The 72089-nt window shown below is 42.9% G+C and overlaps 2 protein-coding genes across 3 annotated transcripts; one reads left to right on the plus strand and one right to left on the minus strand.

Annotated features, from left to right (window-relative positions):
- Positions 1 to 17735: 17735 nt before the first annotated feature.
- On the plus strand, positions 17736 to 45545 carry LOC140362014 (ephrin-A1-like). 2 transcript variants are annotated; one of them, XM_072448007.1, is made up of 5 exons: positions 17736 to 17864; positions 40924 to 41219; positions 42715 to 42780; positions 43372 to 43470; positions 44316 to 45545. In XM_072448007.1, the coding sequence occupies exons 1-5, from the start codon at positions 17767 to 17769 to the stop codon at positions 44441 to 44443; spliced, it is 687 nt and encodes a 228-aa protein (XP_072304108.1). In that variant the 5' UTR covers positions 17736 to 17766; the 3' UTR covers positions 44444 to 45545. The 2 variants fall into 2 exon arrangements, with proteins under 2 accessions (XP_072304108.1, XP_072304106.1); XM_072448005.1 differs by having other exon boundaries at positions 17738 to 17864; positions 44313 to 45545.
- Positions 45546 to 54916: 9371 nt separating this feature from the next.
- dpm3 (dolichyl-phosphate mannosyltransferase subunit 3, regulatory) lies at positions 54917 to 56354 on the minus strand. Its single transcript, XM_072447165.1, has one exon. It carries the CDS (start codon positions 56303 to 56305, stop codon positions 56027 to 56029), a length of 279 nt encoding a protein of 92 aa, XP_072303266.1. The 5' UTR covers positions 56306 to 56354; the 3' UTR covers positions 54917 to 56026.
- Between the last annotated feature and the right edge of the window lie 15735 nt (positions 56355 to 72089).

Genomic DNA, 72089 nt, shown 5'->3' on the forward strand with positions numbered 1-72089 from the left:
CAGCAGTAGATGTAATAAAAGGACAATTGGGGCGCGTTAGCGCCCCCTCCTCTTGCGGCGTGGCGAGGGCCGATCATTGCCGCTTGCGGCTATATTTATTTATTTATTTTTGTATTTTTTTATATTTATTTCCAGAGCGTGTTATTATTAATATGCATCTTCCAATGTCTTCTCCATGTTTATATTTTGTCTATTACTCTCTCTCTCTCTCTCTCTCTCCTTCTCTCTCTCTCTCTCTCTCTCCTCTCTCTCTCTCTCTCTCCTCTCTCTCTCTCTCCTTCTCTCTCTCTCTCTCCTCTCTCTCTCCTTCTCTCTCTCTCCTCTCTCTCTCTCTCTCTCTCTCCTTCTCTCTCTCCTCTCTCTCTCTCTCCTTCTCTCTCTCTCTCTCCTTCTCTCTCTCTCTCTCTCCTTCTCTCTCTCTCCTTCTCTCTCTCTCCTTCTCTCTCTCTCTCCTTCTCTCTCTCTCCTTCTCTCTCTCTCTCCTTCTCTCACTCTCTCTCCTTCTCTCTCCTCTCTCTCTCCTTCTCTCTTCTCTCTCTCCTCTCTCTCTCCTTTTCTCCCTCTCCTCTCTCTTCTCTCTCTCTCCTTCTCTCTCTCTCTCTCTCTCTCTCTCTCTCTCCTCTCTCTCCTTCTCTCTCTCTCTCTCCTTCTCTCTCCTCTCTCTCTCTCCTTCTCTCTCTCTCTCCTTCTCTCTCTCCTTCTCTCTCTCTCTCCTTCTCTCACTCTCTCTCCTTCTCTCTCCTCTCTCTCTCTCTCTCTCTCTCTCCTTCTCTCTTCTCTCTCTCCTCTCTCTCTCCTTCTCTCTCTCTCTCCTTCTCTCACTCTCTCTTCTCTCTCTCTCTCTCTCTCCTTCTCTCTTCTCTCTCTCCTTCTCTCTCTCTCGCTCTCCTTCTCTCTCTCTCCTTCTCTCTCTCTCCTTCTCTCTCTCTCCTTCTCTCTCTCTCCTTCTCTCTCTCTCTCCTTCTCTCACTCTCTCTCCTTCTCTCTCCTCTCTCTCTCCTTCTCTCTTCTCTCTCTCCTCTCTCTCTCCTTTTCTCCCTCTCCTCTCTCTTCTCTCTCTCTCTCCTTCTCTCTCTCTCTCCTTCTCTCACTCTCTCTCCTTCTCTCTCTCTCTCTCCTTCTCTCTCTCGTCTCTCTCTCTCTCTCCTTCTCTCTCTCTCTCTCTCCTTCTCTCTCTCTCTCTCCTTCTCTCTCTCTCCTCTCTCTCTCTCCTTCTCTCTCTCTCTCCTTCTCTCTCTCCTTCTCTCTCTCTCTCCTTCTCTCACTCTCTCTCCTTCTCTCTCCTCTCTCGCTCTCTCTCCTTCTCTCTTCTCTCTCTCCTCTCTCTCTCCTTTTCTCCCTCTCCTCTCTCTTCTCTCTCTCTCCTTCTCTCTCTCTCTCTCCTTCTCTCTCTATCTCTCCTTCTCTCTCTCCTCTCTCTCTCTCCTTCTCTCTCTCTCCTCTCTCTCCTTCTCTCTCTCTCTCTCTCTCCTTCTCTCTCTCTCCTCTCTCTCTCCTTCTCTCTCTCTCTCCTTCTCTCTCTCCTTCTCTCTCTCTCTCCTTCTCTCTCTCTCCTTCTCTCTCTCTCTTTCTCTCCCTCTCCTCTCTCTCTCCTTCTCTCACTCTCTCTCCTCTCTCTCTCTCTCCTCTCTCTCTCTCCTCTCTCTCTCTCCTTATCTCTCTCCTTCTCTCCCTCTCTCTCTCTCTTTCTCTCCCTCTCCTCTCTCTCTCCTTCTCTCTCTCTCTCCTTCTCTCTCTCCTTCTCTCCCTCTCTCTCTCTCTTCTCTCTCTCTCTCCTCTCTCTCTCTCTCTCTCTCTCTCTCTCCTTCTCTCGCTCTCTTCCGCCCTCTTCACTTTCATTTGGCAAATCTCAAGTCTCTTTTCCAGCCAGAGAATACGTTTTTCTTTACACCTTAAATCTCTCTCTTCTATAAACTCCTACTTTATATTCTCTTTGTTTTATTAGTCTCATTCATATTTCTCTGCACATTTTCATCGACTGAATGGCAGACGATTTAGATTGGGCCACGACTTCTGACAGCAGGAAGAGGGTTTGAGCCCCAGGTTTTATGTGCTGAATGTTTTTTCTTGTGCCTCCTCACAATGTGGAGATCCCTACACTGCTCGGACTACTCCCCAGTGGCTTTGGAGAATAGGTCAAATGCAGAGATCAAAAAAATGCATAATAGAGAAGAAAAAAACATATTTAAGTTGCACTTGAGTATGAAATGCAGTCGCAAGTGTGAAAATAACAAATCATTTCACATATAAGTCGCTCCTTATAGTCCGGAAAATACACTATTTAGTAGCACTGGTCAAAAAAATATATAATAAATAATTCCCTTTAATTAACTACATATAAGTCATTCCTCAAAGTTTTGGGGAAAATAGTGAAAAAAACTAAAACATTTTACTTATCGTAAAGATTATTTAATTCATAAATGTGTGATAACAAAGTTAGAGAGCTAATATTAAACATATTTGATGTTTGTATTGTTTTATTGGGTTTAATTAAAACCCCCAAAATACAGCGGGTCCAACAAACCCGGAACACCAGCCGAGTAACAAAACAATGAACACCATACAAGGGTTAAACGCAAACGTGTACAAAGAAAGTATTCAGTTCAGTAATAAAATCAGTAACAGATCAATAGATGAATCCACGGACATGTCTCTGTCCTTTCATTCAAACCGTTTCATATTTGGACATTGTTTCCATTCTCCGACTCCACAAACAGAAACACAAAGACGTTTCCCAGTTGCTCGGCGCTCGGCCCATAAAACATCACGCGTACATTTCCACCTGCTTCATCTCAAACCGCTCGTGCTCGACAGTCAAACTCGCGCCTCTAAATGTCCCTTTCCCCCGGGGAGTCCGCCGTGATTACAGGTCAGTGGCAATAACATTTCTGCTAATTACAAGCCCAGAGGTCGCGTGCGTCAAAAACATCTTTATTGCAATCACATTCATACTTGGCACGTGGTCCTTACGGCCATCTTTTCTTACGCGCTCCATCATCTTTCCTCCGCTGTTGTTCCCATTGTCGCTCTTCCACTTGTGTTATCTAACGGCCGTGCTTTCCTCCCCCTCATCCTCCTCCCGCTCAGCTGCTCTTTGTCTCTCGGTTTTGGCTTGACTGCAGAGTGTGCGGGCGTTCGCGTTTGTTTAAGCCTCCGCGCGTTTCCCTCTGTGTTTTCCTAAACGTCTAGGCATCGACTGCAGCGCCGAGGCCACGTCGTTCCAGTCTGAGGAGTCTGAGCCGCTGTCGAGGCGGTGAGCGCGACTGCGGATGTGTCGGAGGAGGTCGGAGGAGGTCAGAGGAGGTCAGAGGAGGTTATCACAAACCAATCAAGCAAATATATGACGACTTTTACCTTCTTAATGGCATGTTTTGTCTTCTCTTGCTTTATATCTGTAGTCTTAGTGTTCTGTCACCTTCATCATGAGCGATTACGATATACAAGACGCAACCACGAGCTTCAATGTCTGTCATTAAACTGTTGCTGCTTTACTGTTCGTTCCTTGACTGACTTTTCTGCACTTTTCTGCACGTTACGCTCAGAACGCCTCACACAATCTGCAGTTCTGGAGCAGTTTGAGTGTCGAACACGTCACGGGCAAAATGTTCTGTGCTAAATGTTTACGCCCACTTACAGGTGTCAAGACGTAGGGAGAATTCGCTTCATCTTACAAGTTTATTTTCCATACTTATACTTGTACTCCAGAGCGATTTATATGTGATATTATTTGTTATTTTCATACTTGCAACCACATTTCATACTCCGATGCAACTTATATATGTTTTATCTTCTCTATAATGCATTTTTTGGCTGCTGTGACTTATACTCCGGACAATACGGTACATATTTGCAGCACAAACCTCACTCTTAAACCAACATAAACAGAGTCACGTCCAAAAGCGTCGTAGCGTTTAAGGCCGTGTCTGTGTCACGGAGATAAGTCTGATCATTTTGTTCGTATTTCAACCACAAAGTGTGCTTTTCACAAGCAGAGTTAGATTCTTCAAACATTCCCAACAGTTTTGCCTCTGAAGTGAATCGTTTTGCTTTAGTTCTGCCAGATTTATGAGACGTTTCAGAAAATGTGTCAAAGCGTTCTATGATCATAATCCTGCATTTCAAGCTGCGAGATCTGCACATGTGACAGCAAATGGTGTTACTAATGTTACGTTTGTATGTGATGATGACCAAACACGCCATGTAACTTCAGTTTGAGCGTTCACAATACTTTGAGTAGCATTAGCCTTACATTAAAACAACTTTCACGTCGCGTCACAGAGAGAGAGACTTCTGCTGCAGCTGAGACGATGTATTGTTGACGTGTGTGAAACGACGCAGAGGTAAGTGTCATGTGGGAGTGATTGGAATTGATGAGTTACAAATAATGTAAAAGAAATGGCAGTGACTTCAGAGGGAGTTAAGAAACGACTGTTCAACATGAAGCTGGATGTCGTTAGCTGTAGTTTGATGCAGGGAAAAAGGATGTGATTCACTCTTTTTCCTGCTCCTTGTTGAAATACTGATGGAATTATCGCTATTAAAACTTGTGTTCTCTACTTTTCTCCGTGCATATACTCAAAATAAACACATTCATTCATTCAGTGTGCATAAGAACATGTATAATAACGTACAATAATGTAATAAATGCAGAAGGTAATAAATAAAATGGAAGTATTCAAACTAAAGAAAGGATAACGTTTGTTTTTCTCTCTTTATTAAATACTAGACAAGTCAAATAAGATTTAATTTAATAATGAAGTTATTTTCACCAAAATTTGACTCAAATACTAGTTCTGAATTTGGCAAACTGAACCTTTACTACGACAAGCATCTGTTGTGCTTTTGCTTTGTTCATCTGAATAAAAACGCACACGTATTGGCTGGTTCTCCAAATGCACGTCCAAATCCTCCTGACCAGATTGACTATTTTAAAATAGACTTGTACTACTTCTTGATTTGCGCAAAAAAAAACGCGCATTTTGGACCCAATGCGCCGAAAAAGCGTGTTTGTCTTCAACTGACCCGGAGTAATTCTACAATCCCCGCTCTTATTACTGTACGTCCCTGGGCAATCATTAGCTTTAGCATTCTGAGCGTTTAGCCACTTTGCACCTCATCTGTTTGCTGTAACACTACACTGCCTCCTTATTACTTTTGTTTTGCTTTTAAATTGCACCTCCTAATCATGAGCCGCTGCACATAACCCTCTGTCGCCTCGGGAAAGTTGGACAAACTCACAGCCACTGCCGGCGCATGTACGAACACGACTGCAAACACTCCATTGACTTCTTCACAAGTAGCTTCTTCTTCACGTCTGAGAGCGGAGGTAGACCAATGCCTCGCAAATGACAGGAAACACTTACCGCTATTGTTTTTTAGAGAGACGGAGCTCGCGCAGTTTGGGAACGCGTCCCGCAAAGGAGTGGCACTGACGAACAATGCAGAGAGAATGTACCACGAGACGCTGGATTAGAGAAGTGGTGGTTTCACAATGTGGCATGAGAGCTGACAATTTGGTCCCGGTTTTTGGAGGGTTTGTCCTGATTTAACCCGGTTTTAGTTCAGACAAACCCTGGTTATGATGTTGTGAATATTGTTTTGAGCCAGGTCGAGCCTGGTTTAGTCTTGGTTTAGTTCTACGGTAGTTTGGTCCTTGGATAGAATTGGTTTAGACCTGGTTTAGCCAACAAATGCTGGTTTAGTTTGGTGCACATTTCATTTTGCTTCACTTTGATTCTGGATTGGACCTGTTTTATTCTCAATTAATTTTAGCAAGTGTCATTTAGTCCTATATTTCTTGCACTTTGGGGAGTGTTGACACGTCCTAGTCTGGTTTGAGGCCAGTTTACTCCTGATGCAGGGTCAGTTTGGCCCAGTTCTTGTCTGGACAGTTCAGGGTTACTCTCAGTTACATGCAAGTGTGAACCAACCATTAGACCAACTTCAGTCCGGATTTAAACCAAGATTCATCAGTTTTGGTATTGTCCAAGTTTAATTCAGGTGTGCTAATCCCAGACATTTGTCCATCTGGGCTACGTACACTTGGCATAGTTAGAGATTTACCCCAGTTTAGACCAAAATTAGTTCTGGTAATGCATTGCTTTGGCTCAATCTTGATTTAAACATTACCTGTCAGTTAAATTACGGTCTAGCCCGGGTTTAGTCCCTTGTTAGTCCCATGATGACGGTGCTTTGTACAATGGCCGGTCCCGATCTGCTGCAGTGGAACAAACTGTAACTCTCTCTCAGTGTAAATAGACTGAGGCCGGCTGCTGTTTAGAGCACGAGCACAGTCTGTCATTAAAGCCTACATTTGTATTCACAGCCAAAGCGCTTTCCTTTAATGGCAATGTAGAAAGCAAACAGCTCCGGAGAAGTGCAGGAGGAAGATTGGCCGAGCAAGGAATCCATTACAACTCCAAATGCAACCTTGGAATACAGCCAACATATGAAGAAACACTGCATTTATTTGATTTCATTTCATTTGTAGATTTGAATGCATTTCCCAAACAAAGAAAGGGTCAAATGTGTTTAATTCTTTCAACAAATCAACATCCATCATCTGTAAAGGAAACAAACAGATCTATGAGATGTCATGTAAAGATAAAGCATACATTTTAACTTGGCTCGATTCATTATTTAGATTTCAATCTCGGAAAAATTTGCAATTTGGGCCTGCGTCTCGCCTTAAATAACGACATATTCGGCGATGACAATTAAAATCAGCGGGCAACACACTTCTGAACTATAATTATCCCACTGATCGTTATAGTATTTGCTGGTGCAGTGAATGAAACCAGCTGGAGGTATAGCCACAGTAAACAGTGACTCACTTGCTCATGTCACACACTAAAACCTGCAGCATACGTAAACACACACCGCTCAACACCAACTCCTACAAAAACTACAAATTTTCAAACTTTCAAACTTTTATTGTGGGTGAAAAATCTACAGTAAGAAGTTAGAAACGTTAGAATCTATCCAGCCAAACTTCAGGAGTTTTTAACACTTTTTAGAGTTTTCCTGTCGTGGTAAAGCTAACAACAACTAGCATGCTAACAGCGCGCTTCCTGGTTTTTGGAGAACAAAACGCTCTATAATTAGACGCAGAACACGCTCGGCTGACACAAATAGATGCTTTTATAGTATATCTGTTCTGGGTGTTCGCCTCTCCTTAACGTGGTGGAGGGGTTTGAGTGCCCGAATGATACCGGGAGCTATGTTGTCGGGGGCTTCATGCCCCTGGTAGGGTCTCCCAAGGCAAACAGGTCCTAGGTGACGGGTCAGACAAAGAGCGGTTCAGAAGCCCCCTATGATGACAACACGAACAAGGCAGTTTACGTCGCCCGGATCGGCGTCACCGGGGCCCCATCCTGGAGCCAGGCCTGGGATGGGTGCTCCATGGCGAGCGCCTGGTGGCCGGGTCTTACCCCACGGGGCCCGGCCGGGCACAGCCCGAAAGAGCGACGTGGGGCCGCCCTCCCATGGGCCCACCATCCGCAGGAGGATCCATAAGGGGCCGGTGCAGAGAGATCTGGGCGGCAGTCGACGGCAGGGGCCTCGGCGACCAGATCTCCAGACACAGAGACTAACTCTGGGGACATGGAATGTCACCTCGCTGGGGGGGAAAGAGCCTGAGCTTGTGCGGGAGGTTGAGCGATACCGACTAGATATAGTCGGCCTCACCTCCACGCACAGTTTGGGCTCTGGAACCCATCTCCTCGAGAGGGGCTGGACGCTCCACTTCTCTGGTGTTGCCCGCGGGGAGAGGCGGCGGGCTGGTGTGGGCTTGCTGATAGCCCCTCAGCTCAGCCGCCACGTGTTGGAGTTTACCCCGGTGAACGAGAGGGTCGCGTCCCTCCGTCTTCGGGTGGGGGACAGGTCTCTCACTGTTGTGGCGGCCTACGGGCCGAACAGCAGTGCAGAGTACCCGGCCTTCTTGGAGTCCTTGGGAGGGGTACTGGACAGTGCACCGACCGGGGACTCCGTTGTTCTACTGGGGGACTTCAACGCCCACGTGGGCAATGACAGTGACACCTGGAGAGGGGTGATCGGAAAGAACGGCTTCCCCGATCTGAACCCGAGCGGTGTTCAGTTATTGGACTTCTGTGCTAGCCACGGATTGTCCATAACGAACATCATGTTCAAGCACAAGGGTGTTCATCAGTGCACATGGCACCAGGACACCCTAGGCCGGAGGTCAATGATCGACTTTGTTGTCGTGTCATCTGACCTCCGGCCGTGTGTCTTGGACACTCGGGTGAAGAGAGGGGCAGAGTTGTCAACCGATCACCACCTGGTGGTGAGTTGGATCCGCTGGCGGAGGAGGAAGCCGGACAGACTTGGCAGACCCAAGCGCATTGTGAGGGTCTGTTGGGAACGTCTAGTGGAGCCCTCTGTCAGTAGGGTATTCAACTCGCACCTCCGGGAGAGCTTCTCCCATGTCCCGGGGGAGGCTGGGGACATTGAGTCCGAGTGGACCATGTTCTCCGCCTCCATTGTTGATGCGGCTGCTCGGAGCTGTGGTCGCAAGGTCTCCGGTGCCTGTCGTGGCGGCAACCCCTGAACCCGGTGGTGGACACCGGAAGTAAGGGATGCCTTCAGACTGAAGAAGGAGGTCTATCAGGCCACTCTGGCTTGTAGGTCTCCGGAGGTCATCGACGGGTATCGGCAGGCCAAGCGAGCCACGGCTCGTGCTGTCGCAGAGGCAAAAACCCGGGCCTGGGAGGAGTTCGGGGAGGCCATGGAGGAGGACTATCGGTCGGCACCAAAGAAATTCTGGCAAACCGTCCGGCGCCTCAGGAGGGGGAAGCAGTGTCTCACCAACACCGTTTACGGTGCGGGTGGAGGCCTGCTGACCTCGACTGGGGATGTCGTCTGACGGTGGAAGGAATACTTTGAGGATCTCCTCAATCCCTCAGTCACATCTTCCGAAGAGGAAGTAGAGACCGGGGACTCGGAGGCTGGCTCATCCATCACCCAAGCTGAAGTCACTGAGGTTGTTCGCAAACTCCTCGGTGGCAGGGCTCCGGGGGTGGATGAGATCCGCCCTGAGTACCTAAAGTATCTGGATGTTGTAGGACTGTCTTGGTTGACACGTCTCTGCAACATCGCGTGGCGTTCGGGGACCGTGCCTCTGGACTGGCAGACCGGGGTGGTGGTCCCTCTGTTCAAGAAGGGGGACCGGAGGGTGTGTTCCAACTACAGAGGGATCACACTCCTCAGCCTCCCAGGTAAGGTCTATTCCAAGGTACTGGAGAGGAGAATCCGACCGATAGTCGAATCTCGGATTCAGGAGGAGCAGAGTGGTTTTCGTCCTGGTCGTGGAACACTGGACCAGCTCTATACTCTCCATCGGGTGCTCGAGGGTTCATGGGAGTTTGCCCAACCAGTCCACATGTGCTTTGTGGATCTGGAGAAGGCTTTCGACCGTGTCCCTCGGGGTGTCCTTTGGGGGGTGCTCCGGGAGTACGTGGTCCGGGGCCCTTTGCTCAGGGCTGTCCGGTCCCTGTATGACCGGAGCAGGAGCTGTGTTCGCATTGCCGGCAGTAAGTCAGACCTGTTCCCAGTGCATGTTGGGCTCCGCCAGGGCTGCCCTTTGTCACCGGTTCTGTTCATAATTTTTATGGACAGAATTTCTAGGCGCAGTCAGGGGTCGGAGGGTGTCCGGTTTGGGGACCACAGGATCTCATCTCTGCTGTTTGCAGACGATGTTGTCCTGATGGCTCCATCAAACCCGGACCTGCAACATGCACTGGGACGGTTTGCAGCCGAGTGTGAAGCGGCTGGGATGAGAATCAGCACCTCCAAATCCGAGGCCATGGTTCTCGACCGGAAAAAGGTGGCTTGCCCTCTCCAGGTGGGTGGGGTGTCCTTGCCCCAAGTGGAGGAGTTCAAGTATCTCGGGGTCTTGTTCACGAGTGAGGGAAGGATGGAGCGTGAGATGGACAGGCGGATCGGTGCAGCGGCTGCAGTGATGCAGTCGCTACATCGGACCGTTGTGGTGAAGAGGGAGCTGAGCCGAAAGGCAAAGCTCTCTATTTACCGGTCGGTCTACGTTCCTACCCTCACCTATGGTCATGAGCTTTGGGTAGTGACCGAAAGAACAAGATCGCGGATACAAGCGGTCGAAATGAGTTTCCTCCGCCGTGTGGCTGGGCGCTCCTTTAGAGATAAGGTGAGGAGCTCGGCCACAAGGGGGGAGCTCGGAGTAGAGCCGCTGCTCCTCCACGTTGAGAGGAGCCAGCTGAGGTGGCTCGGGCATCTGTTCCGGATGCCTCCTGGGCGCCTCCCTCGGGAGGTGTTTCAGGCATGTCCCACCGGGAAGAGGCCCCGGGGAAGACCCAGGACACGCTGGAGAGACTATGTCTCTCGGCTGGCCTGGGAACGCCTCGGGATCCCCCCGGAGGAGTTAGAGGAAGTGTCTGGGGAGGAGGAAGTCTGGGAGTCCCTGCTCAGACTGCTGCCCCCGCGACCCGGCCCCGGATAAAGCGGCAGAAGATGGATGGATGGATGGTGTTTGCTAAACTGCATATGGGGGAAACTGGTGGTCCTTTAAACGCTGGGTCAATAAAAACGTTTCTATCAAGTCAAACTTCAGTACCTCGGGTTTTAAAGGTGCTGTACCTGTTTTTTTACTGTCTAAAAAAACATTTTAAATAGTTTGCAGCAGGTCCACATGTCATGCTCACTTACCTACTGCATTTTGAGCATCATATTATTCACCGTGACTAATTTTTAAACACTTTTCACTTTTGAGAGTTTTGCCGTTGCGGTAAAGCTAACAATAACTAGCATGCTAACAGTGTACTTCCTGGTTTTTGGAGAATAAAACGCTCTATAATTAGACGCAGAACACTCTCGGCTGTCTCATTTTGACACAAATAGATGCTTTTATAGTATATCTGTTCTGGGTGTTTGCTAAACTGCATATGGGGGAAACTGGTGGTCCTTTAAACGCTGGGTCAATAGAAACGTATCTATCAAGTCAAACTTCAGTACCTCGGGGTTTAAAGATACTGTACTGTTTTTTTTACTGTCAAAAAAACTATTTTGCAGCGGTCCACATGTCATGCTCACTTACCTATTGCATTTTGAACATCCTATTCACTGTGACTAATTTTTAAACACTTTTCACTTTTGAGAGTTTTGCCGTAACAATAACTAGCATGCTAACAGCGCACTTCCTGGTTTTTGGAGAACAAAACGCTCTATAATTAGACGCAGAACACGCTCGGCGGTCTCATTTTGACACAAATAGATGCTTTCATAATACATCTGTTCTGGGTGTTTGCTCAAGTGCATAGGGGGGAAACTGGTGGTCAATGGAAACGTATCAGACCGAGCTTCCCTATCAAACATAAACCAAGACGTAACGATTAAATTTGAGATGGGTAAACAAGGCTGTGAAGCTCGAGGATTAATTAACGGGTGAGGATTTTTTTCCAGAGAAGATTGCATGCATTTCTTTTCGGTTTTCCTGGGATCACGGAAAGTGCGTTGGCATGACATCATCCGCCGCTTTGGCTGCAGAAACACTTGTGGACGGTGGATTGACTTCCCAGGCCTGCCCCTATCATTTCCCTCTATCTTATTTTCCTGCCACAAAAAAAAAAAACTTAACTGAGAGCAATTTGTGCCGCGATGTAGAGTTGTACTTATGTGTGCTTGTGCTGCATAGTTTGTTTATTTTGTCATCCGTCAGTTCCAAATGGCGTGTTATGATTGCTCTGCGGCGTCGTTCCACTTCACCCGTTTCCCCGGATGTTGTGAAATTAAACCTCTCCTCATTTACGAGCTGATAAGGCTCCGTGAGAGCAAATATTTTTCGGCGACAATTTTTTCGACGCAAATGACAATTATGTCGCCGATTGCTCTCGCGCTCTTATCTTCCCGCGGAGGAAGAAAAAACAATCGCACGACGTCAAATGGATGCGCCCGGACGAGAGCGCTGCATGAATACAAAGCACATTGTTGAGGATGACCTGCCCGCGCGGAAACTGCAAAACAATTACTATGTATATTTTTCTTTTTGCATTTGAATCGCTGCGGTCTGGACACAATCTTTTGAAAGCAGATTGCACCGTGAATGCCACAATATCCATCAGGGATAATAGAGAAATACATTTTTTACCACATGTATATTCTTCAAGCTGTTGTTGGGATTGTTTACATTTTGTGTACTTATCTTACTTGTTCTTGTGTGCGCTTTGTGCTGGTCCCAAGCACAGGAAAATGGGTTGCTTTTTGTCTCCATTAGGGCATCAGAATTAAATTAAATTGCAAATAATCTGACATTGAAATTTGCTGGAGGAATGATGAATACTACAAATATTTACAGGGCACGTCTTTTTCAAATATTCCCTTTGCCAGACTATAAAACATTACAGCCTCATTTAGTTAAGTCAATATGCAAATGATGGTGTATTTATTTATTTATTTAATGTCCTCAACAAGCCATGATTGATGTCTAATATAGAAGAGAGTTTATTCAAGTAAAATTGTATGTGTTGATAAAATATATGTAATAAATAGAGTGGGAGGGAAAGGGGTGTGTCTAAGTCTAAAAGTACATTCACTGCAACAGTTAGTCATGTAATTATACAACTCGTTTGACAAAAGGAACAAATGCAGACTCTAAAAACAGCTTTGATGACTAAATGTGATTACGTTTGTTATTATGTTTTAGAGCACATTTCCTCCAATCCACAGACTTGAATAGAATTAGAAAAACTGTTTAAAAAAAAGAAAGAAACAGCAGCCAATAAAATGAAAACAAAACTACAAGCAACTGTATAGTGTTGTTATTGGTTTGTCTGGAAGGTTCCACACTATAGCATTAAACATCGCTATCCTGCATTTAGTCAAATATGGTGTTATTGCTAAAAAAACACATTAAAAAGCTGCATTCTTACTGTGAGCGGGCTCGTTTTTGCACAGATCTGACCTGTAACTCGGCCCGGCGGCGTCAGCTGCTTGTCGTCATGGAGATAGATATGTTTAGTGCAGTACTGTGGAACATCCAGGCAAGGCAAACACAACACTGTACAGTTGCTTGTTGTTTTGTTTCCATTTTAAAGGCTGCAGTTGCTTTTTTTTAACAGTTTTATTTGTTTATATTTAACAGTCAGTTTTTATTATGTTTTATCGTTTTAAATGTTCTAAAATGTCCTGCATATTCCTGACTGGTTAAAGGACAGTATCCACAGAGGCCCCGACCTGTTTAGAAGTAGATTTAGCATCGTTGCGGCGTCAAAACACAGACAAGAACAAAAAGCGTCGCGAGGGAGGACCGTCGGTTTAATTTTTCAAAGTTGGGGAGCGGGAGGAAAGAGGAGACGCACTTAAAACGTGCGCACGTGATTTAACGCCAGGCCAGACGAGGAGTGGGACGCTACTGCGCGCCGCTCGTGTCAGACAAGTGATTTGCAATGAGCGCTCACCTGACAGTTTAATTACTTTGCGGAGCTGTCGGGGCATTTGTAAAAAAAAAAAAAAAGGGCCACTGCCTGAGAAAACGATGCATGTGCTCTCATGTGGATAATCCCATCTGCAGAAGGGCAATTTAAGCACAAATATGAACTGTAAAGTGTTTGTGCTGCGCTGGCATAGATACTGCACGGGTCAGTCGTTTTGAGCACAATAAAAGAGCTTAAGGAAACGCAGAGTTACCATCTGGTTACATGAGGCCAATCTGCTGCATCATTGACTTTGAGCTATTGTTGTTTTTCTATAATCAGGCCGTCTAACTTTCTTAGATAGAGCCAATTAATCCAAGGCCTTTTTTAATTACAGTTGCTTTAGGGACTGATTTGACTGTATATTGTTGTTGATGTGTATTGCTCACTGTTAGTTCTTTGTGTTTTTATTGTTTTATTCAGTGTTTTTGTGAATAACATTGTGACTTTTGTCTGTGAAAGGTGCTATACAAATAAAATGTACTTATCTACTTATCTACTATTTATTATGTATTTGTGCATTTTATGTGTGTGTTTTCTTAATTTTTTTGACAGCAACAATGTTTATACTTTTGAAACGTCATAAAACACGACGTTAGAAAGAAAAAATGAGGATTTAAACGTGTTTTTTTGATGGAAAACAATTGCGACACAGACTTTAATTACATCACAGCTGCTTTTTAAGTCAGTATTTGCATTTTTCAAAAAGTCCATGGGAAAAATGAATGGGAAATTTACCTCAATGTGGTGGGACTTTTGAACTCTATGATTTATCTTGCATTTTGGCATGCTTTGAATTACTGGAATAAGTGCAATTTATGTTTTGCCTTCACAAGTTTTGTTGTGGTTGTTATGTTATTACTCTGAATAGTCTGAAATATTAAGCAACAAATTATCCAGGCAGAACTAGAGAACCGTTTCCAAAAACATGACCTCAACATGTACACTTTTATAGTTGCCTATAAAAGAGATTGACTGACTGTGATCTCATATGACGCATCTCCAAATCCCAATGAACAATAAGCCTTTTTACTTGCTCGTTTCCAAATAGGCCAAACATTATTTATACTGAATAAAGATATGACAGTATCTTGTAAAAAATGATTAATTACCAATGATGCGATTTGATGCCCTGCTATATATTATCTGTTGTGTAGTCAAAAGGTTTTCTATGGGATTATCTGAAACTCCCTTTAATCAATGACTCCACTAATTATACATAATCCCATGATTTAAAGATTAACTGTCTAAATACTCAATTTAAATAACAATGGAGCATATTGTGCCTTCATCTGGCTCCTACAGGGTTAGGTCACTGTAACATATGGATTAGGTTTGGTTCAGCCCTTCTTCATGCAGTACTTTTATGAGAATACAGAACACAAATATTAGGGCGTTATGTCTTTGGTCATTTAGTCGATTAATCGGTTGATTGCGTCTTAGTCGACCAAAATGTGTATTAGTCTGATAGTTAATCAATTTAGATAAAAAGGATGTAAATTGGACAACAGCAAAAAGGAGAAAACGTGAAGTGAGTTTTCAGAGGATTTGGGAGTAAATCATAAGTTTAGTTTTCCTTTTCACATACAAATATGCAGTTTACTAGCTTTATGTATACATTCCCGTGCTGTCTTAGTCTTGTGAGTGCAGTTTGCGTCATACACACAGATACTTAGGTTTGAGCGCTTATGCCATCCACCCTTTTCGACTAATAATGTGCTATTCTTTTGAGAGTTAAGATATATTTTTCTTTTCTGGAGAAGATTTCGGGAAAGTGCCTAGGAAGTATTTTCCTTGAGCTATAGGGACTGCATGCGGAAACAAGATATTTAACTATAATATGGTGCAAAACATCTCTTAAGAGTCAAAAAAGTCAAATAAAAACGTGAGCAAACAGTAGTGCAAACCTGAGGAATCAGCCAATGTGGGTGTATTTCAGGAAAGTATCATGTTTCTCATTTATCCTCCTTGAAATGCAATAATGTTTCAAGAACGAGACAGATTATAAATCCAAGGTGCTGCTCCTGTCACACAATGATTTAAAAGTGCCCAGACCTTTAGTTGCTCTTCTAATTCAACCATAAAACCCTGGTCCTTTCACAAGCCGTACCCAGTGACCTCACAGCGTCTGAATCTGAATGCACTCTCGCACTGTGTAATTACGTGTTCATTAACAGAAGTGTCTCGCCTCCTTTTGAACCGTCCCGTTTTGGCTGTTTGCTGTGATCCCTTCCAGAGCGGCAGGACAGGGTGAAGCAGAAACAGTGGAAGTATAAAGTGCTATGTCAGACAGAAGCAGACGTGACCCCCTCCAGCGATAGGGGGGCTGAACAAGCTGTCCTCCGCGCTCCAGATTATCCATGTCACTGCGATCCAAAATGAGACCGGGAGATTTGCAATGTATCGGACAGCGAGGGGTGTGTGCTACGATACGAGTCCATCGACCAATAAGGATGGACCGTAAGAGCCTTGACAACAAGAGGTGCATGTGAGACTGATGCTGGCAGCGCTATTAAATAAATCTAAATGACATACACTGATCAGATGTGAGGACAGCTTGCTTAGCCCCCGGCCAATCAAATGCAGCAAGAACTTCTGCTATTTCAGGCCACAGTAACTGCATCATGTGGTTGGGGCTCAAGAGATAAGATAACCTTTATTTCTCCCTCAACATTTCAGTGTTGCAACTCAAAGTTCAGCAGGAGAGTAAAAAATATTCTGGAAAAAGGCAGGAATCAAGATGAGGAATAGACCTTAGATATTGACCAATGCAGCAGGGACAATTTACAAGAGCTGTTTGGGAAATTATCTCAAATAACCTATGGATGCCCAAACTCGGCGAGTCGAAATGAATGTGCATTAGCGAGTAGAGCGCTTAACATAATGACAGTTTGCACATAAAACGGTTATTCTTTTACTAAAGCTCAAGCAAAAAAATAAGTATTAGCGGCCTGTGCACCGTCGACAAATGGAGTCCCTTTCTGATTTGAATTATTCTTTAAAAACACATCTTTTCTCTCTGGCTTTTTAACACACAGTGGAATGACTTTAGTTGTTTGATTTTGGATTTGTGCTTGTTTTTCTGTTGTTTTACATTGTCTTGTGCTCGTTTGTGTTCAGTGTTTTGATAGAATGTGTTGTCTTTGAAGTGCCCTACGAATAAACTTTGATTGGATTCTGCCAAGAGATTTATGATTTAATTGACTCCAGAGAAACAAGATTGGCCTTTCTTTCATATTGTCTATTCAGTGCCAAATTGTCAAATTGACTCAAAAATATATTCTTCTCGTCAATAAACATGGGCAAAATTTGATTATTTAGAGTTTGGACACTCAATTTTAATGACTTAAAAGCAAGATATGATTATATATATAGGGATCCCTATAAGTTTGGCCCGCAGGCGTGGACCCCACTCTGGGGATTACTATATATAATATCTGGCTCTGCCTCACATAGCCTAAACTGAAATCCTTACTAATTATATCTTGTGTTTAAGTCATCAGAATTAAGCACCGTGTTCACTTACTCCAAAAAATAACACCAGGTGTGATAATATAAGGCAATGTGTGACTCACTTTGCTTTTACTACAAATCCTAATTCATTAAGGCAGAGCAGTGAGCTGCTGTTGAAGCAAATGTTATTGAAAAGATGTTCAATGCAAAATACTTGATGCTCTGTTCAGTGTTTGCTGTGAGGAAGGCTGGGCGGACAGATAACTGGAGCGACATGAAGCAATGTTTACCATATTTAATTACATTGTGTCAACGGGCTGTTAATGTGCGCCTCAGCCGCATGACAACACAGCAGCACAGCCTTTAACCTGCCCGCGTCGCACTTCAGGGTTATAATTTCCAACGTGGAAACTTTGCACTTAGCATCCGTTAGCAACGAGCTGCAATAAACATATTCAGTTGAGCACTATTTCCCGATCTAACGTGTAAACATATGTCAGGCGCGGGGAAGTGCACTTTTCGGACGTAGCTCTGATTGGTTCGCGGGTCTCGAGTGGGCGCGGCTTACGATTGTGGGCGTTTGACAAAACCGAAGCGCGCACGAGCGTCACATTCATTCACTACGGATCCGTCGGAGTGACAACACCTCGCGCTTCTGACTTTTGATGCTCTGATGCGTGTTCGCGTTGCGTGTCAAAGCTGTTTGCGGCGCACCCGTTTGCCTAGTGCACCTTTTGACTTGTGCCGTTTTGTTCCGTGGATGACTTTTGCTGCGCGCGCCGGGCTCGTGCACTGACTGGTTTACTTTGTTTCCCCCCCCCCTAACGCCGTGTTCTCCTCCGCTCCCCCCGCGGACATGGATTTGCTTTGGGTCGCGGGCTGCCTCCTGAGCCTGTGCGCGTGGTGTGCGTCCACGGAGCGACACAGCGTCTACTGGAACAGCACCAACCCGAAGTACGTACACTTCTGTCACCTTTACTCTCACTTTGTAGATGCATCACCCTCGATCTGACTCCGAGTCGCAGTTGGAAAGGGAAGTGCTCGTTTTCATCTGCAGAGAAGTAAAGCTCATGCATATTCACGAGGCTGATGTGAATGTGACAAGTGGCCTATCGTTCTGTTGTAATGATAATCCCGGAGCCAGTTGGGAGTCGCCCTCCCCTTTTGGCTCTTATCTCCGCTCCAACCTGTTATTACAGAGCTCTTCTGTTTACCCGCGGCTCTCCCTTTACCTGCTGCGGGCTTTGAGTGGAGGCAAGGCGGTCTTTACTAAGCCAGGTTTGGAAACCAGTTGCGACGCGCTTTGGAAAGACCTTTTGGCACAGACTTTGCGCACAGAGACGCACAGACTTTGCGCACAGACTTTGCGCACAGAGACGCACAGACTTTGCGCACAGAGACGCACAGACTTTGCGCACAGAGACGCACAGACTTTGCGCACAGAGACGCACAGACTTTGCGCACAGAGACGCACAGACTTTGCGCACAGACTTTACGCACAGAGACGCACAGACTTTACGCACAGAGACGCACAGACTTTGCGCACAGACTTTACGCACAGAGACGCACAGACTTTACGCACAGAGACGCACAGACTTTGCGCACAGACTTTGCGCACAGAGTCACACAGACTTTGCGCACAGAGACGCACAGACTTTGCGCACAGAGACGCACAGACTTTGCGCACAGACTTTACGCACAGAGACGCACAGACTTTACGCACAGAGACGCACAGACTTTGCGCACAGACTTTGCGCACAGAGTCACACAGACTTTAGCACAGAGACGCACAGAGACACAGACTTGACGCACAGAGACACAGACTTTACGCACAGAGTCACACAGACTTTAGCACAGAGACGCACAGACTTGACGCACAGAGTCGCAGAGAGTGGGAGGCAGACACAGTGGATTAGATTGGCCTGCAGTGATTCTAGACTAGGTTAATAGGCCAAATAACTACGCTTGAGTTGTATTTTGGCTAAATCAAGATACATTTTGTATAGAAGGACAATAAACTGGCTGGATTTGAAGTTGCTTGTGTTCAATTGCAGTTGGAGGATATTGTTGTTCAAAAGGTTCATTTCAGAAGCAGAAAAAGGTTTAATGCCATTGTCCCTTAACACAATTCACAAACTAGGAACTTGCATTGGCATCAAGTGCAACATAATCAATGAATAATAATAGTAATACGTAAACTATGATGAAAAAAGGCATGCATGAAAATAAGGATTTACCAAAATGAACCAAAACTAGACTTAGACTAAAACTTTTAAGAGAGGGAAAATTCACAGTTTAAGCTACAGATAATGCACTATTTTAAAGTTTGCATTATGAGCTCAACAGTGCAAACATGATTGAATTGCTGGCGTTCTAAAGGGCAACATTGATTGTAGTGATTTGATTTCCTAAGCAGTGCGTGTTCACTGTAAAACCTGAAACCTGTTTATCTCTAAATCCTATCTGCCCGTTCATTACCGCCTGACCGGGCCCAAGAGCCATTAGTTAAGACGGAAAAGCTCAAATAGGACTTGATAGCCCGTTGTTTTCATTCATCAGCTCCAATCCTGCAGGGAGACTTTGCTGTTGTTTTTACCAGGCACTTTAGACCGCGCTGAAACCTCTTTTTGCAATCACCTCCCCATCTGACATCACGTTTCCAGCGAGAGAGACCCTTGAGCGCGCCTCTTAAATCAAGCAGATATGGCGTGTGTGTGGGGGGGTTCGCCTCGGCCGTCATCAGGACATAGTGGTGTTCATATATCACGCCGCGGAGACGAGTAATAATGTTTGGTGACAGAGACTGAGGAGGTAACTTGAAGCCGGCCCAGTAGGTCAGACACATCCACAAGCGAGACGCACGGAGACAGACGGAGAGCGGGGGGGAAACGTGAGCGCCCGAGTGTTCGAGATAGTGAAGGGTAAAGGGCCCGGGTCAATTAGAATTATTGTTAAAAAAATGGCTCTTCTCGGTTTGCAAAGACGAGGCAAGCACAAGCAGGAGTGTTGGGCATAAGTCAATGTGCAGCATCACGCCATGTACGTCAGTCGGTCACTGTTTGTACTGCATTATCCAGTGTTTGTACTGCATTATTCGTGTACTTTCTGAGGTTATGTCAATGGAAAATGTGTGCTTCTTTACAGTGGTTTTGTTTGTCTGGTAACAGTCAAAGTTATGCTTGTTTACATGAGTGTATGAGTAAAACAAAAAAGGTAATAACTAGTTGTAGTGTCGGTGTAATACCTCATTCGTCCAGTAGGGTTCCATTGTGGAAAAAGATGACTACAACTGAATCTTTTTCTGCAGTAGTTGTAGTGTTTTCACAATACTAACATTTCAAACTCTTATTTCTATACTAGGGAAAAGGCTTGACACACACACAATACCGATTTCCATACCACAATGATAAAAATAGTCTTTTTAGACAATAGAATGGTGTTATCTCCTACTAGTTCTAACATTCAACCAATATTCAAGAAGAAGTTTAATTTTGTATCGGTGTGATTTGTATCGATACTTGCTCCAATGAGTATCTAGATTCGATACTAGTTTTAGCATGGACTAGTACTTTTGACTTCCTTAAATAGTAGTAGTGGTAGTAAAAGTATTCAGGTTCGAACAGTGTTGCAGCATCTGTTTGTTTTGTTCTGTATTTGTGACTTATTTGTAGTAATTGTACTTCATACTCCCATTTAGTAGAATGTGATGGTTTTGCCCACGGGCTATATCACTTCTCTGTAACACAAATGAAGTCGATGATTCGAGTGGTGCTTCACTTCCTCAGAGTTGTACGTATCACAATGATTTTTCGAGCGCGCCCACGTCATCTTCATCTGTCAATCACTGTCAGACCAACTCGCATGCGTCAACTTCGGGCTTTATTAATATCCCCCCTTCGGCTTCGAACCGTTCGGAGAATGTCACTTCTCAGAACTAACGACGGCAGTGACAAAGCTTTTTTTAACGTCAAATCAAATTGCAGCGGTTGATGCGTAGATTGTAAATAGCGTTAATCCTTCTCTTTCAGATCTCTCCGGAGATGACAGGGCTGTATCTGACCCCTCGGCAACTCTTAATCCTTCGCAGAAAGTCTTTTCATTTGTAGTTTTGACCCATTTCTTGCCACTACGTCACCGTCATGTCGACTTCCAACATGATCCATTATTTGTCCTTATTCATGTTGGATTGAGTTTGATTTCACCTGCGTTCGTGAAGGGGTTAAGTAACTCGTACATAAACATGCGAGTCCTACTCACTCATGACTCTGAACCCCGAGGCTTCTGACTGCAAAGGTCGTCCAATTCTTCTGCATTAAGTACGAGCTTGTCAGAATTACTCTCTTTTTTTTAAATGAATGCACTGAAGTGGGCGATATATCAAGATGTAGATAATATCGTGACTGTTGCTTTGAAGATATGCACTTTATTTTGTATCGAGCATATTGTTTACTGTAAAAAATGCTACAAAAAGAGATGTTAAAATATAAAAATGCAAGAATTTTCAACGCAAAGTAGTAAAGTTGTTGCTATATTATTACCACGTGGTCCTATAATAGTTCTGACTGTGATACCGATGCCATATCCATCATCTTTTATCCAGGCTTGGGACAGAACGATTCCACTTAACCTGTGGCTTTTGTTCTCCGCTGTAGGAACAATCGTGAGGAGACTGCCCTCCCTGAATTCAGATTACCCGTTGCATTACTCTTCTTCAAACAAACTGCACATGACTTATTGCTCCCTGGACAACGCAGCTTATTCTAACTGTTGAAACACTTCCCTCCCCAGCTCTTCTGAAAGACTCTTCTGTGCAATCCTATACATTTTGAAAGTCCCGCTGGGAGTTAATTGTGTGTAATGAACACTATATTTCAAAACAGCCTCAATTGGGAATGTTTATTGGAACCAGGAATGCTGTAAATTTCCTCCCGTATTCCCAGAAGGACAGTCAGTGCGTTGAAATGCTCCGTCAGCTCGGTGAAGGCGCACGCCGCTGGACCCGGCGCCTTTTACACAGGGAGTGTTCATTTGTTCCCCCACGAGAGCCGGGTGAGGTGACTCAAGCAGTACACATTAACCCAATCCCTGCTCACTAAAGGCCTGGATTAAACATTACTGCCGGCGGTCGCAGTTAAGCGCGTCGTGAGCCGTTAACCCGGAATGCTCTAAAAGTAGCAAAAGAAAATGTGGTTCTGTCAAAGGTTTTGAGAGCGAAGAGGTTTTCGCCACTCATCCAAGGAGCTTCTTCAGTTCATCTAAAGATAGTTATTGTTATTAGCTGTAGGTGTGGTAATGGAACGTGGGATCATTTCAACGTTCTGACCAATAACAGTACATTTCTCACAAGATAAACCAAGAAAACCAATATTTAAAGGTGCTGTACCTGATTTTTACTCCCTTAAAACGCGAAAAAACAGATCTTTTTTCATAGTTTTGGCCGGGGTGCAACTTATACTTATATTTATACTTATATACTTATACTCCGGAGCGACTTATATGTGATATTACTTGTTCTTTTCACACTTGCAACCGCATTTCATACTCCAGTGCGACTTATATATATTTTTTTCTTTTTAATTAATTTTGTGGCTGGTGCGACTTATACTCCAGTGCGACTTATACTCCAGAAAATACGGTAGTTCCTGTTCCCAGTGGTTCACATGTATTATTCACTTCAAACATCCTCATTATTCACAGCAAGTTTATGAGCACTTTTCACAACTTTCAGAAGCCAGAGCGGAGTTTTGCCATCAATGTAAAGCTAAGTAACGCTAACAAACATTAGCATTCGACACAAAGAATACACTGTGGTCTCATTTTGACATGAAGTAGATGCTTTTACTATATATATCTTTACTGGGGAAAAACAGATGGACTAGTAAACTTTAGAAAGATAAGGAATTGAAGCTTCATTAACCCTTTACTTACTTTTAAATGGTCATATTCTACTCTTTCTCTGTTGTCAGTTTGCATCATGTAGATTTAAAGCGCATACACGACTGCCACGTTCTGCACAATGCCCTCCTTCTTATCCTCCCTCTGCTTTCTCTCCTCGGGCATGGTTTGACCCCTCTCTCCGCCTCGTACCTGTCTCTCCCTCTCTCCTACACCTCCCTCCCCCCCTTTTTTTTCCTTGGCCCGACTTCCCTTCTTCTTTTCAACTCCTGTGCATCTGTTAACTGTTTCCTGCCTCGCTCGCTTACATTTCATCCTCAATCACTGCCCTGCGACTAACCATAACACAGGCCCGGAGCAGACTTTCTAATGGGCGGCTTTGATTTGTTAAAACCACAAAATTAGCTGTTTTCGCCCGCACCTTTGCCGGCACCAATGGTCCGATTCATGCCTTTGAAACACTTTTGTGCACAGCGGGGCTTAAGGTACCCACATGACTGATTTCTGCCGGCGTTTATCCAGTCAATTTGGGCTTTTTTGTCTTGCCGCCCATACAAATTAGTCTTCACGGTGCGCCATAGAAAGGGAGAGGTTGCTGGTGTGACTGATTAGGGAGGTCAGAGGTGGTTCGGTGATGAAGTGGCCAGGCTTCTATCAATGTGTCAGTCATTTTGTCACACCGGTGGTCCGTGAATGCCTCCTGCCACTCAGCGTCGCCTTTTCTCTTCCCCGCGATCCTGTTCCGCCTCTGAGAAACTTTTTTCATTCACTCTCCTCCAGCTTTTCTACGCTTCTTTTATCTCGATTTTACAAGCTGCCCCCTTTTTTCACTCCATTATTTCCTCCGAACGGGGAAGAGAAGGGCCCAGGCGAGGGAAGCAGGGCTAAAAAGGTGTGGAATTTTTTTTTTTATCGGCCTTGGCACCGTCACACAGCGTTTTGGCCTCTGCTTCACGCTCTCCCTTTCCCAGGACTGGCTTCCTTTGACTTCCTTGCACTTCTCTGGCCTTTCCAAAAGCCAAATCTGTTTATCTGTTAGCAATGTTCTTGGAGTATCTTGGAGCATTTTAAGCCTTTTAAAATCGGCCGCGATTTTACGACTCGACACAAAGTTTGCAGACCACAGACATGAGGACATTGTGCAACAGCCGCACCACACACTTCGGGATTTTTCGGGAAAGATTTGTTGCAAGCAAAAGAGAGCACAAGCCTCACGAGATCGAACAGGCCGTAATGAAAACACGTTTTATTCGCTGGAGTTACGAAGCCGGTTACCGTCGCTACAGCGCTGATGAAGGATGAAAACGTTCGCGCCAACTCTGTGTTTGTTTCCTTTGTGCTGTTTCTAAAGTTTGTCGTCAACTTTAGTCGCCGCTAGGAAACGGAGCCTGGCACTTTCTGTCCGCGGTAACACTGTTGGGACTGAGAGCTTGGGCCTGACAAATAATCGTAACCGAATCGCATTGACCCCACGGACGAGGAACACCACAAATAATAACTTATGAGAATTGTGAAGAGGCAAATTGGACTTAAAATCTGTCGTAACTACTGTATTAGTCGTAGTAAGTTAGCTCAATTCAAAAGACAGCGCAATTCAAGTCGATCCAAGGTGATGCAAAACGGAAATTCAGTCAAAACACAACGCACAAAGTTTACAAAAGAACATTTTTCTTTTGTAAACTTTGTGTGTTGTGTTTTGACTGAATTTCCGTTTCGCATCACCTTGGATCGACTTGAATTGCGCTGTGGTAAAGTTAAATACTGATGGCATGTGGTCATCTGGAAACGACTAGAAGAAATAACAACAGTGATTAAAAAGGCGCACGGCTTTAGAGAGCTGAAACGTTACTATTCCTCAGAAGTGCTTAGGTATTCTTTACATCAGATTCCTCATGTTTTTCCGAGTAATCTGATCTGATCTTTCTTTGAAAACATCCAGGTTTCCCACTTTCTTAATCCGGCCTCCTCAGCGCTTTAAACCCGCCCTCACACAACCGCACACCATCTTTTCTCTGTCTTGTGTTTGTTTCTGGCCCCTCCCCCCTCGACTCCCCCCCCCCCCCCCCCCCACACACACACACACACACACACACACACACACACAGCGCCTTAATCTGCCTCGATAATCTGTCTGCTAAATTCAATCTACAGAAAAAGAGATTGAGAAACACACAAACACACACACAAACACACGCACATAATAATCTTCTATAGACTCAATGATCCGCTGTGTGTTGCATTATTCTGCTCAGGTGATGGACGGATCAAACAAACTGAAATATAGGCTAAAATGTTTGTGATTTGAACAGCTGTATAGCATTTTCAGACAAGTAAAGTTGAGTAAATGTGGCTATTATGTCCTCCTGTTGTGGCGTATTACTGATATTGGAAGATACTGACGATAAGACCACAAATGTATGTTAAGTTACAGTAAAATTCACACATTAACGTCCGATAGTAAATCCGATATACCATCCCTAGTTAAAATATAACTTAAATAAATCAATTTTGGTGATTACGTATAGGTGGCACGAACAGATTTAGTCGTTCTAGTAGTTGTAAATGTATTTGTCGTCGTTGTTGCGAGAGTATTATCGTATCACGCCGTTTTTACAACACATTCATCTGTTTTAGTGACAATCTTGTAGTTGTAGTTGGCGTTTTAAAGTGTTGCTGCTTGAGCTGCTTGTACATTTCCAGTCAATGGCGCGCTGGTATCAGAAGGGCTTGTTTTATTGACTGTGTTAGATAGTGAATCAGGGCAAAGGTTCCGGCGCTTCCTTCAGGCGCGTCGCAGCACATCTACACACTGTTTGTGTCCGTGTACTCCATCCTACAGCGTCTGCGCCGTAGACTTACAGTGTGAAGTACGGCCGCTTCCTGCCGCTTTTCCCGGGAAAAACGTGGCATCCTGTCTGCACAATAAACAATGCAGTTCTCACTCTTTACTCACGGCACTGGCGTAAAAACACAGACCTGGGAGTTGAGCTGGTTTCCTATACACAAGAACTGTAATAATATTAACACTGATATTAAGATCTGGGAAATTATATAGAATGTTGTGGTATAATTGTAATTTGTGGGGGAAACGGTGAAAAGCTGTGTTGCCAGATTTGTTGAAGTGTTTTTTTCTGGGTAAAAGTGACATACGGCTACTTCCTGATACTATTGCATCAAGATATCATTGTAAAATATTTCGCACAGAATTTTAGAACGTATATGCTTCAAATGCAGATTAAAAAATGTCCCTATTTTTGGTCATCAGAAGCGACTGATCATTATCATTTGTATATCATTGTAAGCTCAATGCCAACACTTTAATTCCATACTTTTAGGACATAAACATGCTTAAAAACAAACCTCACAGCCTACAAAAACGTTGTGAAGCAGAAAGTACAGAAACCCTTCACAAATGTAGTGAAGTAAACGGAAAAAGTAAAGTACAGATACCACTTATTTTATTAAAGCACAGTATTTTTACTTAACTTTACAGTGATGTCTACTATTAGTACTATTAATACAATTTAACCACTACTTTTAGGCGACTATTCTCACAGCTATTACTAAAATTGATAATTAGTTGAATGTAGCTTTCTTTATGCTACTGTTACTACGACAACAACAACAAGAAAGTGCTTTTCCCTGGCAATAGTTCCAGTTTGCGTACAGTTGGTCGGCAATGGTTCCTCCGATGATATTGCAGGGAGATTTTACAACGTTTATAATTGTTGCATTTGTGACTCGCTCCGTGGCAAAACACAGTACTCACTATGGTGTTGTCATGGAAACGCACGGGAAACACATTCGCCTCTGCCCACTCCATCCATCTCAATAGCTTTCCCCATTCGTCATTCAACTTTTGTCTGTGGGCATCGTCGACCATTGTGCTTCCCATACGAGTTTCCCTTTTTATACGGCTAAAACAATGGCAAAATCTTTAAGCCAAACCACAGGGAAGTAATTGGCTGTTAGAGCGGTGAACGGGGGGAAGCTTTGGATGAATATATATGATCTTTGCTCCTGTCTGGACTCTCCACGGGGCCATTTGTATCTCGTAAGGGGCGAAGGCAGAAAGGTCAGGGTTGACATCGCATTTCTCACGAGGCGAATCAATGCGCGGAAAAATCTATTTGGTTTGGATTGATTTACAGCATCTATGGTCAAGGATTTCTTTCTTTTTTAAAAATATAAACACTGTGTAGCTTTAACGATCCCTTTAATGGCTCTTGATGGAGAGACTGCAATTATGTGACAAAGAAGCCGGGAATATGAGACACGTTTGGTTTGCAAGTCTGTTCAGAGACAGATGACGATGTAAGTCGCATTATTTTATCGAGAACAATGTGGATGGAACAAAAAACAAAAGCAGAACCTTCATTTAAAGTGTTCAATATGAAGTTTACAATTCTGTCAGGCCTAAAGGGCGAGATTTACTTTATAATTCTAATGAGACACTCAAAGCTCTTTACATTCGAGAGACATTCACCTATTCACACACAAACATCTGAACAAACATCTTGCCCAAAGATGCAGTGAAACGTGAAAACCAGGATCAGTTTGTTCAGAATAGTGTGCAATCACGACACCTTTACTAAGCCACTTCCGTCTACAACTTTGTCTCTTGACATTTTTGTAAACGCAATAGTAATAAACACAAATTGAGAGTAAACTTGATTCGAAGAACAACATTTCCTTCAAAACTACTAAAGGTTTTGTTTCCCAGACCAAACAAAAGCAGAGTTACACAATGCCCCCATTAGCACAACAACACAATGCTCTGTTTTGTAGATGAAATCAAAGTGAATTCTTCTTTTCGAGTTCTGAACGTCAGCATGACTTGACAAACAAGTTAGAGGCACTTTCTGTTCTCCCACACAGACACAGAGCGCGTGGGCCCGGATCGTAATCGAGGATCGAATGCATGACTGACTGAGGGCTGCTTCCTTCTGCACGATGTGTGGGATTTAACAGCCTTAAAGGGAAGAGGCAGAGGAAGAGGCAAAGGAAGTGTGTGGGGCCCGTCCCAATCAATGCAGACAAGACCAGCGGAGAATCTGACAGTGAATCTGGCTCGTACTTTCACACTTCTGTTCACTTCTTGTTTCTGAAGTCGAAAGCAGTTTTTTAGCAACAGATGATTGGCTGTAGACCTCTCAATAAAAGAAAAAAACCCAAGCTGATCATTGACAATTGCACATCTTAAAAGTCAATAAACTGACCAACCGTATTCTCAACTCGAGTCTAGACAATTGAAGAAAGAGTTGTAAAGTTAAGATTTCTCTAACGCGCTGCTCTGTTCGGAGTCGAACCTGTAGCTTTTGATCCTTATCATTGAGGAAGTCTAAAACATTATGAAAAACATGTTGTATTATGTGTTATTATTGAGGATTTCCATTTGGTCTTTGTTGGTTTGGATCACTGATTTACAGAACCATTTTGAACAACCAGTGTCGCTTTCCCATTAAACATGACCATGATACAGAATCTTGATTTGATTCAGTAGAAGTAGCAGTAGCAGCAGTAGTAGTAGTAGTAGTAGTTGTAGTTGCAGTAGTAGTAGTAGTTGTAGTAGTCACATTTGTATGGTCGTATTTCCATATTTAAATTGATGTATTGTCAAAAAATTTTGAAAAACGAATTGGCCAAGCTTATGGAGATGGATGGGAATATGATGTCGAGTGGGCGGGGTCATATTGGTCACCATGGCGACCCCATAGAAAGCATTGTGTCTGGTCTTTTGCAAACGCTGTGGGACAGAACAAGTTGCATAGTTGGGATACCACAGCGGCGATGGGCTCCGATTGGTCCGGGGCGTCCCGCGCGGGGGGAGGGGCCATTGACACAGGGATCTGGTCTGCTTATTGAGTGTTAAGAGATGGACAAGGTGTGGGAGGCGGCCAGAGTGATGGGCAGATAAACAGAGAGGAGTCAGGACGGTGACGTTTAGCAGTCCGGGTTAACTCGGCGTGTCCTTTCTTATCGGCGATGTCTGAGTGAGAAGGAACAAGACACTTTTCATCAAGAAAGTTACGGGAATTCATCACATTGTGTCGTGCAAATTAGCATTACTCATCGTATAGTGCTGTTGATTCACAAGAAACATCCAGTATTTGTTGGCAAAGTGTGTTCAATGCTCGCTCCAGCTACAAGAATAGTAGTCGTAGTAGTTGTAGTAGTTTGATTGATTAATGGTTTAGTTTAATCGCAGGTACAGACATGATTTCAGAAACAGGAAACGTCATACAAAACAAAGGTGAACGCTGAGGCTTGTTCTTATTGCGTCTGCCTTAGAAGCAGGAGCAGGTAGAAAAGTTCAACAGAATAATTCGAGTAGTGAGTTGGTGTAATGGCTCATTCGTCCCATCGAGGTGTTTCCAAAACCTTTGAAACCTTTTTCTACCAAAGTCCAGTTGTAATATAGCAATACCGTAGCAGTAATAAGATAAGATAAGATATTCCTTTATTGTCCACACATGGGGAAATTCCATTGTTGCAACACAGGTAGATACAGAGGAAAAGGACAGATAACATATAGGAAGTACTTAACTCTTATAAACAAAAACTCTTATAAACAAAAACTCCTATAGACAAAACCTCTCATTTCCCAATAAGGTATGGGGGGAAAAATAAATAAAGATAAAAAATAAAATAAAAACAGCTAGCGTAAGACAAGATAATAATACTAATGATAATAATGGTAAATTAAACACTCCATTTTCATCAGTGATATGCACATGAATGTAGTAGATATGGCTGTTGTCCTTTTGTCGTTTGGTCCATTAGTGGTGTCTTTTTTATTAGTCGACTATTTTTAGGAGTATTGTAAGGATTTATATGGGTCACCGTAGAAAAGAGAAAGTGGCTCGAGTTATCCGGAGTTCACTTGAAGATGAAGACACAAAGTTGCCGTGTACTACTACTGTTTAAAAGTACTTTGTTGTTGCCAGATCGTAATCACTTCGAGCGCTTACTCCAGTGCGACGCCACATCCCCGTTTGAGTCGATTCATCTCAACTCGAGTCGACTCCAGTCGGAATATTTGTAGTTACAGCAGTCGCTCACATTCGCCTGGAACCATTCCGCTCTCTCGGCCCCACACACACACACAGCCGGTCTTTTTGAACTCAATAAGTCCAGTTTAAAGGAGTAATACCCCTTTCTTTGCGAGAACAATGGCGTCCCACCACAGCCCCACCCATGTCCACATCTCACCCCCTTCGCCCCTTCACTCCGTACCCAGCCATCGCCCCTCATTTTGGGCCTCACTGTCCACCATAAGCCCCTTAACTAAGCCGGCGCTGGAGTCTGATGAATGGGTTCTAGCCCCAGCCTGTAATCCCGGCTCGGACCAAACGATTAGGTGGTCCCTGCATTCTCGTCCACTCATCCATGTTGTTGTTGGTCGGTCACCTTTTAGGTCACTCCACTGGCATGTGTACAAGCTGAAGGTAAATAGCCCTGTTTACACGGCCAGCGAGGGGCCCCGGTGTTAACGTTCATTAGTTAAATTGAATACTGTAAATGGAGCGTACAGAGGAAAGGAGAGGTGAAGAGGCTGGACAAACTGGGTCAGAATACTTTAAGATAATGGTGTTTTTGGCTCCACAAATGATGCAATGAGAAGAGAATGTACTTTGGAATCAAAACCCAGAGATGTTTGGCATACCATCACAACCTTTAAGATAATGGCTACGGTAAATCACTTGGAAAAATACTTCAGAATCCTTGTGGTTCTATCTTTGACCTTTTGCGGGACCAAATGTCATTCGTACATATTTATTTATTTATTTGATGCAGAGACACAAAGATGTTTTGAGTCCCCAGTGTGAGATTTGTTTTACTGTAAATTACTTTTGCAAACTTGAACATTGTCATCAGTATTTTAATCCTCCCAATCATTTTATTTTCCATTGAAACTTATCCACACGGGTACAAAACATCTAAACATTTCACTGTGTACAAACTTTACAAGCTGCTTACTCGACCAAATTTAAAACGAGATTAATTCACTTAATTTGGTTCCACCTTTTGCATGTTTTAAATGCGATTTGAATTGATTCCTGCACACATAGCTGGAGTTTGCTCACTCGGGTCCACTTCTTGCTGACTCTGAGGCACTTCTCGCTCGTATAAAACCCTCTCCAGTGCTGAGTTGGCGACCGGCCCGACCTTTGATCCAGGCAGGGCCCAGGCACCAGCATTCCTCTGCCCCAGTAGAGTGCACGGTCGAGGGGGTGATGGATGGACGGTGCAGAGGGGAGGGCTGGAGGAGGCTGAAGAAGAAAGCAAAAAGTCAGATCCACCAAGATTAAAGCGAGCAGATTAGACTCCTGAAGAAGCTCAGATAAATCAGGAATTCCTTACATTTGGGAGTGTGGGGGAATGTTAGCATTAGTCTGCGGTCCATTTTTCATCATGAGAATATTTGAACACTTGACATGGCCTTTTTCCTCATCTTTTATCTCTGCATTTTTTATCAAGCGCTATCATGACCCAACTCCCAGATTCCTCCAAGAGACAGTCAGAGATTTATTACAGAAACAAACCACAAAGATGCTTGTTGAGTATTGCGTTTTCCTAGTTAAACAGTGAAATTGCCGACTAGTTTAATGCCACTCCAGCTTCGACGGTTAACAAGAGTCTTTCTGCTGCTACAGTGTCAACAAGTCTGGCTCGTGTTGCTTCAAGAAGGAAATTCAACCCACAGAAGCAATAACTATCCAATTACCTGCATTTAGGAGGCAGAAACGGCTCACAGTGAGGCATTAAAAGTAGTTATCGCCGTGGAGAAAAGCAGACGGCGCCAACCGGCCAAGTCACAGGTCAGATCTCCACCATATCTTCGAGCATTAAAATAACACCCGCAATGGACGAACTGCAAGACCGATTTACGTTTAATGCCGTACGTTTTAAAGCAACAGCGTCTCCATAGTGACAAGCAGGTGGCGGACACTCCTCCAGAGACACGTGCACTGTTAAAATGTCATTAGTCTTAAGTTTTGCACATCCCTCTTTTCAATCCGTTTAGTTTCATTGAAATTGTACGCTGCGTCTATTCCTCGCTATATAATTTAACAGTTATTTATATCGTACACATTATGCATTCTATAATAGGCATCACACAGTCTGTCCATCTTCCTAATTACACCGTAGAACCTCCTCTCTTCTGGAGCCTCAGCTGCCTAAACCCGGGCCCCGCTTTCATTAAAAGTGCGAATCTTCGGATAAACAATGCAGATAAATGCCGACAGCTTATTGACACTGAGCGGTAAACGCGTGGAGGAAACTAACAAGGGGCTCCTGGTGGGTGCGCTGAGGGGGGAAAGAGGATTTGAGGCTGTGCAAAGTGGAGGTGTCACGGTGCCACTTTGTTTGCTAAAGCTTTTCTGCACCGGGCCCCTCCCCCCCTTTGAAGCTCTTTAGTGTGATCGGTTAATTAAGCTGATGAGGAACGTTTCAGCGCAGAGGGGGACAAAAGACGGCAGGATAATTAAAAGTATTTAATAATGGGCTTTTCCAATTAGTGCAGTTTGGAATGGAGTCGCTGCGTGAAAGTTTTTGATCTTTTGACTTGGTTTTGATGCACATCTTTTTATACTTTTAACTTTTGCTCCAGAGCTGATGTAGATTTGATGTAGTTTGAAGTTTCAGGCCGTGTCAGACTTGGTTTGGTCCTTGGCTTGTCTTGGTTTAGTCCTGGTCTAATTCCAGTGCTTCAGTCCCAGTCATTTCTTATTTGTCTTGGAAACATTTTCTTGCTCTTATCACGTTATGTCGGCCTGGTTTTGGATTACGTATTCAGTCATTCAACACATCAAAATTGGGACTAAACATGGACTAAACGAGGACAACAACCAGACCAAACCAAGTCTTTGTCAGGACAAAAATGGGCTCAATTTAGTGTGGTTTTAGTTTTGGTTAAGTCTGATACAGTGTGTAACCTTCCTGGTCCGCCAGCAGCTTGTCTCCATGGAAATGTGGATACTTTGCATAGAATGATCCACAGTATGGCATTAAATGTATTCATCTCCATGGAGACAAGTAGACTGTACCACCAGGACACCGCTCAGCAAGTAGTTTTGAGCAATAAAAACACATGTAATTGAGTAAATACAAAATCGATCAGTTCAATTCCACACTGTAAAACATTCCAGACAAACCATTAACATAACGGTTACATATTTTACTTTAAAGAACTGCTTTTAGTCTCGGTTAAAGCCTGATATAGTTGATGGATGTGGAATAATTGTACTGCTTTTGACCACACTCGCTCTACCTCCTGCGTTTCGTATTGAACAGCGGCTAAAAGAGCGATCCCTGTTGTGAATAGAGCCGCTGTATGAAACTGGCATTGATGAAGCAACTGTAGCACACAATCTTTCACTGAGCCCGACTTCAAAAGCCATTCCCAGCTTTAGGCCTTTGACCCCTCCCTTTTCCCCCACACCTATTCATACAACAACCCCCCGAAATCTCCCCCATCTAAAGACTCTGGGAAGTGAATGCCCCGGGCCATAATTACCACCCTCTGGGGCAACTTTAATACCCCTTTTTTGTCTTTTAATTGCGCCCCCCTGAGACACTCTTTTGACACAACTCATTGGGACCATACTATGACCGGTCTGTAATCGCGGTTATAAGCAGGATTTTGACTTTCTCTGCATGTTTTATTGTATTTGAGGTGATAAATTAGGCAGGAAAAGTACAACACTTTGACTCAAACTGAAATATATCAGCAAAAGGGGTAAGGTTAAGGTCAAATCGGAAAATGCCAGTTCAGGGCTAGAGATCAGTTACAAAGTGGATTTTTATTTTATTCTTCTTTGTTTGCTTTTAAATCAAATCAACAATTCCATTATAGCACTTTTGAACGACCTAGAATAGAGGCTTTATCAATGCATATAAGGAAATGCTGTCGTTATAGTTGTATTTTGAGCTATGCGGAGTGTAATTTTGTATTCGAGACAATAACTCGGTCAGACAAACGCTGGCAGCAGTGTTTTGCTTGCTCAGCGCTGTTATCGATTCAACTGAAGTGGCTGTGGGGGGAAAAACTATAAGCCGCAATCTGGTCAACACAGCGTGGAGGGGCTGAACGGGAGATAAGCGCCACAAGCCGCTCGGACTGGGGCGAAGTGATAATTATTGCTTTCAAAAGTTGGAAATTGCGGACGATTATCAGTTCGTTGGGAGCTTTGCAAGTTTGGCGTGAAATAAAAGGGCAGCGGCGTTGGAGCAGTCTGGCGTGACGACGGCGGCGGTCTTATCTAATCGTCCGCTTTGAGGGAGCGCACTCGGGCGGAAGAAGGAAGTTGTACAAGTCTGTGTACAATGTTTATACTGCGCGGCTGATGTTGCAAGATGTGCCCACTCCTCTGCATTTACACTTGTCAGAATGGTCACCCCAAGGACACGGCAGCCTCTGGAATGGTTGGATAGTGATTGAAAAAAAAGAATTGTGTAATAAATAGCAGCGTTTGACAAGCTCTTTTGGGTCACGGCACACTTTGATTTGGGTTGAAATGATTCTGCGGAACACTAAATACTAAAACGTTCACAAATTAATTCACTTTTGGTTAAAAAAAATGGGTATATAAAACTGAATCAAGGCAAGGTTCTGCCAAAAACAATTATTTTACTAATTGATGTAGACTAGCGAGTATTTGGCAGTTATTCAATTCGTTGTTTTGATTGGGAACGGCCAGAAAATAAGAGATTTTTACTAAATTTGACCAAAACGAAGACAAAGTGATGGCGCTGAAGGACATGATTTACAGACAAAACAGGTCCATCATCAGAAACACTAAATTGACATGTTTCTTGTGTCATTTTGTTTGAATCATTTTATCTAGAGATGTCAAGATTGAAAATTACATCTTCTAAATGGTAAAGAAGCTGTTCTATCACAATAACTTTATTTAGTCGTTTAGAAAGTTCAATTTCATAAAAAGCTGGTCACAAACTTGAGGAATAGTGACGTGTTAGACAGTGGGAAAGAAAGAATAATACAAGTTTTGTTTCGTAAATGTGAATAATCGTTATATCATGTTATTATACAGTAATTTTAACACAAAACATTTTTATCGTGACATTATTTTATTACTAAACTTTTAATAATCAATTAGTTAACGATTAATCAATTGTTTCAGCCCTAATCAGGACTAAACCAGGACCAAACTTTAAACTTAACCAGTAAAAAATCTACCACAATTATGATCCTTTCTTTCTCTTTTGATCTGTGTCCAATACTTTCAGCACCTGAGTACTTCCTCCTCCAGTGGGGTCTGCTCTGTAATCATTTCGCTGCCTCCGAGTCTGTCGCGTTACTATGGGGCAGTCATAAGGTGGCGGACCCCCGGTAGCAAACAACAACGGCGCTAGGCTAACTAGCGCCTGGCCACTTTGATCGTTAATCACACATATGGACCTTGTCACGCTAACACCCCTGAATGCTACTTGTTACACGCTGGAGGTTTACGAGAACATGCCAGCGAAATGAAACAAATGCCCTTTCAGTGGGGGCCCGCCTGTCGTGTGGGGACCCCCGGAAGGCTTGGGAAACTACATTTGTCACATAACGAACTTTATAGAAATAGCTGGACATGGCTTAGAGTGAAGGCAGGAAGAAGATACTGTAATTGTGATTAGGCAACACAGATCACAATATAATCATAAGAAGTAAATAACAATGGAAGAAAAAAGAAGCAAAATACATTAATCAAGCAATATAAAGTGTTTTTTAATTTATTTTTTAGATGACATTAATATTACTTTATCATTTGTGAAGTTTTATCTTACAAGGCTGGTCTCACGCTTGAGGAAAGGTGATGGACAATGCAAAAGAAAGAGAAACAAGGATTTCTCAGTTTGGTTGCTGCCAATAATCACTAAATCTTGACGTTTCTTCTCACAACAATTGAAACTACAACATTTCAGATTGTGGTTTTATCATGAAAATTGAAGATGTCACTTAAAACCGCCTTATATCGAAATAAAGTTGGTGTTTCCTTTGTATAAACACTTGCATTCACATCATTTACAATCAAAACGCTGTGAGAAAATTGAATCCGCCACACTTTCAAAAACACTGCAGTTAGACAAAGCCTTAAATCCCGACTTAAATATTTCCCTAACCACTTCCTCTTCTCAAATGTTGCCCTGTCAGACCTATGTAAATGTGCTGCCGTCCACATTGTGGCGTCTTTTGCACTTTTGGCTGCCCATTGACCCGCGCGTATTGCTTCCAAAGGCAACAAAACCCTATATAACGTATACAATCTGTCTGAGTGTTGTCAAAATATTTAGATCTGTCAAATGTGATCCCCCCTGTCGGACCCCCTGTGGTCTGGGACAGTAGGAGCTGTAAAGTGATAGGTATTAGCTTTGGAGACTTACCAATGGGAGGTTAAGCCGGCTAATAACGTTTAATGAACTGAACCCGGGAAAAAAGAGCAAACTTGGGACAAAACTAAGACCAAGTCGGCACACAATGGTCACTAATGTACAGGACTAAACCAGAACTAAATATGTACCAGGTCTGAACAGAGTCAAGTCTGTCAAGTGTAGCCATAATGACCACTGAGACTGAACTGCACAAATAAACCACGACTAATTTAGGGAAAACAGAGCACGGACTTGGACTAAGCCAAGACTAATCCAAGTCCAAACAAAACATAACTCAACCAAAACTAATCCAGGACTCGAACCACTAATTTGAGGTTGATTAAACTGGGACTGAACCGGGAACTAAACTTTGAGCTACACCAGGACTAAGGGTGCGGTCACTTTTGCGCAAACGCCTCAAATAAAAATTGGGTCTTAACAAGGACTAAACCCGGAACACGACCTGGAAAAGACCACTAAACTTGGGCTAGACCAGGACTAAGGGTGCGGTCACCTTTACGCAAACGTCTCATCAACATCGGGACTTGACAAGGACTAAACCCGGAACACGACCTGGAACAGACCGGTCGACTCCTGGATTAAACCGGGCTCGAACCAGGACTGAACTGGGAGACGTAAGAAGTGAACGCACCCTAAACCGGGACCAGAACCGAGGCCAGACCGGGACGATCGTGACCGCGGCCTCTTGAGTCTCGGGCTAAGCGGCTGCTCCGAGGCCGCTGATAGATGGGAATTACCGGGAGGTGTATATCTTAGCTGGCGGCGTGCTACTGCTCCCGGCCGCTGAAAGAAGAAAGCATTAGCCCCCCTGAAGCGGCCGCTCGGTGAGGGGCGCGGGGGGGTGGGCAGGGGCCGGACAAAAGCTCAAATACCTTTAGTGACTATTCCCCGGAGATAAACTAATATAAGTGAAAGAGGAGCCAGGGGGGCACAGATAAGGCCGGGCTTATAAACACAGCAGTAGTTATTTTAATTGTCTGCATATCTGGCATTTCTCACTGGCACTGAACAGGATTAGAGCTCGTAGGGCCCGGCACCGAATGTTACCGCCGTTAATGAGAAGACGGAGGTTATTTTGGTTTGGAGAGTCCAGTTTGACCTTTGCGGTAAAAAGGCCTTGAGGTGTGATAAAGGGAAAGTCCAAACGGCCACCGCATGTTTGGACTCCGAAGTGAGAAACACTGAAGTCGAAGATAAATACTCAAAATGTGAAGTACTGTTGTTTCAGTCTGGGAGAAGTGGAGATAGTTGCTGTACTACGACTTCTAATTCTACTACTTCTACTAAAATTATTACTACTACTACTGCTGCTACTACTACTACTTCTTTTTATACTGTTACTACTAATACTATTACTACTAGTATCACTACTTCTACTACTCATTCTTGCACTGCTGCTACTCCTTCTTTTTAAACTACTACTTCTACCATTACTACTACTACTTCTACTATTACTACCACTTCTACTACTACTATTAATACTACAACTACAATTACTATTTCGAATACTTGTATCATTACTATTATTACTACTACTACTAATACAAATGATTTTACTATTACTAATACATCTACTGCTGCTACTTCTAGTACTAGTTCCAGTGCTACTATTACTACCACTAATACTACTACTATTTATTTTATTCTAATACTTCTACTACTACTACTACTACAACTGCTGTTACTATTCTATTACAACTGCTGTTACTACTTCTCCTAGTACTACTACTATTACTTCTACTGCTACTACTGCTTAAATTAGAACTGAAACGTTTTCTGCCACTTCGACTTTGCGACTATAACTAAATATGCGACTAATATTCCTACTTATACTACAATACTTCCAATACTTCTATATCTCTGGCTCTTGTAACGCACCGAAGTCTGCGAAGAGCAAAGACAAACTTCTCTCCTCAACTGAATAAAATGTTAATACAAGTTTTTGAAGAAGTATTGAGTTCAGTCCTGACTCTCGATACTCTCGATACACTCGATGCACTCGATACTCTCGATACACTCAATACACTCGATACTCTCGATACTCTCGATACTCTCGATGCACTCGATGCACTCGATACTCTCGATACACTCGATACTCTCGATACTCGCGATACTCTCGATACTCTCGATACACTCAATACACTCGATACTCTCGATACTCTCGATACTCTCGATACACTCGATACTCTCGATACTCTCGATACACTCGATACACTCAATACACTCAATACACTCGATACTCTCGATACACTCGATACACTCGATACTCTCGATACACTCGATACACTCAATACACTCAATACACTCGATACTCTCGATACACTCAATACACTCAATACACTCAATACACTCAATACACTCGATACACTCAATACACTCGATACACTCGATACTCTCGATACACTCGATACTCTCGATACTCTCGATACTCTCGATACACTCAATACACTCAATACACTCGATACTCTCGATACTCTCGATACTCTCGATACACTCGATACTCTCGATACTCTCGAGACACTCGTCAGCGCTGGGACGGAAAGCAGAGAAAACAGTTTGTTTACATAAGTGCCGGGGCAGAGGGTGTATCTCTTGGAGCAGAGGGTGTATCTCTTGGAGCAGAGGGTGTATCTCTTGGAGCAGAGGGTGTATCTCTTGGAGCAGAGGGTGTATCTCTTGGAGCAGAGGGTGTATCTCTTGGAGCAGAGGGTGTATCTCTTGGAGCAGAGGGTGTATCTCTTGGAGCAGAGGGTGTATCTCTTGGAGAAGGAGGCGCGGGTGGGACAGGGAGGACCGAGGGGGAGGCAGCCTGACTGTCTGTCTGTGTAATGACAGGTCTCGGGACGTCCCAGACCAGTCCCTTCTGACCCTAATGAGTGGCTTCCAACACATGTCCAACAAACTATTTTTACCCCTCTTCGCCTTCTAAGTACATTTGTGTGTTTATGAACGCCAGTAGAAAACGGTTATGGCACAACAACTGTTGAGGTAGTAGTAGTTATTTAAGTATTTACTCAAGCGAAAGTAAGAAAACAACTTGGGAAAGTGTCATGTTTTTATCAAATGTGTCGCGTTTCTCACCTTAACTCCGACACTAAGGCACAATACCGGTTCCTAAACCTAAACCCTTCCACATTTAAGAAATAAACTATTGCAAAATTAAGCATTTATTAAGTTTAATAAAGGCAAAATGACTGTTGTTTTGGACAGAACTGTGTTAGGGGGAAATGATGCCCTCTGAACTATGGAAGGCTGTATTTATGAGACAACAAAAGTATTTTCTTCGCCCCAAAAGGGAATTTAATTTGAATCAATCAACATTTTTGCCCTGATTTCATTTTGTCTTATTAAAAACTAACAAAACTTCCTTTCAGTATTCATGTCCTGAACATAATCCAGTTTTATTCATGGAAATCAGCACATACACACACCTATGGGCTATGGGCCTCTCCATTTTACGTAACTGACGATTAGAAATGACAATGAAAAATTTGATTAAAATGCACCGCTCTAGCCAAACGTGGCTGAAATGATTATGAAACGATAATAGAGTGGGCCATACAATTGAAAAGTGACTCAGTGTTTTGAATCGGAGTAAGTTTTTGCTTGTTCTGGTAAAATATGCACGTTCTCTCCATCCCACACTTGACTTGTCGATACAGTCCCCTCAGCCGGGACTGGCTTACTAATGTAGCACAGTAAACACGGGCTCCTCGGGGCGGCGGCCGAGAAGAGCCGGATCGATGCACTCAAATACATATGAGGATGCTACGCTCGCCGCACATTCATCCATATTTATAGGCATGTTCTTTGTAAATACGCCCCGTGCATTTTAGGGCAAATTTAAACCTCCTCTCGACTCATTCCTCGCTCGCTCTGCTTCCTGATTTCCCTGTTGTACTGCGGCACGCGGACGATCAATATGTAATCAGCTTTTGAGCCTTATATTTGTCGCCAGTCAAACGCGATTACCCATGTGATATGTCTCCGGCTCGTTGCATCACCGCTGTAGCTTTTGACCAACAATTTAAGATCACATCCTTATTTTACTTTAAGTTTCTTGAAGCCTAATCTGAATTGTGCTCCAGTTTTTATATATGAATTCACATGTTTTTTTCTTGCGTGGGCTTTCTAATTGTATGCATCCTTTTGTTGCTTTGAAGCTTTAAATATCACACAGCAGTTTATTCAGTCTTTTTTTAAATTATTCTGACAAAAATATTCAGACGATGTTTCAACAATGCATTAAAGTGCTAAAATGTGGCTGTAAATCTCTTGGTTGAGGTTCAAGTATCGCACAAGATGAACCATGACATCAACCACACAAGTGCAGGAATGTACCGTATTTTCAGGAGTATAAGAGTACAACAAAATGCATAATAGAGAAGAAAAAAACATATAAAAGCTGCACTGGAGTATGAAATGCAGTTGCAAGTGTGAAAATAACAAATAATATCACATATAAGTCTCACCGCGGCCAAAACTATGAAAAAAGGTGCGACGTATAGTCTGGAAAATACGGTAAAGCCAAATTTTTTAAATCATTTTCATCGTAGACTACATACTCTACATTCTAATTTCTCATACCAAAGCAGCAATTGCAATATTACACATTATTTAATATATCTCCCACTTAGTTGCAACGCATAAATTAACTCCATAAACTGTATTTCAAATCTCACTGACTAATCCCCGGTTGTCCCTCTCTTTACAGGTTTGTGTGGGACGACTACGCGGTGGAGGTGCGGCTGAACGACTACCTGGACATCGTGTGCCCCCACTATCCCGAGGGCGAGGTGCCACAGGTGGACGCCGAGCGGTACGTGCTGTACATGGTGGAGCTGGAGGACTACAACACCTGCAAACCCCAGTCCTACGACCAGATGAGGTGGGAGTGCGGGCACCCGTTCGCCCCGCACGCCCCGGAGAAGTTCTCTGAGAAGTTCCAGCGCTTCACGCCGTTCACGCTGGGCAAGGAGTTTCGCCAGGGAGAGAGCTACTATTATATCTGTGAGTAATGACTTCACGTTGTCCAGTTTGTGGCATAAACAGAATACATTACGGTGTTTTTACAGCGCTGTCGTGATTGGCCAGGGTTGAATCAGGCACTTTTACTTTGTTCGGTGGTGAAAGAAGTACTAATAATGAATCAAGTGAAAGTAAAAGCATCACATGGAAATACTACCTGCTCAAAGTATTAAAGTACCGGTTTAAAAATGTGCTGTTTGAGTTAAAAAAGTATTTCACAAAAAATGTAGTGATAGAGAATTGTTCTGATTTTGGGTCAACAGTATCGACTTGATCTTATTTATAAATTCATTTTTATTCATATTTTAGTCCCATGAACGTGCTAAAGACAAACCTCAAACTACATGAAAGTAACGTTTCAGTCCAGTTCACAAATGTAGTACAGACGCCTGCTCTCAAATGCAGAGAGGTAAAAAGTATCCACTGTAAAAATTAAGTAAAGTACAGATATCTACATTTTTTACTGAAGTACAGTACATTTACTTGTATACTTTGTTACTTTCCACCACTGCTCTTGATATCCCTCGATTTAACATGAAGCAACAGACAGTTTTACAGTTTGATTACGTTTTAATCCAGAAAGAAGATCCACAAAAGTTACATATGACTATTCTTATTAGTGACTCGTCTGTTAAACTTGAGCATCGAGACAAAAATCTGCAAATTCATTCATTCTTTTCACTAAATCTCCAGTTAAATGTCATAGGCCTAAAGAATTCATATATTTACTCAGACATTTGATCGGGTAAAACGTTTGAAACCATCTCCAAAGGTGTTGCGCATATTAAAATAAACACATTACAAAATAATCATTGATAATAAACCTATTCTTATGTATTATTTCCACTAAAACACAGACTTAATCCACGTGAAAGATCAAAACATCGTGAAGCTTCGTTCATTCTTTCAAAAACAAATACTTTAAAACTATACTATTAAACTTTCCTACTATGATATGCAATTAGAATCAAACTTTACTTCTCAATTCCAAGGAAAAGTCTGATTATGTTTAATTTTGCATGTAATTGTCGGCTGTGGCTACAAAAAAAGAACAGAAAATGTGGCAATTCCTCAAACTTGAATCAATAAATCTCACGCCCGGAATGAGAAAAGATCATCGCACCGTTAATGTTGATCATTTGTACGCCTGTAATAGCCGGATAGAGTTTCACCCGGCTCGTAATTGGGTCAAAGCCGGTGCCGGTTGATGCGCTGCGACGTGATAGCACTTGTTGGCCGCCTTGACTCTCTTCAGTTCTGGCCAGCGCTGCGGCGTCGCCTCTGCCAAAACGTAAAAACCGCAAAACAAAAAGTGAGCAGCGCCGTCCATGACCGTAATTAGACGCACAGCGGGGCACGGGGGACGCACTCGGTCACAGATGGTGGCCCAAAATCTTTGTCCGGATTAAGGGGCCCGTGTGAGGGTAAGGGCATTACGTCCGGGTGTTAACGGTGTTGTTCTTCTTCTTGTGCGCAGCCAAACCCCTGCATCACCACGGGCAGGACTGCCTACGACTGCGCGTGGACGTGGTGGCGGCTGACGGTGAGTGTCCCGCAGAACGTCCAGAAAGACAAATTCTCCCAATTTAAACTCGCAATACAAGTTTTACTCACTGAGACTAATGATTATGTCGACTCTGCAAAGCATCTAAAGAGTAAAAAAGCAATGGCAACAACCAGGATCTATAACAAACTGATCAATAATTAACATTTATTACTCTTACTTATTTTCCTCACCAGTTTACAGCTGTAATATAGTTCATTCTGACGTTTTTACTTACTTACAATTTTGGTATCGCCTCAATTACAAGCAGTAATAGTTTTAAACAAATGCCAGAGTTTTGTTAATATAGTTTGTATTGTGTAAGTTGTACATGTTGTAAATGTCAATGTTGTTTGTTTGAGGTAGGACCACAAACATGACCTAATATTAATCTTATGCTCAAGTATTACACATTACACCTGTTTAATGAATAACAGAGTTTATGAGTGTCAATAGTAAAAAGAAAATGGACACGTTTTCAGTTCCAGTAATTGTAAAACTATTAATAACGAGTGATTCATTCTGTTTAAACCTGTTTGCTCTAACACTGAGGTTAAGTGGAGTAACACGTCTGCTTTTGTCTCTCTGCAGGTTCCAAAGAGGCTCGCGTGGCCAAAGCAGGCCCCGGCGGGACGGCAGCGGTCGGGACGGGCGGCGGAGTTCACAACCCGTCCAACAGACTGCCTGCAGGTATGTGGGCCAAACTCCAGTCCCGTCTCATTACCCTGCAGCGCCACACAATCCGCTCTCATTCAGACGGGCATTAAGCCACCGACACGTGTGACCAATGCGCTTTAAGCTGCGACTCTTCGACAGCACCTTATGAAAACAGTGTAATTGGTTTAGGGCTGGGTTATAAATGAGACAATCGGAGGTGGTGAACTGGTTGTAAATCATTTAAATTGTCGTCTTAATAAGCGTAAGACACAAGGGCATTGCAAACTACAGCTTTAAAAGAAAACATTGATGCCTTAAACTTCGGGCGAGTTGATCAATGAATTGGATTAATTGCACAACTCTTCACAAACTCAATCTTAATAAACAAGCTGAAATTGTTAAAGGCGCAGTACCTGATTTTTACTGTCTTAAAAAGTCGAAAAACAGAACTATTTAGTTTTAAAGTCTGCACTGGTCTTAAGTTATTGCTCATTCCTAGCATCCTAATTATTCACTGCAATGAGTGTTTAAGCGCTTTTTAAAACTCTTTGAGGTTTCACAGCGAATAAAACACTTGATAATTAAATGCAGAGTGAGTGTTCACAATGGACTCATTTTCACCTGATTGGATGCTTTATATATAATAATAAAGTAATAGTAATATATCTGTACTGTTGATTTTACTTTATTACATGACAAAAAAAATAGGTACTGCCTCTTTAATTACAGCCTTTTTGTTTTTGTTATATTTTGTTATACGCTGACATATATTTTATAATATATGTCAGCGTCATCCATCATCTACACTGGGACACGTATGAATGTGTTGGAGTTTCCACAAATGACTTAAATGCTTCTCTCTTTTGCTTCCCCAGCAGACGACCCCGTGGTGATCCTCCCCGACGTCCAGAAAAGCGTGCGGACAAACTCTGCCATCGCCGCGACGTCGCTATCGATCTTCTCCCTGCTCGTCCCGTCTTCATTATTATTGCTCCTGTTGCACTGAGCAGAGACGGCGAGACTGTTTACAGACGTTTTCAGGGACTTACCATGAAGACGCGAAAGTCCGTTGGGGATCGAACCACTGACTCAAAACTAGAAGAAAAAAAACCACACACACACGACGGCGTTTTTGCCTTCGCCCAGTGCCGGCCACGCGGGACCAAGACGCCGCGGAGCTTGTAAAGTTACAGATGAACTTCGTGGAGACAAAGCGCGGTCCGTCTTGTTTAAAAGGACAGCGTTTCCTTGGGAGACGGCCGCGCTTCCAAGATGGCCGACGAACGATCAGCTCCGCCTGGTTTGGATCCAAAATCAGTCCACTTTTCCACCCTCGTGCTTTGTGTACTTTTGGCTGTATCGTTCTTGTAAAAGTATTGAAATGTCCCCGTGTGTGTTTTTTTCCAAACGTAGCAAGGGGGGTGGATGTTGCCGTGATACCTTCGCCGTAGCATGGGTCGAACGCCTCATCGCTACGGACGTCAAACGCTCTGTGCCACACGGCGTTTTTGTGTACATTTCTGTGAAGATAATTTATAACGGCTGTTTTACTGTAAATACTTAGTAGGGTCTCTCAAAATGTTTACTGGTCGTTCTCCCTTGTATACGCGCGCGAGGAGGGAAAATGCGGCGCGGTTTGTTTTGCTGCCAAAAAAAGCAAATACTGACTTGTTGCGAGGGGCGGGACCTCTCACATTTGCTGGATTTTTGCCACTGTTTTTTGCATAAAATGTCGAAAAGAAACTGGTTTACGGATGATCTTGAAGCTAACCCTTGTGTGCTATGGTGCTCCAGTCCATTTTGTGTTCAACAAATTCAAGCTAAATCTGATTTTTTTCCCCCCATTTCTCTCGAAAGACTATATTTGGACGCGGCTTCGGTCCAAGTTGCCAAGCATACCACCACCACACTGACGGACAGAAGCACAACAGTGTATGACTACCATTTTTTTAAAAAGAACATGAATTCTTGTTACTTATTTTGTACATGTGTAATTAAGATTGTATATTATGTACATAGCCTACATAAGATTATATGAAACTGTTTTGAGAAATATGCTAAATGTGAAATTTTCATGTGAAATAAAAAGATATTTTTGGAAACTCAAAGCGACTTCCTTGTTTTTTAGTTGGATAAACATGTTTTATCCTTGGAAATAATGTGGATTTGGGCGTTTTGGAAGCTGTGATCCTCCTTCTTTTGATAATGCAGAGCACAGGTTTGAAAATAAAAGGGTGAGTTGTTGTAATACGGCAGAATGAATGGGATCTAGGCCAAGGTGACGAGAGAGAGAAGCAACAACACAGAGATAACGCCGTAACAATTCATCCTGTGGAATAGTCATCTGTCTTGGCAAGAGCGAGTCGAAAACGCCTAAAGCAAAACTACAGACCATTTAAAAGAAGGTCTGCTTTTCCTCAGCAACAAGAAAAGCAAAAATACAGCTCAAAATCAATACAGTAGTTGAACATGAACATTCGACTGTCATGGTTTGTATTAGTGTAGTAACAAAATCATTCTTAGATATTAATTCATGCTAAAACTAGTATCGAAACGAGATACTCAATACTGAAAACAACATATACCGTAGGGCAAACTTGGATCTTTCCTTATGGTCTTATCAGAGCTAGGCTAAAACCACATGGTAATATTAAAGGTGCAGTATGTAACTTTTCTGCTTGTCTTCATGGTGATGTTCCACAATACAATTCGGTGATGGAAAAATGTGTACTCAAGTAAAAGTACAGTTGCATGAAAATATACTCAATTACAAGTACAAGTACAGCCAAAATGTTACCACCATAAGTCAAATTTAAGTACACAAGAAAATACTACTCAGAGTACAAGTTATTAGTTTGCTTCTTTTTTCTTTTTACACAGTTTTAGCAGCATTTTGGATCAATCTGTAATACAAAAAATATTCTATTATCCAAGGGTTTCAGAGCAGCAGAGGCAATGCTGTTTTGAGCGTTTGTTTGTGTTTGAGCAGCTACAGCAGTGAAATGACCATGAACAGAGCCGACTGGGGCTGTATTCTCTGCTCACACACGTTTAAATGTAACTAATAACAAGTACATGCCAGAATTACACCCAATTACAAGCTAAACCAACCTAAAAACATTTTTACTGTGAGCAGCAGAGTCGCCTCTCCACAGATCTGACTGGTAAATTGTCCTGGTGGCGCCACATAAGTTTAATAGATACTGCGGAACTTTGGCTTAACAATATCAACTCCATGTACAAGCTGGCGGTGTGGTGTACGTGTAAGCAGAAAACGTGTTAAAAATGTGTTTTTGTTTTTTTAATCATCATTGTTTTTTAATCATCATTGTTTTTTTAATCATCATTGTTTTTTAATCATCATTGAGTTCAAATCTCTGAATATCAAGCTTTTTCTTTAAATATAGAATTGGACATGTTTGCATCGTGCACACTAGTTCATATTCAATTTGTTTGTATAGTTTTATTATAGTCTTTCATTGCCAATTAATGTGCAACGACAACAAAAAGTAAGTAAATACATAAACTGGTAGAATTAGTGTTGTTATAATAATAATGAATAAAAATACAAAATAAAAATGTGTGAAGAGTTGTAACCTTTTGAGTTAAAGTATAGAATATGTGAGTCAGATACTTTGAGTGAATGTTAGAAGCCTTGAGAAGCGCACAAAGCCAAATTATCAAAGTTTATATTAAAAAAAAATGTCGCTGTATTGTTCAACAGATTAGTTTTAAGAACTGTAGCTCCTTTGCTAACAACATAATATCATTTGAGTTGGTAATGAGTTGCCCATTTTTGGGCAAAGTCCTTGAAAAGGTTGTTTACCAACAGCTCACAGATTTCCTCTTAATAAACAACTCATTTGATGTTTTTCAGTCAGGTTTTAGACCTCATCACAGCACTGAGACTGCTCTTGTCAAGGTGACAAATGACATCCGCCTGAACACTGACACGGGCAAAGCCTCAGTCTTAATTCTGTTAGATCTGAGTGCTGCTTTTGACACTGTCGATCATGGGATCCTCTTACAGAGACTAGAGGACTGGGTGGGCATCACTGGCACTGCCCTAAACTGGTTAAGGTCCTATCTGGAAGACAGGAAGTACTTTGTTGAAATTGGTAGCTGTGTCTCAGACCACATGACCCTGACCTGTGGAGTGCCCCAAGGGTCAGTCCTGGGTCCCCTTCTGTTCAACCTCTACATGCTGCCGTTAGGTCAGTTGATACGCAGTGAAAATGTGTCCTATCACAATTATGCAGACGACATTCAGATCTATGTTTCACTATCGGCAGGTGACTATGGACCAGTAGATTCACTCTGTTACTGCATCCAACAGATCAGTTTGTGGATGCAAAACAACTTTCTCCAGCTGAACTCAGACAAGACTGAAATAATCGTTTTTGGCCCACAGAAACAAAGAGAAAGTGTTAGCGGTCACCTCCAGAGTCTCGCTCTAAAACCTACAAACCAAATTAGAAATCTGGGGGTGATAATGGACTCAGACTTGAACTTTAATAGCCACGTCAAATCAATAACATCAGCAGCTTTTTACCATCTAAAAAACATTGCCAAAATCAAAAATATAGTGTCAAAACCAGATTTAGAGAGACTTATCCATGCGTTTGTCTCCAGTAGATTAGACTACTGTAACGGCCTGCTCACTGGTCTCTCCAAACGAGCTGTAAAACAGCTGCAGTTCATCCAGAACGCTGCTGCTCGGGTCCTGACTAGAACCAGGAAGTATGATCACATTAGTCCTGTTCTCAGGTCTCTGCACTGGCTCCCTGTGGCTCAGAGAATAGACTTTAAAGCAGCTCTGCTTGTGTACAAGTCTCTCCATGGCCTAGCACCAAAGTACTTCTCAGACATGTTAGTGCCATATGAACCATCTCGGACTCTGAGGACCTCAGGGACCGGCCTCCTGCGGGTGCCCAGAGTCAGGACAAAACATGGGGAATCTGCGTTTCAGTTTTATGCAGCTAAAATCTGGAACAGTCTTCCTGAAGATGTGAGACAGGCTTCTACTCTGACAATGTTCAAATCTAAGCTAAAAACAGTTTTGTTTAGCTGCGCATATGACTGAAGGGATTTTTTCTTTGCACTCTTCTCTTTTGTTTGTGATTTTATTAGTTTAGAAAATCAGTTGGATTGATAATTTTTAATTTAGTTAATTTTATTGTATTTCTGTTTCTGTAATTTCTTTGTGATTTGAATGCATTTTTCCTGCTGTGAAGCACTTTGAATTGCCTTGTGTATGAAATGTGCTCTACAAATAAACTTGCCTTGCCTTGCCTTAATGAGTTGTCAGCAATGCACCATGGGATATTTGACAATAAGAGAGAAAGGAGACACTGTAGGTTTAAGACAATTTCATGTTTGGTATAGTTTAAATGTACGCTTTTATGGTCATTTAAAGGTGCACTATGTAACTTGTGTGGTGAAGGATACGCCACCTGCCACTTTTTAAAATGAATAAAAACACTTGCAGTTGAATATATGCGAGATAGAATGTGTTATATTTAATTGCGAGCAAAGCAAGTTGCGTAGTGCGTCTTCAAACCTTTTTTACTTTTTAAATGAGTCAACTGTTTTGTTAATTCCACCAAAGAATGAGACCGCTGCACACAGTCTATCAAGTATTTTTCTTTCTCGTCAACCTAAAAGTATGAGTCAAAAGCCTGAAAAGGACGTTTCCAAAGCCAAATTAATGCATGTGGATATTAAAGATGTGTTTAAGTGATTGTGAGAGCTACAGACGAGTTAGACACAGTTAAATACGTCTGATTTCGAGTTGTGAAAATGCGGTGCACCAGCTTTAATCAGCCTTCGTTAGCCACATCACAGTGTTCGCTGAATCGAATGCCAAAAAAGCTTGAAAATTGACCTCGAAATGCGAAAGAACAAGACTTGAATTCAACCCACGCCTTGTCCGCCTTGTCCGCCTTTTGGCTCTGTTTCAGGTGAATTGTTCCTGCGGCTTATCTTCTCTTCTGCCTCCGCCCTGAGCTACCTTCACCATTATCTCCCCATTGTCACCAAGCATGTCACGCCATTGTTGCTGCCTCGATTCTCTTCATCTTGTCTTCGCCCTCCCCGGGGACTTTATTGCCGTGACAGTAAAAGCAGCTGTAACGCCAAAAACGCAGCCGCTGCCTCCTCCTCCGCACACAACTCCTCGTAAATTTGGGCTTCGGGACAGGGGCTCTTAACCCTCCTGACCCCAAACAAAGAGCGCCCCTGCGTCACAAACACACAGATATCTCCTATTTGCCGGCTGTTCATTGGAGAAGGGGTTTGAGTAAATGTCGGAGGGCAGCGTGAAAGGGCTAGCGCCGCTGTAAATGTTAAGTGCTGTTCCAGGTGAAACCGAGTCAACAACTGAGACACAAGAGGGACGTGTTTGTGAGTGAAGGTCTTAACGGACAGGCCAAAGCAAACGGGGAAAAGGTGTCTTAAAAGTGCTCCGGCAAGGCACCATCTTTGTGTTGGTCCCATACAAAAGAGGTGAATAAACAAACTTTTGTTCGCTCTTGTTCTAACTAAATATTGGTGTTTTGATGCTGCATTCATGGAGTTTCTGAGATGATAATCCGGGGGGTCTTGTGTGCGTTCATGTGCTTTTGCCTCAGAATGTCATCGTTTTGGGGTCTTAAACATTGACATCTATAAACAGCAGCTGAGTCTTTCTCTTGCACATCTGTTGCTGCCCCCGCGACCCGGATCTGGATAAGTGGAAGAAGATGGATGGATCTGTTGCTCCTATGATACGGACAGCAAACCCCAAAACTGTAACGTTCAGACAAAGAGTGCAAGATAAATTGACAAATGATCAGATTTTGTTCCGTCTCCACACAGCAGGAGTCTAAGTCGGAACGCAGTGGCTTTTGACCCGAGCTGTTTTCATGACCTGTGCAAGCGTTCATTGTGTAGCATTATTATTATTAGCATTAGGTGCACTGTTACTTATCTCCATGGAGACAAGCAGGTGACAGCAGCAGGTTACAAGTCAGATGTGAGTGAGTATGTGAGGGTGAATCAATCTGAAATTGATCAATACGTTTAAGGCTTTATGTGGCCCATTCAGGACAAAGCAATAACATCTGGACACAAGCAGGTGACTGACCCCTGCTCACAAATGTAAAACAAATCATGTTTTTGGCATAAACATTCTAGTATTCAAACTTGTTTCTAGATGAGTCCCTTTAGAATATGATTTGATATCTTGTACAAATGACATGAATAAACCCGTATTTAACACTCATTTGATTTGTGAGACCACCTCCAGATAAGGCAGGGGGCCAAAACAGACCTCTAAAGCTCTAAAAGTGGCCGTATGAGTCAAAGAGAGGACTCCGCCTGGATCTGAGGGGCCAGCTGGACTATCTCCACATCTGACCGGGGCCTCACTCTCATCGGGACGCATCACGACGCTCCCTGTGCGCCTGTAGCATGTGTCAGCCCGCTCCACAGCGTTACTGATAGCGTCTGCCTCACGGGGGCCGCTGGGAGCCGCGCTTTAGCCTTTTTGTAGCATTTATAAGCCTCTGACAAGGGCCCCCGAGTGCAGTATCAGAGCATGTGTTTACGAGCACCACATCGTCCTGACCTATGAGTGACATTTTTAGCCTCATTACTTTTATGCAGCGCCAGGATTAACTGTGATGTTGTATTCCTGTGGCTGAGTGCCCGTGAAGCTCAGGGTGAGTGGAGGGGCAAAGGGCAGGGCAGGGGCAGGGGAAGGGGCAGGGCAGGGGAAGGGGCAGGGCAGGGGCAGGGCAGGGGAAGGGAACACCTACATTTTGGAGCCAGCGGCAAAGGCCCAGCTCCAGACACGTGCATTTGGTCTTAAAGCAAAGTTTGGACTTGAATGATTAGTGCAAAGCTTTCAATGAGATGAAAAACTGTTACTATCTTTGTTTTGTCCTCTCCAGCAATATAAGACAATTTATGGGAGTAGGTACCGTATTTTCCGGACTATAAGGCTCACCTTTTTTCATAGTTTTGCGACTTATACTTATAGTTATACTTGTATACTTGAATACTTATACTCCGGAGCGACTTATATGTGATTATTTGTTATTTTCAACCATATTTCATACTCTAGTGCGTCTTGTATATGTTTTTTCTTCTCTATTATGCATTTTTTGGCTGGTGCGACTTATACTCCGGAAAATACAATAAGTAATATTTGAACTTGTTGCATAGGCACGATTTACACATAAATAAGAGAAGCTATAGCAACGTTTTGGCCTGGAAAACTGATGGAAAAATACGTTTACTCTTTAATCCCAACTGTGCGGTAATGACTTGATGTTAATTACAGTGTTCAAACAGCAGGGGCAGTAGAGCGGGAGAGAAGCCTTAATGTCCAAATACATTGCGCCCATGGATCTATTACCGTAGTTTCTGGACTATAAGTCTCACCTTTTTTCATAGTTTTGGCCGGGGTGCGACTTATACTTATATTTATACATATATACTTATACTCCGGTGCAACTTATATGTGATATTATTTGTTATTTTCACACTTGCAACCGCATTTCATACTCCATTGCTCGCATTTTTTGGCTGGTGCGACTTAGTCTCCTGAAAATACGGTATATTATGATTGCGCCTCGGTGGCTGTAAAACCTCGGGTGAAGGCGGGGTCAGCGGGGTGCTCGTGGAGGGAATCACCTCCGTTGACCGCGCGTGTCAAAGGCTCCAAGTGCACTCTGGGACGCCGCCACCGAGACTCCCGCCAAAGTCATCCATCTCGACCCAAGTCACGCTCCGGTTTCCTGTTTGTCCGTGGAACCTTTTGGCTTCTCCGTTCTTCCCCCCCGGCGTCTGACAAGCCTTTATCCGCCATCGTCCCGTCCCGTATCATTACCGCCGTCCGTCCCATCTGCATCTATGTCAGATCGGCGAGCGTCTCCTCCAGTCTCGATGTGTTTTGAGGTTTTCGCTGTGAATCGTGTGGGTGGGGAGAGGCCAGGGTAAAAGTGTTTTCTTCCTTTCTTTCTTTCTTTGCTGCAGAAATCCTAACCATTCATTTGTCAGTCCCGCGTGGTTCTCAGCCCGTCGAGGTGGATTTGCTCCCAGCGGTGTCAAGAGTGCGTCGGAGAAATGTGTTTTATAGTGTCCAGGGTTTTGGAAAGAGAAAGAAAGAAAGAGGCAGTGAGAGTGAGAGAGAGAGGCCGCCCGGTGGGGACAACCTCTGCTCTCTCGCCTCCTCAATCTCACACTTCGCACTCGGCAGGAGCAGCAGGTGGACACAAATGGACCAATGTTTTTCAAATCAAATACAGTCTCTCACTTTCTCTGTCGTAAATTCACGGCGCTGCGTTTTCACTCGTAACGCTATAACTCAGACAAGTTTGGGGGAACGATGTACCGTCTGCAAACGTTCGTGGCGTTTGAGGAAGTCTGGTCGGCAAACGATGTCGCTCTGTCCCGCTCGTATTCAAAGAGGAAAGTGGACCGCCGGGAATGTTACAGTGGGAGTTTGTAGGTTGTGATCATACCATTTCTGTGTTTATGCCTCTTTTTTATTCACACACAGGGCAGACTTCACACGTCACAGTTCAGCGTTCACACTTGTCCTGGTTTGGGCACATTTTGAGTCTAATTTATCGGTTTAGTCCTGGTCTAGTCTTGGTTTAATTTGGGATTGAGTTTTGATGTGGTGAAAGTTTGAATGTATAATTAAAGTCTTGTTTGTATTTAATGAGGGTCACATCAAGTTTATAATAGGATGAACAATGTGATTTATGCAGTGTTTCTTATTGTTTGACAGATACATTTGAGTGACTGATCTAGCTGGAATAACTGTCAAAGTCACGTCACATAAAAGATGAAAACTACCACAGTTATTCTGTATTTCTTTGACTTCTCGGGAAAAGAAAACGTTCTCTAAGTGTCACATGGCAGAATCATCTCTGATGTTTCCAAATGAAAACAAATAACTAACCACTTTGTAATACAATAAGGCATAAATAATACAAACCTTTTTCTCTTTCAACTCTTTTCTGCCCAGCTTCCTTAAACGACCTCTCAATCATTATTCCTGCAACACTGACCAAAACATAACTAATAATTTAAAACGAGAAACTTTCTGGCCCGATAAGCGGATGCAGTGTCATTTTGTCAGCTCTCAAAAGTTGCAGAAGTCTATTGAAATGCAGGGCCGGCTCGTCTGTGTTTGTGTCTCCGGAGAAGTGAAACCTCTCACCTTTGAGTTAAAAGTGTTGGCTCGCACAGACACTGAATTACTGAGCGATCATTATTATGGATTTGCTCGAGTGACTTAAGCTACTGTTCTGTCCTCGGAGCGTCCTCTTATGATATGATAAGAGAGCCGAGTAAGTGGTGCTCCACACTTACACTCTCATTCTTTGCAATAGTCTAAATTAAAATACTGACATTTGAACGCATCTGTTCATTTGAAGTTTGGAGATATTATTGAGTTATTATGCTATTAAGATTTCTATTGCATTGTAATAGAGCCTCAATAGTTGGCAACTGAACACTTGAAACTTTGGAACTGGAGTTATTTTTGAATGTTTATATTCATTTGTCACTGAACAGGGATATATTTACATTAAACAATACATAATTTGACCTGGAGTGACAGTAATATCTTTATTTATTTAATTTGCATTATTCAAAACTTGAACTTTACTTGAACATTACAATAAAAAGGCATGTTTTGAGTTAATCTACAGTATAAAAACTACGTCGAAGGATATGTGCAGGCTAAAGCTCACTTACAGTTAAACATATTTGCCACAAAGGCTTAAATTAAAAACCTATGTTTACTATATGTGGCCTATAAATACCACTTGCCCTTATCCGACTCCTCCTTTGTCTGCTAAAGGCGAGAACGCACAGATTGGTTTCTTTCACTTCAGAGATAGTTTTGGGGTGGATAATGACAAAGAGGAATGATTAAGTATTTCACATGTGGCTGCGAGTAGGAGCGCGGCAGCAGACAGAGGGAAGCCTTTGGTCTAAGTGCCAAAAGTGGAAGATTTTCTGGTAAATAACAGGTTGGCTTTCATCGACTGCTTTAGCAACAGCTTGCAGACATTCGCGGGGGGTTGACGTTGCGAGGCTTGATACCAGACTCAACCAGACGGCGCAGAAAAGAAACTGCCACCTCTTATGCATTTGTTCAGAAGGTGCAGGGAGATTTTGAAAAGCATGTAATGATACCTTTGGTCAGGCTGAGCTCTGTATGAAAAAGAATGAGAGCAGTCAGGCTTTTAAAACGGGCACAAAGAGAGCTCCACTTGCCAACATTAACTCAAGAAAGCATTATCCAACCCAGCTTTACCTCTGGATAGGGAAAAGTGAACAAATCTCCACATATTCGACTCAATGGGATAACAGATTTATCTTAAAGCAAAACGGTATCAATGTAATTCATCCCTGTGCATCACCTGACCTTGTGAAACTCCCTCTTTCCCCACACGCCACACAAAGAAGAGAGAAAATTAGAAAAATAGCATTGAATTTAATTAATGCCAGAAAAACAGCCAAGGGGTACGTGTCTGGTAGCAGACACAGGAATGTACATGTTTGCAGATAAATATCTAGACACAGCTTTACATAAAACAACATCCCCACTGTTACCGTGTGAATCATATGTCACGCTTTTGTACAGCAAGTCCAGACTGGTACAGGCCGAAACATGGTTTTGTGTGCAATCGATTACACATTGATTATACAACTGCCATAATAACACCCTTTTAAATAAACATCTAAATAATAGGGCTAATGGATTCATCTAGCAATCATTCCTTCAATGAATCAATTAATTATTCCTGTGGATGAGATTTTTAATGCATTTAACCCTGATGAAGTACACGTACATAACAAATATAGGCTTTCATTAAAACTCAAAAAGTACACATTTCTCATTTCATTAGTCATGCAGCGCCTTCTCTCAGCTCATGACATGATTTGGAGCCCAGATAAGGATTATCAGTTGACAATTATTTCAAAAACTGATAATTAGCGATTAATCGAATAACTAGTTTTAGCCCCATTTTTAAAATACGTTTTTTTTTTATTTAATCTGCGTTTACTGCTTGAACATTGCTTTAATGCCTAACAAATGTATATGAAATAATGTGGCAAACTAAGACATTTATTACAGGATGTAACTTCGCAGGTGGAGGTGGATTTACTTAGAACGTTCCACATTTGAGTTTTAAATACGAGTAAAGGCAAAAGGCCATGTTATGGAGGGGCCAAGCGCACAGCAGTTACACATTTTTTCAAAGGTATTGTTGAGCAACTTTAAAAGATTAAATGCATTGTGTAACACTGTGGAACATTCCAGCAGTAACATCTAAGGTGACAAACTTGCCACCAGACAAGTTACATAGTGGAGCTTTCACATGGTTTGTGAATATAATAACCGTTTCAGTCTATGCAAACCTGGATCTCTGTAAACAAGTCAGACTATGAAGTCACATTATATAATCTAGTTTTACAAAAAAATATTTCTATTGTTCCACGACATTCAGTTTTAGTAACAAACATTCTCAGGAGAAGTCCCACGTTTCCTTCAAGTCTGTTCTGCGTACGTTTCTTTAGGTTTTCACATCTTTAATCCCTTTTTCCTCAGGTCCTCTTTGGCTTCTTTGATCTGCTCCTGGAGCTCTCTCGCAGCCTCTTCACAGTCATTGAACGTGGCCACTCTGTAACCGACCGTGGCCAGGGAGTAGCAGCCGAAGCTCACGAGCAGGTACAGCGGCATGGGCCAGGCCACGTCCCGGTACGGCTCCGGTACACTCAGCCCCAGCAGGTCGAAGGAGACCATCGCCCAGGCCACGAGGACCGCCGTGACACCGACCAGCCACTCCACCAGTTTAGTCATGGCGAGAGGTTTGTCCCGGGAGCCGAGAACAGACCGAGACCAGACCGGGACCAGACCGAGACACGGGCTGTGAGCAGAGCAAACGATGAGAACAGGGAATGAGCGTTGAATTAGGTTAGCACGGGCTAGCTCCACATGTAGCATCGCCTTATAAACACACGTAACACCGGAACATATACTTTATAATCCACTCTTAAGGCGCGAGGGAACTTGTTTAAAACACACAAACCCGCGAAAGTGATAGATTTAGCTGTGGAAGCTTTAAATAATTCGATTTGTGTCCCACTATTTACCTCTTCCCAAACGTAGAATCAGCCTTGCGCCTTTTAATGACGTCACAACGAGCGATGCTGATGGGAAATGTAGTTATTACGTTTGGACATGTAAACGTATTTATTTTGCTTTTTATTGAAATATTGTATACTCCTTGTAATAACTTGTTTGGTCTATTTTACTACCTTAAAATATGTATTGTTGTTTATGTTTTGCTAATGTCTCATTTACTAGCTGTTATTAGTATTTTATTTCAGCTGTAATTTTAGTTTTTAACTAATCGCTTCTTCTGCTGGTCTGTTGCATGCAATCATTTTCTACAGGGATGAAAACAATTTTTATTCTTATTATTATATATATGTATTTTTTTTCCTCAAATAAACTCCCAGTTAAAATACTTCACCTGTTTTTAATATATCAAAATAATAAAATGAGTAACTCATTTTGTAAAAGTGTAGCCTGCGGATTGTGAGCAAACAGTTTGTTCTAATATCGTAAATGGGGCTCCCAGCAGGTCATTTAACTCAAACTGGACCTCTAAACGCTCCTCTGGGTCATCCCCCTTAATTTAGAAAACACAATTTTGATACTTGAATCCCCATTAGCGCTCGCTGAAAGCCACCCACAAATACAAATGTTATTGCAACGTGAGGAATTCGACAGCAGCTTCATCAAGGACCAGTGTGGTGTGCTTTTATTATTAGATCTCCTTGTTCCTTTAGGTGCAGTGAGGGCGCGCCTGTTCACTCGGGGGTGCTGAACTGTCCAGGTGCAGCGCTAACAGCCCTCCCCAGGGTGAAATCAGGAGAGACAGAGATGTAAACATGAGTCACTTTAGCTGCCGAGGAGAGGTCAGTGAAGAGCCACAAGATATAAACACCATTATGTTCAACAAACCGAAGAGATAGACTCATTTTAGGGCTCTCGAGTTCATGCTTGGTGTATCAAGACAAGAAAATATACTACAGAGGTTACAGTAAATGCATCAAATCAAAACAACCTGAGTGGACTTTGAGTATCCCAACAGGCTGTGTTTTTGATTTAGTGGCAATATGAATAGTATTGTCAGGTATTACTATTGCTACTTGATAGTTTTCACACACTGTAGCAGGTGACGCTCATTCCTTCTACGATAATGAAGATTCTGTATGCATGACCGCTGCCTGCAGAGAGTTTTTGTTGTCAGGCGGCCAGGATTAATGTTTTCACAAAATGGTTTAAATATTTCCATTACGATACAGATCTTAAACCAACACTCTGTAACGGCTCTGGATTTGCACCCACAAAAGACAGTCTGCAGCTGCTTATCTGTCAGATCTCAAGAGGAAGACACAATTAAATCTGTTCGTAAAACTAGAAGCACTTTGGCGTATTGCAAAAAATATAGTTGATGTTATTTATGTATTTTGGCACTGATATCGAACCATTTTTCACATGTATACATTCGTTTCTTGCATTTCGGGTTTTGTTTTTACAAATAATACAGTGTAGCATTAAAATGAAATTTAAGACCTTTATAATATGTGTTAATATTAATAAAACATTTTACAGTACATTTAAAAGAAAATAGGTTGTTTAAAATCCTAATATGAATATGTTTGATACAAAATATATTTATAAAGACACCAACTAACTAATAAAAAATAGTTGTGGGATATTGTATGAGAATTGTAACGCTTAATATTAAATACTATACTGTTATAAAGACATCTAACTTACGTCAGAGTGTAAATTTTATTATAAAGCATCAAATATGAAACAAATTCACCAAGCAAGAACATTTAAGAACATTATACTTTAAATGTAGACATTAATGCTTTCAAGACCTTACATTTGGCACTATTAAATTTATTACCGGTACTTAAAGCTGTTAAGCCCTTTCTTACGGTGTTCAAGTTGGTTTGCTGTATCTCGTAGGAATGTCTGCTCTACCGTATGTTTTTCACTGTGGTTCTCCTCTTCACCTCTTCATCTGCAGGAGGGACAGAGTCAGTCACTAGTTTGCAAACCGACACCTCATAGATTACACCTTTTTGAGGGTTGTGGGTTTTTTGGGCTTGCTTTCATGTAGAGGTAGGTAGTACTCAGTAACTTCATGAAGGACTTGTACTTTTCCTACATAGAGTAATATTTAGTTTGAAGTAGTAGCAGGCTCTTGGCTCTCTCCTCCTCCCGCAGCAAGTCTACAAGTGACAAAAGCTTTTTATTGACAATTTTAATTATTTGACATTTTTAGTTTTTGCAGCGCTCGTGTAGATTAATTAATTCATTCAGTTTATTTTGGCAATGCCCAAAATCACAACAGCAGTTGCCTCGAGCGGCGACAGTAGATAAGTATTATTAGTTCTAGATTTTTTGCATTGTTCATCATTTTTTTCCTTCAAATTACATTCACTTCACATTTTAAATCCAATGTTTCGTCCAGACAGTTACTCTTACTTGAGTTTCTTCAAATACTTTTTTATTCTTATTTGAGTCATTTCTTGGACCACTACTTTGTACTTTTACTTGAGTAATTATAAATTGAAGTAACGTTACTCTTACTTGAGTACAATTTGTTGCTACTTTATACACACTTCTGCTCTTACGTCGTATATAGAGGTAATTTTTAGCAGTTTTCCAAGTCTGTTTCACAATAATAGACCCAATAATGACTGAAATAGAAGCTGTTACTGTTTTAAAGTTGTTTTTGATGTTGAATATGTTGTTAAAAATCTGTGCATCTCATTAGCACTCATTCAGCGGTGGCACACAGCGTTTAACCTGGTGTTTATTTTTTAACTTCTTTTTGTGGAGCTCAGGTTGATTGTTTTGTAGCTGTTTTTTTTTTAGTTCCTTGTAGTAATAGTAGTAGTCTAAAGGATATTGGCGGTGAGTGGGAACAGGCAGGACAGTGTTTCTCAGAGTATCTCGGTGCCAGCTCGTGTTCCTCTGCACGAGTGCGGAAACCTGTCCCATCCGAGAGGGGCCTGGCAGACACAACACGACAGACTGCAGTGGGAGGAGGGCACCAGGGAGACTATTCATTTTGATTGGATGAGTGGATTTATAATTCCTGGATTAAGACCGGTTTATGGCAACTTGATTAATCTTTAGGTGCGGTTCAATTTATGGATCCCTTTATATTGCATCATACACGCGACATCTATTATACACACGTTTACAGTCGCTTACACGTTCAGTCTGGGTGTGGGTGAAGTGTTTTGCACAAGGACACAGCATCAGTGTGTAAAGAAGGCGCTGCCTCCCTGCAATCCTTGTTCAGTTCTGGTTTAGCTCATTTTAAAGATAATTTGTCTAAATATTCTCATTTACCTGTTCCAGTCGTGAAGGTCTGGCAGACTCAACAGAACAGACTGAGAGTGGGAGGGACAAATGGTCAACATGTTAAGAAAATATAGTTTATTGTGATTGCATGAACAAACCCGGGCATTTTAATCAAACATGTGAACGTAAATACATTATTAATGCAGTAAAAATAAAAAAAATAATCAGTTTTAATGACTTACAGTTAACATACAGTAGAACAAAAACAGCGTAGGCGATTTGTGCTTGTTTCAAGCTCCACGCTCGGGACCAAGTCCAATAATGAGGGGAAAATTGATAAGAAGACAAAGTCGATGGAGGAGAGTGCGAGGGCCCATGCAAGCTTTGGGTCAATAAATCAATGTTTCTCCATGGTGCAGTCCTGTGAAGTTTAGTTAAAGCATAACTGTTGCAAACACATATCTGAATAAACCTTTTTGGTTCTCTGTGGAAGTTATTGAAACGCTGCCCGCAAGACTCGCACAACAATTAGGAAAAAATAAGACCATCTGTTTATTGCACCTGTCTAACACAGCCCCACACAACGAACAATGGCAATTGAGTAAGTTTGTCTCCTCCATTCCCTTAATTCAACTGTCTACTAACATGTACAGTACATACAGCAGCAAAACTGAAACAAAACCAACCTTCAGTAAAATGTCAAAGTAAAATTGTAACTGGATCAACAATCCTTCCTCTGCACTGTTGATGGATTCTAAGCGCTGCTGTTTTGGAGATGACCTGATAACTTGAGCCACATCAAGATTGTTCTAATATTTATTCTTCTATTTATTCTCATATAAAGAAGTGTCATTCCTTACTCGGGTCACAGATGAATAAAATAATATTGTAGTAAAGCTATTGCGGCTTCAGGAGTAAAACAGGTATTGTCATAAGTGTGGGGTCATTCCAATTGTTTTATGACTGACTCTTCACCAGAGCCTGTTGCAGCCCTGGAGGTGCTGGTGCCTCAAACCACAATGGAGGTGCAGACAGGAGGCAAAGGTTCAGCGGAGCAGAGGGGCCCGGAGTTGGCTGGTTCGCAGGTGCAGTTTGAACAACCATTGACCTTAACGCTGCATTAAATCCAGCTGTTTCTTCTCTACTACTTCTCTCCAATCCCCCTAACACCTCGGACCGTGCAAGAGGCCACGCTTTGCACCTCCGTTCCCACCACACTGAGCCCCGTTTAGGAAGAGGGGAGCGAGGTGAAGTGCGACAGACAGTGAAGAGAGATTGAAACGCCAGATATTTGATCCTATAGTTCAGAAAAATACACAGTCTCTGTGTGATTCCACCCAAAGAGCAAGAGATGGGGGCAGCAGATAAAACAGGGAAAGTAGTAATGGAGATTTGTGTTGACGCTATCTCGCTGGTTTTGTCAATATTAGTCAAGTGAAAGGTCCAGATAAGAATGTGTGGAGCTGTGCGCAAGAGGGATCGAGATAATGGTAGAATAAGAGCTACTTGTACAGAAGGAGAGGGAGAGTTGTTTGTTTGTTCTGGGTCAGCTCTGGTTTAGGTCTAGTTTTAGTTTTTGGTTTAGAAAACAAGAAAATCCCCCCTGAGAGAGTCTTGCTTTTCCTTTACTTTTTCATCTTTATATAAAACAATATTGAAAGGTGTCACTGTCTTATTAACACAGCAGTTGCCTCGAGGGGCCACAGTGAAAAAGCTGATTAAACAGTGTTCGTAGGGACTTGGCAATGTCCCAGCATCCCGTGTCCTTAGACAAATGTCCCAGTATCCCGTGTCCTTAGACAAATGTCCCAGTATCCCGTGTCCTTAGACAAATGTCCCAGTATCCCGTGTCCTTAGACAAATGTCCCAGTATCCCGTGTCCTTAGACAAATGTCCCAGTATCCCGTGTCCTTAGACAAATGTCCCAGTATCCCGTGTCCTTAGACAAATGTCCCAGCATCCCGTGTCCTTAGACAAATGTCCCAGCATCCCGTGTCCTTAGACAAATGTCCGAGCATCCCGTGTCCTTAGACAAATGTCCCAGCATCCCGTGTCCTTAGACAAATGTCCGAGCATCCCGTGTCCTTAGACAAATGTCCCAGCATCCCGTGTTCTTAGACAAATGTCCCAGCATCCCGTGTCCTTAGACAAATGTCCCAGCATCCCGTGTCCTTAGACAAATGTCCCAGCATCCCGTGTCCTTAGACAAATGTCCGAGCATCCCGTGTCCTTAGACAAATGTCCCAGCATCCCGTGTCCTTAGACAAATGTCCCAGCGTCCCGTGTCCTTCTCGGCCAGGAAAAACTACAATAGCTCTTTGGAACAAAGTAAACCCTGGAGGAGTCCCCCTCAGTCCAAGGCAAGGTGGGTGAAGTGTATTAGTCCAGGTTTTGTATTAAGCCCAGTTAAGTACTGGTAAATATACCTGGTTTAGTTGTAGTTTAGCCCTGATATAGTTCTGCATCAGTCTTAGTAAATGTTTAAGTTTAGCTTTACAGTTACACATTCAAAAAGGGGACTAAACCCAGACTAAACCCAAAAGTAAACTAGGTCTGGATCAGAACAAAACCAGGACTAGGACAAGACCAAACTATGTCCACATTAGGACTAAACAGATCAATTTAGGACCAAAAAACAACAAATGTGAACGCACCCGTAGTTTCATTGCAGTTTAGGATGTAGTACAGTCCTATTTGAGTTTAGAACCATTTAGAGCCAGTTCATACCTGCTTTAGTCTTCCCAATCAAGTTCTGGTTCAGCCCTGTTTTATTTCCCTAGACCGATCCTCATTTTAAGCCTGGTTTAGAATATTTTTAATTATTCTTAGTTATTCTACTTTCATCTTAATTTGACCCTTTAAACCTGGGATTGCATAATAAGGACTTAAAGCCCACAGAAGAAGAGGAGAGAGCTCTTTAGCCGTGGTGTTGTTTGAGATAACAAAAAGCTCTGAGGCTGAACAACAGGAACCCTCTGCTTCCTGAAGCCGAGACTGGGAAAGGGAAGGAGTGAGTAAAAGTTCCTCAGTGCATTTCCAGTAACATTTTGGAGGAGACGGCCGACATACTTCAGGCTTTAGTGTTGAGACAGGTGAAGTCTGAGCCTCTAAAAATCTGATACGATTTAGCCCGGACCCAAAACTCATTATTGCTCACAAATGTAATTGGATCATTTATCTCACTTGGAGTAGACGGTTTGACATTTTCTCATTTCATTGATGAAATATCAAATAACAGATTCTGTATAGGACATAATCTACAAGACACACTGTAAACTCACTGTAAATGTGATTTTGTTAAAGGCCATGGGGGAAATGATTATTATGTTTGTTTTTTACAATGTGAAGCACTTTACATTTCTTTGGGTACAAACTGTGCTCTACAGTACAAATGAACTTACCTAATACACATTTCATTATTATTTAGGTATTTTCAAAACTTACATTAGTACTCGGTGAATAGTCACAATTACCACTGATAAATAAGCTATACCTCTAAAAACTACAACAACTACAATTACATTTCCTTTAACTGAAATCTGTACTACCATTGTATAATCTTCTCATTGTAAAATTTTAAATAATACAGACGACTATTCACCTTATTCTTCACTTCTTCCTCTTTTTGCCACGGATCAACACCTTTGTACTTGCATTTCCGGTCTAGCGGGAACTCCATTCACTTAAGTGGAGAACAAGGGAAACGTCTTGCTGCCAAAATATGCTATAAAGTAGATTGATTTGTGTAAAATGTCCAGTGTCCATGTGCAACAACGAAAAATGACTTTTTAGTCTGTGTAGAACGTATTTTCTCACGAAGTCGACAGCTCTATGTTCACTAACACAACCGGGAGAAGGATTAGGTCAGATGGGGGCGTCCAGAATAAGCTGAATAGCCCATCGGTCTCCGTTTTGTCCTCTTATGTGAATGAATGACCTGGTGGTGTGGTCGGTCTTGTCTTGTTGACGTGAATTATCTGCCACACTAAACGGGGCAGGAATGCGTGTTAACTTTAAAGTGAGCCCGCAGCGCTTTGGGAGACAGCTGAGGTGACCTTATCCTGGACAGGACACGATGAGAGTGGGGTCGTCAGGGGTCCCAGCTCTGTTCCGTGGACGTTTTGACACGCAGACGTGCTCGTAAATACACTCGGGTCAGGATCATGTGTGTGAAAAAGCTTGAAACAGTATTAGTGGTTCTAAAAGTGTGGCACAGGTTATAGTGATGGAACACAGGCTTCCTCAGAGGGACGAGAGCCACAGGTGTGATCATCAGCATCACCAAAATCTCTTGTCTCCCACTTAATTCACTCAAATGTTCAAAACCACCATCTTCACACAGCATCACGCTTACGTTTCTCATTTTGTTTGTTATCTGCAGATGAAAGTTTGGGGTAAAAAGGCCAAAAACGTATGTAAAACCCACACGTTTAAACTGGTTGCAGTGAATATTTTGGGAACGCATTAGGTAAGCGATACATTTGGAGCCATCCATCCATCCATTTTCTACCGCTTGTTCCCTTTCGGGGTCGCGGGTGACTGGAGCCTATCCCAGTGACTTTGGGCCTTAGGCGGGGCACACCCTGGACAGTGGCCAACTCGTCGCAGGACTAGAGCAAGAGTTTAAAATGAGATAGTTCTGTTTTTCATGTTTAACACCTGTTATAACTCCTTTAAGTTGTGTTTTTGTATTGTTACAATGCTATTTTAATTAATTTAAGATAAGATAAGATAAGATAATCCTTTATTGTCCCACATGGGGAAATTCCATTGATGCAACGCAGGTAGATACAGAGATAGATACAGAAGAAAAGAACAAATAACTTATAGGAAGTTTGAAAAACACTCTCAGTAGAAGATCTCTTATAAAAATCTTAGGATGTCCGCCGGGATAACGTGACGATCTCCGGGTAAGACGACTGTTCTCCGCAGTTTCATGAGTTCCTCCTTTGTGTAAACGCGGTTTATTTCAATGACATTATTGAGATTAAGTTAATAATCTATCAATAAGTAGACATTTCAGTACATTTTATTACCATTTCCCCCGTCATCATCAACTCGTAAACACAGATGTAATCAGTCCATTACAGTCTAGACATGTCCTTTTAGCTGCTAACTGCAAAACATATAATCAATACCCTCTCCTTTGGTTTTAGGACTATATCAGAAGGAAATTGTGCGGAACATTTCAAACAGGCCAAGAACAAAATAGATCAACTGTGAGGTGATATTTTGAGTTACGACATCCGTTAGCTCCTGAAGTAGGTGTAAGGTCATGATTGAGGTGGAGAGTGTGACCGCTCTGAACCACATGAGAAAAGAGCACTTGTTTTGCCCTTCTGCCCCACGTAAAAGACTACACCTGTTTAAGCTTGACAGTTTAGGAATCCATCCCCCACAAACACACCTCCTTTCTTCAAAATCTCCATCTCTGTGCCCTCAATGCCGTCCCAATGCATCCTGTCCCATGGCTCGGGTTCGGCATTGTTTGGTGACCTTTTGAAGACGTCATTACTTATTATATTCACGCTTCGGATGTTTTGCCCCTCTCAAAACGCCCCCCCGTACCCGATGTGGCCTCAGCATGTGAGCCGATGCATTGTGTCAGCCATAAACAATGAACAACGGCGAGTCTCTCTGTCCATTCAAAGCCGCTGGGCCAGAACGCACTGTCCGCTGTCGTTAGCATTATTGACAGTGGAACTAATTGCCACACATTGGTTGTGACGAAGTTTCCCTTGGGCTGTTTTAAATTGGACTGCACAATTTCCTTCAACATCTGATAGAGTGCTCAAACCAGAGAAGCTGTATTGATTTTATATGTGTTAATGTAGGTCATGTACAGGCTCGAAGGTAAATCGCTACATGTCTAGACTGCAGCGGACTAATGTTAATGTTAATGTTGATGGATGAATTCTAATGTAATGGTTCCTACGATGATGGGAGTAAGTTGAGAATTGTTTTGTGCATAAATGTGATGACGACATCCAGAGTAAGTACGTGATGCTAAAACTACGTTCTTCAAAATGTCTGAAGTACTTGTAAAAACCTCTACTTTGCTATAAGATCAGGGGAAGAATTCTACACTGTTTATTTTATTACTGTATGGATCAGAAACAGGGATTATTTCAAAACAATTGATAGATCAGTGGAGAGCGTCTGAGTTGTGGACCTATAAAAAGATGCTTGGATGGAGAAAGTTACCAACAAGAAAATAAGGAGACAGAATGGCCTTGAAGAAGAAAACTAGAGGGAAGGACCACTGCAAATAGACCATTATTGTGGACAGAACCAGGCAATGGACAGGAATGAACTGTGTTAGTGCAATCTGAAAAGCTGTGAACCAAGACGACTGGTGAGTTTTGGACAAACCATGATGATAATGGTGATGATGATGATGACATTATGCAAATCATGTTGTTTATCAAAAGAACTGAAGTAAAAACAAGTGATACTAGTAATATGCAAACTATTACAACTTCCACTGATATTTATATATATAACTTATTTTTTTGTCAGAAACATTAAAAAAAAGCATTACTACTAAAACTCATTATTACACCGACTGAGGTTGTTCATCACCTGCTTGTCTCCAGATGTTATTTTGTTCCCTGCAACAACATATAAAACGTATAAAATCGCAAAGGTTGTACTTTTCCGCTGCAGTTCCAATAGACCAGCCACTAGTCCAACTCAGATATTCCAGATACAGATACAGATATTTTAATAGATCCATGGGTTTGAGGCTGTGTTGTCCTCATACACAGACCTCAAAAGCAAGCTGCTGTCAGCTCAGGTTGTAAAAGTACAACGGAGCATGAACAGGCCTCGGAATGAAAAGGGAGAAGAAGAGCCAAGCTTCTTGCAGCATTGCTCAGCGGCCTGTAGTGGCCACTAAAAGACACTGTGACTTCCAGCCAAGCTTCAGCTGCAAAAGTGAGAGGAAAACAGGCTCATTTATGACACATGGTCCCTTTAAATTTGGTCATTCCCTGCTTGCCTTGATTGCCCTGACTGCTTATATTGCATCTCATCTGTGGAACATTCTTGTCAAAGCGATAACATTTCAATGGAGACGAGCAGATGCCAGACCCAGAACATAGTGCTCCTTTAAAGAGTTTAGTTTCTTTACATCTACTGGTTCTATTTTAACAACATTGGTCTGGAGACAAAACTTGCTCCTCTAATGAGCTCCATGTGAACAAGCATGTTCTCATTCCCGGCAGTTCTTGAAGCCTCCTCAGACCCTCATTATGCTGGGGACGCTCTTCTCTGTTCCACTAGATTAGCCGCAGTAGCTCCGAGTGCTGCGCTCTGCTCACGTGGAGCTGTGGTCCACTGAGCACCATTGATTTTACCAAACAAATCACTGCCCGGTTTGTGTAAACGTGCCACTATTTAATTACTCAAAAGGTCAATATCTGTCACGAGCAAAGCGACATTTTATTTTGAGTTACAATACAGTACAATACAGTATATATGCTAATTTGTATTGCTGCTTTTTTTCTATTTTACTTTTGATATTTGTTATTAGCGGTGAATGATTTGACAATTATGACAATGACATTTTTTTTATTTAAATTGAGATTACCATTAGATTAACAGTTTATGTTTCAGAATTCAGTTTACATTGCAAATTACATAAATACATTATTTCATTTTAGAGCAGACTGAAAAATGAACTGCTAAACAAATACATACCAAGCATCTCAGAACATGTTTATAGAGGTCTAAACTACCAGGTTTAATACTTATTACGGAGCCAGGAACATTGTGTGTAACTGATATTTTGGAGTGATGCTATATGTTTTACAAAATGGATTGACTGTGATTGTACAAATGTACTTCTAACTTGTACATTCGTTGTATTGTATTGACATCCAGGGACTCGATGTGGAAATGAGCTCTTTTACAAATACCTGGCATGAACATATTCCCTCTCTTGTGTAGGTCAATAGTACACAGTATGTGCAGGTCCCTGGTCAATTAAACCAACCATTTCCATTTCAATCACTGTAAATCTTTCAGACCAGACAGAAAACTTGCTGCTGTTATTCCTTTTTTTTACTTCTTTGGGCTGATTGTGGATTGTATTTTTCCTCCACAAACCGAAGAGCTTGTCCATCGCAGATTCCACCCACAAACCTACACTACAGCAGCAGCAGCAGCACTAGGAGTAGTAGTAGTAGTAGTAGTAGTAGTAGTAGCAGTAGCAGTAGCAGTAGCAGTAGCAGTAGCAGTAGCAGTAGCAGTATTAGGAGTAGAAGTATAGTAGTAGTAGCAGCAGCAGCAGTAGCAGTAGCAGTAGCAGTATTAGGAGTAGAAGTATAGTAGTAGTAGCAGCAGCAGCAGTAGCAGTAGCAGTAGCAGTATTAGGAGTAGAAGTATAGTAGTAGTAGCAGGAGCCTTGTGGTCGGCACTGACATGTTGAAAATGCAAAAGGTCAAGGATTCTCGGATTATGGCTTTGTGGAGGAGACGAGGTAATGCTCTGAAAGCTGATTGCGAGACGGGGCCGTTTGTCATTCCACATAAATGCAGTTGATTAGGTCGGCCCTCGTCTGTCCGTCCGACTGTGCATCGTCCTGATCTATCCTTGAATACATTTGTGATCATTTGGGTGCATTAGTTTGAGGCTCATAACTAACCTGCAGCAGTGATTCAGAGAGACTTTGACACTTGACTCTTTCAAACATAAAATTATGTTATTAAAAAGTTATTATTTACCAATTTTGTTTGTTCGATAGAGGAACGATAGTTTTATGCATTATGTGGAGGATAAACCTACTTCTACCCTCTCCCTTTCCTCTGACGCCGCTCAAACTTCAGACATGACTTGACCTTTCAGAAACAGGACCCTGCTCCTGCCTGACCCCTCCCCCGGGCACCTGCCGACCCCTGCCCCGTCCCGTCAGAGCATCTGTGGACTCTGAAGGTTTGATGTGGTAACAGGAGCGGTCCGACTTCACTCAGCCGCTCTCCCCTTGACCCAGATCAAATCCCATGTTCCCACTTTCTGCCCTTCATCCTTAAAGCCCGTTGTCATGGCTCCTGGTGTGTTTACACTCTGGTTTGTGTGTTACTTATACTTATACTCCGGAGCAACTTATATGTGATATTATTTGTTATTTTCCCACTTCAGACTCTAGTGCGACTTATGTTTTTTTCTTCTCTATTATGCATTTTTTGGCTGATGCGACTTATACTCCAGTGCGACTTATAGTTCGGAAAATACGGTACAACTATTGGAACGAAAACATATTTTTAATGTTAATCTCCCTTCAATCTTTAATATTTACACAAATACTCTCTGTACTACTATTTTTTACAGTTTTACGTTTGCCGCTTCATCAGTATCTACTGTATGTCAGCTGTGATAGACACAGTTTAATGTACATTTTATTGTGAAATTTGTCCTCTGCATGGGACCCCTCCTTCAATGCCACTGGGGCAACCTGTCAGGAGCAGGGGCCGCTACAGTGCGGCACCTGTCAGGAGCAGGGGCCGCTACAGTGCGGCACCTGTCAGGAGCAGGGGCCTCTACAGTGCAGCACCTGTCAGGAGCAGGGGCTACTACAGTGCAGCACCTGTCAGGAGCAGGGGCCACTACAGTGCAGCCCCCAGGGGCCTTCGCTGGAGGATTTTATCTAGTGCATTTTTTAGGTTGATGGGGGAAACCGGAGCCCAGACAGAACATGCAAACTCTGCACAGACAGAAGCGGTCCGGCCCTGGGAGTCCAACACGGGACCTTCTGGCTGTGAGGCGAGAAAGCCACTGAGCTCTTTCTCTTTTCTCTCTCTCTGTCGCTCTGTATTTCTGTGTGTGTGTGTGTGTGTGCGTGCGTGTGTGGTTTTAGAAATGAGATGTGAATAAATGTGAGTTTAAAGTAAAAAAGTCTCTCACTTTGTTCCTCTTTCTATTTTCTCTCTCTGTCTGTCTTTATTTCTTTTCTCTCACTCTCTTGCTCGCTTTCTTCTCTGTCTGTCTGTTTCTTTATTTATTGCGCTCTCTCCCTCTGTCTTTCTCCCTCCCTTCTCTCTGCTCTCTCTTCCCCTCTGCTCTCTCTTCCCCTCTGCTCTCTCTGCTCTCTCTTCCCCTCTGCTCTCTCTCTTCCCCTCTGCTCTCTCTGCTCTCTCTCTTCCCCTCTGCTCTCTCTCTTCCCCTCTGCTCTCTCTCTTCCCCTCTGCTCTCTCTGCTCTCTCTCTTCCCCTCTGCTCTCTCTGCTCTCTCTCTTCCCCTCTGCTCTCTCTCTTCCCCTCTGCTCTCTCTCTTCCCCTCTGCTCTCTCTGCTCTCTCTTCCCCTCTGCTCTCTCTCTTCCCCTCTGCTCTCTCTGCTCTCTCTTCCCCTCTGCTCTCTCTGCTCTCTCTTCCCCTCTGCTCTCTCTTCCCCACTGCTCTCTCTTCCCCTCTTCCCTCTCCTCTCTCTCTTCCCCTCTGCTCTCTCTGCTCTCTCTTCCCCTCTGCTCTCTCTTCCCCTCTGCTCTCTCTTCCCCTCTTCCCTCTCCTCTCTTTCTTCTCCTCTGCTCTCTCTCTTCCCCTCCGCTCTCTCTCTCTCTCTCTCTTCCCCTCTGCTCTCTCTGCTCTCTCTTCCCCTCTGCTCTCTCTTCCCCTCTGCTCTCTCTGCTCTCTCTCTTCCCCTCTGCTCTCTCTCTTCCCCTCTGCTCTCTCTGCTCTCTCTTCCCCTCTGCTCTCTCTCTTCCCCTCTGCTCTCTCTCTTCCCCTCTGCTCTCTCTTCCCCTCTGCTCTCTCTCTTCCCCTCTGCTCTCTCTGCTCTCTCTTCCCCTCTGCTCTCTCTGCTCTCTCTTCCCCTCTGCTCTCTCTGCTCTCTCTTCCCCTCTGCTCTCTCTGCTCTCTCTTCCCCTCTGCTCTCTCTGCTCTCTCTTCCCCTCTGCTCTCTCTGCTCTCTCTCTTCCCCTCTGCTTTCTCTGCTCTCTCTCTTCCCCTCTGCTCTCTCTGCTCTCTCTTCCCCTCTACTCTCTCTGCTCTCTCTCTTCCCCTCTGCTCTCTCTGCTCTCTTCCCCTCTGCTCTCTCTGCTCTCTCTTCCCCTCTGCTCTCTCTCTTCCCCTCTGCTCTCTCTGCTCTCTCTTCCCCTCTGCTCTCTCTGCTCTCTCTCTTCCCCTCTGCTCTCTCTGCTCTCTCTGCTCTCTCTCTTCCCCTCTGCTCTCTCTGCTCTCTCTCTTCCCCTCTGCTCTCTCTGCTCTCTCTTCCCCTCTGCTCTCTCTGCTCTCTCTTCCCCTCTGCTCTCTCTTTCCCTCTCCTACAGTTTGATGTGTGCACAGCTGGTCCCGACACCTCCATCCAGGAAACGTGTGCTTCACTGATCCCCTGTTGGCATTCGGGTTTGACTTGCCTTTCACTTTTTCATGGAGGCAGGTATTTTAACTGCACCGGGGGCCGCTGGGGTCCGACTCAGCATGTTTCGACCAGAGCTGAGCCAACTTAAAACAACGCTACGTCCTGTCCCTCTCCCTCCAGTGTCAAGTCTTAAAACTTTATCCGAATCTGTGGTTTGTGCCCCACGTGCAGCGGCCTCACAGCTGCGCGCCCCATTTCTTTTCAAGAATCTTCTGTCGTTACTCGCGCCAAAATTCTAATTCCCACGTCTCACTTTTATGGAAACGATAATAATTCTGTTGTTAAGTTATAGTAAAGGAATGTACTTGTACTTTAGCCGTGCCAGACTATCAAAAGTAGTTGGAGACCATTAAAAGCAGTTGCACCTGAAGGCCAAAAGCAGTGCATTGTGGTCCGATCAGCTTCACACACTCCAAATGAAACTGAGCGTTTTATTGGAGCAAACCTATGAACCGTTTTGTTCCGAGCTGTGAGGAAAAGTTTGAAAACAGATGAGGTATCAAGATCTGTATCGTTTAATGTGCTTATGGGAACAATGTGAGGAAATTTACACATATACGTTTTCTATTTTACAACCATATGTGTGAAGTTACTTGATGATTTTTGATTAAAATACCTCTATTACAAGCTCTCCTCAAAGCAAGACTGCAGAAAATGTAGTGTTGTGTTGTAGGTAACTAGAAAAATGCGCTTTTTTGTAAAATTATTACGTTAAGATGCTCTGACCTTTCTTGTGGAGGAGACACGGAGATGTTATTGCCTTGACTTTCTGTTCCCTTCTCACAGTAAAAATGTTTTTCAAGGGGTTTGTTTGGAAATAAATACGTTAAAGCATTCAAAATCATTCAATCAACATGCATTTGTGACGCACAGTTCATACAAATGTAA

This window comes from Eucyclogobius newberryi, unplaced genomic scaffold, assembly GCF_026437365.1.
Source record: "Eucyclogobius newberryi isolate DKJ021-1_F unplaced genomic scaffold, fEucNew1.0.hap1 SCAF_16, whole genome shotgun sequence".
NCBI classification, from domain to species: domain Eukaryota; kingdom Metazoa; phylum Chordata; class Actinopteri; order Gobiiformes; family Gobiidae; genus Eucyclogobius; species Eucyclogobius newberryi.

Coding starts and splice junctions, on each gene's coding strand:
- LOC140362014 (XM_072448005.1), top strand. CDS start 17,767: ATGGATTTGCTTTGGGTCGCGGGCTGCCTCCTGAGCCTGTGCGCGTGG. Junction 17,865..40,923: donor TGGAACAGCACCAACCCGAA/GTACGTACACTT, acceptor CTCTCTTTACAG/GTTTGTGTGGGACGACTACG. Junction 41,220..42,714: donor AGAGAGCTACTATTATATCT/GTGAGTAATGAC, acceptor TCTTGTGCGCAG/CCAAACCCCTGCATCACCAC.
- dpm3 (XM_072447165.1), bottom strand. CDS start 56,305: ATGACTAAACTGGTGGAGTGGCTGGTCGGTGTCACGGCGGTCCTCGTG.